General features: G+C 46.4%; 3 protein-coding genes, 2 long non-coding RNA genes and 1 pseudogene across 7 annotated transcripts; 2 read left to right on the forward strand and 4 right to left on the reverse strand.

Moving 5' to 3' along the window:
* The window catches only part of LOC120852252, an 8131-nt pseudogene extending 6586 nt beyond the window's left edge, over positions 1-1545 (reverse strand).
* Positions 1546-15884: 14339 nt separating this feature from the next.
* SULT1C2 (sulfotransferase family 1C member 2) lies at positions 15885-27806 on the reverse strand. Its single transcript, XM_040224202.1, has 8 exons — positions 27645-27806; positions 20902-21075; positions 20514-20639; positions 19761-19858; positions 19139-19265; positions 18604-18698; positions 18277-18457; positions 15885-16259 (listed from the first exon to the last, which is right to left on the reverse strand). Exons 2-8 carry the CDS (start codon positions 21047-21049, stop codon positions 16147-16149), a joined length of 888 nt encoding a protein of 295 aa, XP_040080136.1. The 5' UTR covers positions 21050-21075; positions 27645-27806; the 3' UTR covers positions 15885-16146.
* Positions 27807-31037: 3231 nt separating this feature from the next.
* Positions 31038-48262, forward strand: LOC120851439. Of its 3 annotated transcripts, none has more exons than XR_005718327.1 (7): positions 31038-31124; positions 39040-39215; positions 39459-39554; positions 40920-40948; positions 42205-42434; positions 45553-45605; positions 47488-48262. It is a non-coding gene; the product is annotated as an uncharacterized LOC120851439 (long non-coding RNA). The 3 variants fall into 3 exon arrangements; XR_005718328.1 differs by lacking the exon at positions 45553-45605 and adding an exon at positions 32268-32359 and having other exon boundaries at positions 31045-31124; XR_005718326.1 differs by lacking the exon at positions 45553-45605.
* LOC120851438 (sulfotransferase 1C1) lies at positions 31118-49274 on the reverse strand. Its single transcript, XM_040224203.1, has 8 exons — positions 49160-49274; positions 45426-45619; positions 42509-42637; positions 40901-40998; positions 35103-35229; positions 33690-33784; positions 32150-32330; positions 31118-31913 (listed from the first exon to the last, which is right to left on the reverse strand). Exons 2-8 carry the CDS (start codon positions 45595-45597, stop codon positions 31801-31803), a joined length of 915 nt encoding a protein of 304 aa, XP_040080137.1. The 5' UTR covers positions 45598-45619; positions 49160-49274; the 3' UTR covers positions 31118-31800.
* Positions 49275-53536: 4262 nt separating this feature from the next.
* LOC120851440 lies at positions 53537-56381 on the forward strand. Its single transcript, XR_005718329.1, has 2 exons — positions 53537-53815; positions 54834-56381. It is a non-coding gene; the product is annotated as an uncharacterized LOC120851440 (long non-coding RNA).
* A 9141-nt stretch (positions 56382-65522) lies between these two features.
* LOC120851441 (60S ribosomal protein L21-like) lies at positions 65523-66092 on the reverse strand. The gene has a single exon (XM_040224205.1). The coding sequence runs from the start codon at positions 66054-66056 to the stop codon at positions 65610-65612; it is 447 nt and encodes a 148-aa protein (XP_040080139.1). The 5' UTR covers positions 66057-66092; the 3' UTR covers positions 65523-65609.
* Positions 66093-70226: the final 4134 nt, after the last annotated feature.

Here is a 70226-nt window from a genome sequence, read left to right on the forward strand (position 1 = left end):
CCCCAGAACAGGGGTGAGTTGTGGGGGTGGGATATCCTGGGGCCCGTGGCAGCTGTGGGTGGGGACAACAGGGACCATGGATTGGGCAACACATGGAGGGCATGTGGCCATGTGCTAGGGGGAATGGAAGTGAGGAGACACCCAGGGGTCAGCCTGATGAGTCATCTGCAGCCAGTAAACGGAAGGGACAGGCACATGGTATGGGGGTCCACAAAGTGGTTTCTAGTTCTGTGTTTTAAGGAGAAACAATGGCATGAATGGATGAGCTAAGGCATCTGAAAGTTGTTCTGGTTCTGTCAAGGGACCGATGAGACCGTAAGTACTCAATCAGTCAGTTCAGATCAATTGCTCAGTCGTGTCCGACTCTGTGTGACCCCATGAATCGCAGCACGCCAGGCCTCCCTGTCCATCACCAACTCCTGGAGTTCACTCAAATTCACGTCCATCGAGTCAGTGATGCCATCCAGCCATCTCATCCTCTGTTGTCCCCTTCTCCTCCTGCCCCCAATCCCTCCCAGCATCACAGTCTTTTCCAATGAGTCAACTCTTCTCATGAGGTGGCCAAAGTACTGGACTTTCAGCTTTAGCATCATTCCTTCCAAAGAACACCCAGGGCTGATCTCATTCAGAATGGACTGGTTGGATCTCCTTGCAGTCCAAGGGACTCTCAAGAGTCTTCTCCAACACCACCGTTCAAAAGCATCAATTCTTCGGCACTCAGCTTTCTTCACAGTCCAACTCTCACATCCATACATGACCACTGGAAAAACCATAGCCTTGACTAGACGGACCTTTGTTGGCAAAGTAATGTCTCTGCTTTTGGAGGTTTATCAAAAATGAAAGCAGACATTCATCTTCCCCTTGCTTCCGTAATCTCATCCCTTCTGTCAAAATCTGCCTCTCACAGGCTCTGTTTAGAGCTTGAGTTTTAGGAAGAAAGCCTGAACCAGTCTCTTTGATGGGAGTGTGACTGACTAAGAACATGGTGCCCCTCCCACCCCTGGGGATTCTCTAAAGATTGAACAGGTTAATGCATGTGGAACACTTGGCCTAGAGGTGGAACCTGCTCTGAATAGAGCTGGCCTTCTGTGATGCTGTGTTGGCCTCATCCTGTGGAGATGTCCCTGGAAGCAGAGCCACTCACCACGGGTGGCCAGCGCCATGCTGCACCTCTTAGGGGCATCGCTTGTATTCCTCCCCGCCCCAGACAATCAGAGCTCCTCCTGTGGGTGAATTTTATTTCCCACAGACAGACAATTCTTATCCTCTGCAGACACGAGTGGAGTCTGACTTACCTTTGCCAGCCAGGAAGCTTTCAAAGCACGCTTCCCAGGTCCCCGGGTCGGGGAGTCTTTTTTTCATCCTTTGAAAATGATAATATGCCATGGTGTCCTTGGCATTCCTCAACACATAGATTATCTGGAGTGATGGGAAGAAATGAAGAAACAGTGTAAATAACAGAAGAATGGGGGCACTCAGCATGCATCTGTGTTCACAGCTACCAGATCCTCAAAGCCACGGACACACCTGCTCTCTTCCGCCCATCATCCAGCCGCCCATATAATCTTGTTGTTGTTGGTCAGTCGCTCAGTCGTATCTGACTCTGTGACCCCATGGACTGTAGCCCGACAGGCTCCTCTGTCCATGGAATTAACCAGGCAAGAATACTGGAGTGGGTGGCCATGCCCTCCTGCAGGGGATCTTCCCAGCCCAGGGATCGAACCCTTACCTGCTGCATCTCCTGCGTTGCAGGTGGATTCTTCACCCACTGAGCCGCCTGGGAAGCCCTCCCATCAGTTGGCCAAAGTATAATCTCGTAAATGTGCAAATCTGATTGGACTGTTGTCTGTACAAATCGTTTCCATGTCTGTGTGTTGTTGTCGCGACTAGGGTAAACCGTCTCACAGGTGTGCGGGGCTCTGTTTGCAGGCCTCCCTTCTCCCCATGGCCACACCTGCCCTTTTCCTGTGGGAGCCCTGTTTCCAGGTGCCTCCCACCCCTCTGGCCTTCCTTGGTCAGCATGTCCTGCCCCATTCAGCTCTCCCTCCTTTGAACGAGGTGGTCTTAACTGATGAACCTCAAGAGGACAGGCCTCTTGAAATAGTACGAGGATTTGGTATGGATGTGCCCTTTGTCAGAAGCAGAGACACAACTTCCTTCATGTTGTCACCAGGGCTGGGGAGTCACTACATGTTTAAAACCCTTGATTAACTGTTGGTTTACTTAGAGTCTGCCTGGGGCCTACATTTATTCTCACTTTGTGGACTTCTTTGTTTTTGTTTTTTCCCATCTTCCTCCACTGCCATAAAATTTACTGGTCTGTGATTCGAAGAGTTGTCCCTGATCCAGGCCCCTCTTCCGAGTCAGAGAGTTGTGTGTCTCTACCAGAATGTCCTACAGGCATTTCAAGTTCAAAGGCTCAAAATACAAAGTCTTCACCCAGACTCAGTCTTCCTCTTTCTGTTTATGCAGGGGTCCCCAACCTCCAATCTAATGCCTAATGAGCTGAAGTGGAGCTGATGCAAAAATAATAGAAATATGACTTCCCTGGTGTTCCAGTGGTTAAGAATCTGCCTGCCAATGCAGGGGACATGGGTTCAATCCCTGGTCCAGGAAGATCCCACATGCCACAGGGCATCTAAGCCCGTGTGCTATAACAACTGAAGCCATGCTCTCTAGAGCCCATGCTGGGCAGTGAGAGGTCACTGAAGTGAGAAGCCCCTGAAGTGAGGAGCAGTGAAGAGTAGCCCCTGCTCCTTGCAATTAGAGAAAGTCGGCAAACAACAGTGAAAACCCAGGGCAGCCAAAAATAAACTTTAAAAAATTTCAAAAGTTCTTATTTAAAAATATAGAAATAAAATACACAATAAATGGAATGTGCTTGAATTGTCCTGAAACCACAACCCCCACCACTTCCATGGAAAAATTGTCTTTCACAAAATTGGTCCCTGGTGCCGAAAAGGCTGGGGACTGCTGTTTACTGCATGAACACCAACCCCATTAAAACCACAGCCATGCTGGACGCTTCTTCCTGCACCTCTTTCAGAGCTCGCCCTGAGCAGCTCCCAAGATTCTGTCCCTTCTGTCCGCCTGGAAATTGCCTCCTCTCTGCCCTGAACTGGTCCCATCACCTCCTCCTCACAGATGCCCAGCTTTCAGTCTTGCCCAGCTGGGTCACCCCACCCTGCTGTGACCCCAGGAGAGCTTTTCAAAGTGAAATGGCATTATTTTGTCTAAATTCTTCAGTGGACTGAGGAGCCCGTAGAATAAAGTCCATGCGTGAGCCTGGGAGCGAGCCTGGTTCCTGCCTGCCTCTCGGGCCACATTTCTGGTCTTGCAGGAATTTAGTGCCAGAGCCCTGGTTTCTGCTTCTCTGGTGAAAAGGACACTTTCTCTCCATCACTTAATGAATTCCTGTTTGCTCCCCACAACCAGCCCCTCTGTCACCCTTGTCACCCTCCTTTTCAAGGAGCTCTGAGCACCCACCCTTTTGCTTCATCTGCTTCCTCCAGGTCAGTGGTGTAATTATTCTGTATTTTTTTTTTACCATCACCCCCGGCCTAGGCCTGGCTCTGTCTGCACTAACAGTGTATTGACAGTGTCTTCAGTCTTTTTTCCTTTTCCTGGACTCCTAATCCTTGTGGGAAAGTCTTGGGTGGAGGGGTGGAGGCACTGAGGGCCTGGAGAGCTAGGGGGTGTAAGATGGGGATTGTGACCAGACCATCAGAGGGCCCAGAGCTCCCCCTACCATCCCCCCAGGAAAGGGAAGACTGGGGCTCAGCTTGGTGCTGCTGGCCCATCTGGGAGTCTCCCTGCAGGCCGGCATGCCTGGAGACCACGTGGGCATCAGTGGTCTCTTGGGCTCTGAGAGTTGAAACAGTCCTTTGTGACCAACTCAGGATGTTTGTGAAAATCATCTGCATCCCACAGGCGTCAACATGGAAAATAGTCTTGATGTTTGCAAAGTTATGACACAACTGTCTGCTTTTTAATCAGGTCTCAGAAGGACTAGAACTTGCAGGCACCCTTTGGTGCTTTAAAGAGGTAGTTTAGCTACAAGAGAAATGAGGTGAGAGGGTGGTATCTACCCTTCCTTCCTCATGGCCTTCTGCTCCCTCAGTGCCCACCACCTACTGCCATGGGCAGGCCAGCCATGCAGATGCTTAGGCAGAATTTTGTGGCTGTGGGAGGCTTGGGGTGGGTGATGTGGGTGGTGGGACCATCAGGGTTGTGGGGTCAGGAGGACCTGGATTCACACCTATCTCAGTCCCCTTCCCCCATGGGTGTCATCAGGCAGCTCATGTAACATCACCCATAGCATTGCTGAAGGGCTGGGGGTGCCATGCTGTCCCGCCTCCTGGCAGGGGTGAGTGTGCACCCACTAGCCCAGGGAAGATGGTCTCTGCCCCCACCTGCTTTGGTGTTCCCGCAGACCTGCACGGGGGTGACACAGTAGGATACGCCCCATGTTCTCATGTGCTCTCTGCCCTGACTTCACCTCCCACAAGGACAGAGGCAGCAGCTGCACCAGAAGGTGCGTCTTCAGAATCCTCGAGGAAGGCATTGCCTTTGCCTAGTGGACTCCTGAAAGAGTTTTATTTTTAGGAATTGATTCTGTCAATTTTCTTCACTCATGGCTTCTGGGTTTTAGGTCATGGTCAGCCCTTTTTCACGCCTGGATGTTGGAAACCACTCCTGTTCTCTGCTGGTACTCAGCCCCCATGGTTCACTGTGGGTAGGAGTCTGACATGGGGGCTTCCCTGGGCTCTCACTTACTGTTGAGGACCACACCCCGTCCTTGCCCCGGCTCCTTTTCTCATCCCATCAGCCTTCAGTAATTACAGTAGAACCACCTGACACCAAACCATTGCGTGCAGAGGAGGCCTCCTGATCGCAAGGTAGGACGGGATGACCTACGACAGGCCTACGTTATGTTTTCAAATCACCCCACTAATACAATGACAGTGAAGTTATTGAAGAGGCCACAGACATGTCCGCAGGAGGCCCTAAGATCAGACCTGAATTACTTAGTGTAACCTAAAACACTCTCAAAATCTATCCCCGCTTATTGTTTTTTCTTTAATCATACATTTTTAATTACTTTAAAAAATATCTATTTGGCTGTGTTGGGTCTTAGTTGTGGCACTCAGGATCTTTAGTTGTGGCATGTGGCATGTGGCGGTCCCCCAGGGACTGAACCCGAGCCCCCTGCACTGGGAGGGCCACTGGACCACCAGGGAAGTCTCTGTCCTCAGTAATTTTTAACCCTCATTTCTGCCCCTTTCTCCCTCAAGCACCCTGGTGTGACTCTGAGTATTTTAGAAAAAAAGCCCAAGTTAGGCTGGGTCAAAAAAGAAAAAAAGAAAGACAAGATAGGACGATTAATTTGTTAATCCATTTTCCGGAGGTGAGTCCCTGGTGCTTGTAACTTGGCAACACTTCATTTAACAGGGAAGTTGTGCCCCTCTGTTGGGTGTCCCAACTAGCTCAGTGATAAGGAATCTGCCTGCAATTCAGGAGACACAAGCAGACCAAGGTTTGATCCCTGGGTCAGGAAGATCCCCTGGAGGAACGCATGGCAACCCACTCCAGTATTCTTGCCTGGAGAACCCCATGGACAGAGGAGCCTGGTGGGCTGCAGTCCATGGGGTCCCAAAGAGTCAGACATGACTGAAACGACTGAGTACACACTTCATATACCATACTCACTATGTTGAATTGAGCCCGGAGGGGCCCTCCAACTTCAGAGCATCTGAACCACAGTTTTCTGAGGATTTGCTAGGACTGAATGGATGCTCGAGCCCTGCCTCCTTTCCTGCCTCCTAGCACTGGCTGTTAAACCTCCCATATCTTCATATCTGACTGAGTCTGCCTCCTGAGGGAGCAGGTCTGTGATGTGGACAGAAAGGAGATGGTTTCGGAGTGAGGCTGAGGACTTAGGGTGACGAGTGGCCTTAGTTGGGGTTTGGGTCTTTACAGCAGTGAACTTAAAATGAGGTCATTATGGTGGTCCCTGATCCAGTGTGCCTGGTGTCCTCATAAAAAGGGAACATTTGGAGACAGGCATGCATGCAGGGAGAACAATGCAGGTGACCGTGAAGATGGCCTTCCATCCACAAGCTGAGGAGGGGACGTGGGCAGAGCCTTCCCACAGTCCCTGGGGGAACCAGCTCTGGTGACACTCAATCTCTGAGCTTTGACCCCTCAGACCATGGGGTACACTTTTCTAAGTCCCTTGGGTTATGGTCTTGGTCACAGTGGCTGAGGCAGATGAAACAGTCACAGTAGCTCCAAGCTTCTCCAGGAGATCTCCCTCCTTCTAAGTTAGGCCCCACCACTGGCTTCCCATCAACCCCCCGGCTTCCTCCAGGGCCCTAATCACATGCTGTAATCAAGGACCTGAGTGAAGGTCTGTCCAGGGGCCCACATCCTGCTTCAGACTGGACCCCAAGTACCAGCAGGATAGAGACCATAGGGCACTGTGGCTGCATGCCCGAGGGTTGTCCCTAGTGTTTAGAAGAGCCTTGATAAAGCAAAAAAGATTAGCATGAATGCTCTGAGCTGAAGACTCTGCTTTTACTAGTTGTGTATTTTTTTTCTTAAAAAAATTTTTTTAAAATTATGAAATATGGTAATACACATTTATAGGAGACTTAGAAAATACAGAACAAAGTTACATAGAATTACACTATATATTACAATTGTTTAAGTAGATAGGGCTTCCCTGGTAGCTCAGCTGGTAAAGAATCTACCTGCAATGCAGGAGACCTGGCTTTGATCTCTGGGTTGGGAAGATCCCCTGGAGAAGGGAAAGACAACCTACTCCAGTATTCTGGCCTGAAGAATTCCATGGACTATGTAGTCCATGGGGTTGCAAAGAGTCAGACATGACTAAGCAACTTTCACTCAAGTAGATAAGTCTTTAGCTGGGGTTTCAGTATCACAAATATCACTCTCAGAAATGAATACAATGAATGAACAGAGAAGTAGAAGAATATAGTAGAAAAGCATTATGAACCAATGAGACATAATTAAGATTTATACAGTTTTCACACAAGAGTAGGATACAAATTCAAGTTCCCATAGACTATAAACTAGGAGACACTGAAACACAGTCAGAGACCTAAGACCAGGTGCAGAAATTTCATGGTCTAAAAGTATTGAAATCATACAGTCTGTTCTCTTATTACTGTGGAATTAAGTTAGAGATCAATATCAAAAGATATTTGAAATTAATCCACATATTTTTAAGTGAAGTGTGACATTTACCAAGAGAGATCTTTGACTAATTACATATTTTTAATAAATCAATGGCTCTAGCTCTTTAAAATCTTTAGCATTTCATAGACAAATGTCAGGTCCTCTGCCTCCTGTCTGGTTTATGGACAAGGGCCTCCCGTGACCCCACCACCACCACTGGCCTCTGCATTGTCCACTCAGAGTAGCACCTGCCCATGCCTGCTCCCCCTTGTCCACAGAGTATCTGCTTTGGGGTAGGATGCAATGACCAGGTCGTTGGGCCTGGCTGGGAGGCCCATACTTCATCCCAGATCCTGCATGTGTCCTTCTGTAGGATAATCCCCTAGATCTGGATAGCCTCCCCTGGGGGAAGCTGGGACCATGCTGTGTCCCCCATCTTTCCCACCGTGTCCACCTCCATTCCCTCTGTCTGGATCTGTGCATCAGCAGCAGACTGTGAATAGTGAGTAAAGACAGCACCCACATGGGTATTATATCCTTGGTGCTCTGGGCACAGGCCCCACTCACCCAAGGGCTTGTGTGTCAGGCAAATAAGAGAGAACATTTGCTTGGCTCAGTGAAATAGGATCAGAATCCTGAACCCTGTGCCAGACCAGGCTTTCCTTGCAGTGAGCCTCTGTGGGCCCACCTGGACACTATCAGGAGGGAGGAAGGACCCTGGGGGCAGCGTGTCAGGGGGCCGCCTGTGTCCATCCCCCCAAGTTGTTTCCTGGACCTGTGGATGCCCATGGAGGTGGAGAGTCCAGTGATGTCACTGAAGGAACGTCTGGAACAGTTGTCTAGGCACCTGGAGGCATGACCCTGTGTCCTGGGGATGCGGAGAAACCGCCTCCCAGACTGAGTGGAGACAGACATCAGGTCACCAGCTGGACAGGGGGATTCTGTCCTGGCTTCTGAGGCCAGATGAATTCTCGAGGCTCTGGTCTTGTCTGTGAATATGACAGACTGTCATATCTGAGGACTGGCACCAGATGGACTTCTCAAGTTAGTTTTTAATGTAGTATATGTGTGTACGTGTGTGTGCTCAGTTGTGTCTGACTCTTTGCAACCCCATGGACTGTCATGCACTGGGCGCTTCTGTCAGCGGAGTATAGTTGCTTTAAAATGGTGTGCTAGTTTCTGTCGTACAGCAAAGTGAATCAGCTCTGCACGTATACATGTATCCCCTCTTGTCTGGGTTTCTTTCCCATTTAGGTCACTACAGAACATGGACTTCCTTGTGCTCTACAGTAGGTTCTCATTAGTTGTCTATTTTAGACACAGTATCAATAGCGTATATATGTCAATCCCAATCTCCCAATTCATCCCATTCCCACCTTTCCCCCTTTGTGTCCATGTGTTTATTCTCTCCATCTGTGTCTCTATTTCCATTTTGCACGTGAGTTCATTTTTACCATTTTTCTAGATTCCACATGTATTCATTAATATATGATGTTTGTTTTTCTCTGACTTTACTCTGAATGACAGTCACTAGGTCCAATCATGTCTCTACAAATGGCACTATTTCATCCCTTTTTATGACTGAGTAATATTCCTCTGTATATTCCTCTCCACATCTTCTTTGTCTATTCTTCTGTTGATGGACATTTAGGTTGCTTCCATGTCCTGGCTATTGTAAATAGTGCTGCAATGAACATAGCTTTTGAATTACGATTTTCATGCATCCTTTTGAATTATGGTTTTCTCTGGGTATATGCCCAAGAGTGGGATTGCTGGGTCATATGATATTTATATTTTTAGTTTTTTTTTTTAAAGATATATCCATAGTGTTTTCCATAGTGGCTGTATCAATTTACATTCCCACCAACAGTGTAGGAGGATTCCATTTTCTCTATACCCTCTCCAACATTTATTGTTTGTAAGTTTTTTCTGATGATGGCCATTCTGACTGGTGTGAGGTGATACCTCACTGTAGTTTTTATTTGCATTTTTCTAATAATTAGTGATACTGAGCGTCTTTTCAAGTGCCTCTTAGCCATCTGTATGTCTTTGTAGAAATGTCTGTTTGGGTCTTCTGACCATTTTTTGAGTTGTTTTTTTGATATTGAGCTGCATGAGCTGTTGGTGTATTTCATCAGTTGCTTTGTTTGCAAGTAGTTTCTCCCATTCTGAGGGCTGTCTTTTCATTTTGTTTATGGTTTCTTTTGTTGTGCAAAAGCATTTAAGTTTAATTAGGTCCCATTTGCTTATTTTTGTTTTTATTTTCATTATTCTAGGCAGGGGGTTGGGGAAAGATCTTGTTGTGATTTATATCAACGTGCGTCCTGCCTATATTTTCCTCTAAGAGTTTTGCGGTGTCCTTACAGGTAGACTTGTAAAAATCAAGGCATAACTAACGGACAGTAAGAAGCACAGAGCTTCAGTGTACAAATTGATGGATTCTCCCTCCTGCACACGTCCTGTGACCTCCCCCAGGTCAACATGCAGAGCACCTCCACCACCTGCCCTCCTTTCCGTCCAAACCCTCACCGCCTGTTCTGACTTCTGTTCCCACGGGTGAGTGTCTCCCTGCAGGAACCTCCCCTTGGCTGCATCACACATTATCCTCGGTCCCTGGTTGCCCCCGGGCTCACCTTCCCCACTGCCACCTCTTTCTCTTTCCTATAGACTCTTCCTCATCCTCCGTTCCACACTGGATGCCCCTGCATTGGGAAGATATCCTCTCCCCCTGCCTAAGTGTTCTCCTACCTTGTGGGTATGTCCTTGCATCTTTATTTTAGCTCCCAAGAAGGATGAGAGCTACAAACAGTATAAACCGCAGAGGCAGATGACCTCTGCTTCTGAATTTTTGAAATTGGAGAAAACAAATCAGTGAAGTAATCTCGGGGCAGGAATTTTTATAATCCAAGGAGGATAATGTAAGTATTAGGCAATGTTTGTTTGCACCAAAGACACACAGAACCTTGCAGCGTGTTGAACAAATAATCAGGGGGGTTTGAGCCAAGTAGAGCAACAACAGGTGGAGAAGAAACTGTTTTGTGTGGTGGTAGGTAGTTGGAGGTAGTAATATTACATTGGTCTCATAAAGCAAGAAGCAAATCATGTCTGAGACCCAAAGAGGCTGTAGAGCCAGTTGCATAATTCTTGCCTCTGGGACGGGAAGAACATTGTTTTTCTTGGACTTTTCTGGCCATTGTGGTTCAGCTGGCTTGTCTAAACCCAAGGGTCCAGGAGCCCCAGTGTAGCTCCCATGGCCTGCAGAACATGGGAACGTGTTTTGTGGACATGTGTGCAGGGTCATGTCCTCGCAGCAGAGGGAGAGGATTCAAGTGGGCTTGCCTGTCTCTTTCATCACCCTTTTATGTGTTCGTGTTAGAACCCGTACACATGGGTGGGCCTGGACTGACTCGCCTAAAAGCTGATACTCAAAGGCTCCCTGGGCGGGGCTGGGGCCTTGTGTCTGGATGGGTCTGGCCGACTTTCCTCCCCTGAAGAGGAGACTCTGTTGAGGTGTGGGACCCTCCCTGTTCACAGAAGCTTCTAAGGGCCGACTCCATGTTCCAGGCTGGGGGGACCAGTGTCATCCTGCGGAGTGGTCTGCAGGGGAGGGGAGGGGAGGGTGAGCCGGGGGGCAAGAGAGAAAACCCTGCTGTACCCTCCAGAGTCCACAGGTGAGAGCAGGTCCCCGGAGTGCCCTCTGGCAGATCCGAGGAGACCTGGGGCCAGGAAGCCCTATTCCTGGTTTGCATAAGCTCAGGACTTTTCTTCTTTGTTCGGTAAATAGAAGTGTTGATTCCTCCAGGTGCATCCTGGGTCCTCTAACTGTAGGAATTTGCTCAGGTCTCCTTTTCCTCCTAGCCATCAGATGCAAGAACACTATCTGCTTCATTCCTTCCTTAAACTCGATTTTGCCCAAATTAACTCCTTGACCTCCTGGGTTCCCCAATCCAGAAGGTCTCCAAACCTCTCCCTTTGGGTTCATGCAGGTTTCCCTGGTGGCTCACCTGGTGAGCTTACAATGCAGGAGATGCAGGTTTGACCCCTGGGTCAGAAAGACCCCTTAGAGAAGGAAATGGCAACCCATTCCAGTATTCTTGCCTGGGAAATTCCATGGACAAAGGAGCCTGGAGGGCTACAGTCCACGGGGTCTCAAAGAGTTGGTCATGACTGAGTGACTGACTAACTAACTGGCTACACAGAGGCTCCATCACGGCTGGTCGATTATATCACTGACCACCGGTGCCTGAACTCAGTTTGCAGCCATATCTCCCCTCCCCAGAGGTCCAGGGCCAGGCTCAAAGTTCTCCCTCCTGATCACCCTCATGTGGGCTTTCCATAGGTCAACACATTAATATAACAAAAGGCTCCTTTGCTGCTAGGAAACCCCCAGGGTTTTAGGCGATCTATGCTAGGAATGAGATAAAGATCAAATATATGTATTTCTTATTATAAACCGCAACATCACAGTAGCTATGATCATGGACCCCATTTTCCAGATGAGGAAGCTGAGGCAAGAGGGTGAGGCAGTGAGCGCAGGCAAGTGACTGGCAGAGTCAGCTCAGCCTTGATCTGTGGCTCCCGGGCTTGTCCAGTGCATCAGGTCACCACTCCACCGCACTCCCCAACCCGGTCATGAAGACAAGCACAGGATGCCTTTCAGTTATAGGTTATATTACTGACAGAACCGGGGTCTGTTCATCTGTCTGCCAATCTGCTGACACCAGGTTGTGGTGAAGGAAAGGGCAGGATTAATGTAGCAGAACATCAAGCAAGGAGAACAGGCAGCTCATCCTCAATGCCCTGGGCCTGGCCTGCTCCCACTCCTCCACCCACAGAGCACATGCTGAAATGTCGGTCTACCTGTCGCCTTCTTTCTCAGAGGCTCGGGGGGTTCTCAAGGCTCTTGGATTATGAAGAGCATCTTGGGCACTGTGGTCAAGACCTGTCTTCCTCTCACCTCATCTGTGGGCCCTGAGCTCAGGTTCTTCCCTCTCCTGGAACAGGCGTGGCACCCCCTCCACCGCGAGTCTGCCCCCATGTCACCTCCCTTGGCTTGTCCTCTTTTCCTGGTCAAGGCCATCGCTGCAGCTTCTGGGGAGGCTAAACCCTCAGACCCAACCACAGTTGATGAGCTCTGTGCTCCGAGAACCATGGCCACCCGCCTCTCACGTGTGAGGGTCCTCACTCTCCCGACCTTGGTCTCACTTCCCACCCAGCAGCCTCTGGGAGGGGTCTTCCTCACCGCTGTGTCATCGGCATTCATGAAGCTGCTGTCCAGTCATGAACCAATAAAGCATGGATGGAACTCTTTCTCAGATGAAATGTCTTCTTAAAATCACCCTTTCTGGCTGTTGACAAGTCCAGGTGTCCAGCCAGAGGGCATGCTACGGCCTCCTCATCTTGGCTTGTTGCTTAAATACTCAACCCTGGGACGGGCGTTATTTCTACCTCTCTGCTCCTGTGAGCTCTCCCTAGTGAGCCGTTGAGAGCTGGTCCAATTACAGACATTGTGTTTTTACCTGCAAGTCTGCATTCTGTTAGAGCCTTGGTAAGAATGTGCTCCAGTCAGCATGGGATTTCCCTGGGGTTGTTGGAAGGGTGGATATAGAGGTTATTTGCAGGTATTTTAAAAACCTGCAGCCCATCTAAGGACTTCCCAGGTGGCTCAGTGGTAAAGAACTTGCCTACCAACGGAGGAGACATAAGAGACATGGGTTTGATTCCTGGGTGGGGAAGATCTCCCGGAGGAAGGCATGGCAACCCACTCTAGTATTCTTGCCTGGAGAATCCCATGGACAGAGGAGCCTGGTGGAGTCCAGTCCATGGGCACAAACAGTCTGATGTGACTGAAGTGACGTAGCACACATGCATACTCAGGTCGTCTAATCTCCCAGAACAGATTTTTAAACCCTCTGATTCACTAAGACTGAAGTCCATGTGCTTGGTTCCTAGTTGTTGAGGAATAGGAAAGAGTTTAACTTAACAAGCAAACCACAATGCAGTTTATGGGTTGGACTGTATCTGACTCTGGAACAAATCATTTGTTTTTAAAAACCACTTCCTTCCCGTATACAAATAATTATTTTCCGTATTAATCATGTGTAGAAACAAATAATAAAACATCAGTAAGAAAACATAGTCAAACTTTTATTCCACTCTGTGTATAGACTCATTCCAGTTAAAAAGAAATCACAAGTCTATTTTACTAAAATGAAAATGTCCAGAAAAAGTACAATTCAGACAGTGACTAAATCATACCACTGATGTAATGTTTCATTTTCTTGATTCATTCTTGAGTTTTAAAGCAAATAACTGACTACTAGAAAAGTAAATTTCAATTTTAAAGTTATTCAAAATCAGTAAACTATTTTCTGTGTGAACAAAACTTTGAACTCACTAAATGAAAATTTTATACATCACAATTCACATCCATTTAAATTTTACCATTTTAAAATCAGAATACAAGCAAAAAATCCAAGGAATTATGCAATTGACAGAGGTGAACAAATAGGTTCTGCATCTCTGTCTTTAAACCAACTGTGTATCATTATTCATTCTGAATCCACCACTGTTTAGATACAGAAACACTTCAGTATTGAAGGTTCCCTGATCGTACCTGAAGTGAGCCTGAAGAGATCTGAACTGTTACAAACTCATCCGGCTGGGGGCTGGAGGGGTCCTCTTAGTTATCAACAGTCTCCACAAAGGGGAGTAAGATGTGGAACCAAACAGCAAAAAATTTATAATCTAAAATCTCAATCTGTGGGGGATAGAGACAACTTTTTAATGTAATAAAAAGCCACTACTTTGAAGTTTATGTACCCATGATTAAAACTCAGTTGCTGCTGTTGTTGGGTTGTGTCTGACTTTGTGACCCCATGGACTGCAGCATGCCAGGCTAGCGTGTCCTTCTTTATCTCCTGGAGTTTGCTCAAACTCAAGTCCATTGAATTGGTGATGCCATCTAACCATCTTATCTTCTCGTAGTTCTTTTTCTAGTTGCTTTAGGTGAAAGTTTTGATTGTTTATTTTGCATTTTTCTCTTTTCTTGAGGTAAACTTGTATTGCTATAAACGTCCCTCTTAGAACTACATTTGCTGCATCCCATAGGTTTTGGGTTGTTGTATTTTTGTTGTCATCTGTTTCCAGGTATTTTTTACTTTCTTTTCTGACTCTTCAGTGCTGCTGCTGCTGCTGCTAAGTCACTTTAGTCATGTCAGACTCTGTGTGACCCCATAGACGGCAGCCCACCAGGCTCCCCCGTCCCTGGGATTCTCCAGGCAAGAACACTGGAGTGGGTTGCCATTTCCTTCTCCAATGCATGAAAGTGAAAAGTGAAAGTGAAGTTGCTCAGTCGTGTCCGACTTCTAGCGACCCCATGGACTGCAGCCCACCAGGTGCTTCTGTCCACAGGATTTTCCAGGCAAGAGTATTGGAGTGGGGTGCCATTGCCTTTTCTGGACTCTTCAGTGACTTGTTGGTTATTTAGAAGTGTGTAGTTTAGCCTCCATGTGTTTGTGTTTCTTAGGTATTTTGTTTTTATAGCATTGTGGTCAGAAAAGATAAGGGTGGGATGATTTGAGAGAGTAGCATTGAATCATATACAGTATCATATGTAAAATAGATAGCCAGTGGCAATTTGCTAGATAATGCAGGTAACTCAAAGCTGATGCTCTGTGACAACCTACAGGGGTCGGATAAGGTGGGTTGTGGGAGGAAGGTTCAAGAGGGAGGGGACATATGTATACCTGTGGCTGATTCATGCTGATGTATGGCAGAAACCATCACAATATCATAATTATCTTCCAATTAAAAACTCAGTAGTAACCAAACAATTGTTTAGAACTTCGGCCAATAGACCCTGCCCCGTCCTCCCCTCACCATGCCCGCAGCTGCATAAGAGTATTTTATCCCTGACATTGTTGAGAATTGCCAGTGAAGGGTGGTAATGAAAAGTTAGAATTTCATTTGCCTTAATGCATCCTCACCGTTGGGTCCCCAGGTCAATGTCCCCACTGCCTTCAGCTTTGGATGACAGAAGTTGGGACCAAAAGCTGGAAACTGGTGACCTGCCATGTACCTATTTTCCCGTGGTCATTCACCCTCATGCCATCCACTGGCCCTCAAGCACTTTCTGCACACACGTTCCAGGTTAGGTGCTGCCTTAAGTGCTGGAGTGAATGTTGACTAAGATGTGGTACCAGACACAAAAGACTTTACGATCTAGTGTGGGTACAGACAAGTGAATTGCTGAGTGTGGACAGAGCAGCAGAGCTGACGCGGGAGCATGAAGGGCCCAGCTGCTGACGGGGTCCCTGGAGGGCCTGGCACTTGGAGTGAGACTCTGGTGCCTCCAAATCTGACCACAGTGTCTGGGCTGACACTTGATGCCACTCCTCTGTCTCGTAGGTCCCTCTTCCATTAAAATTCACTGCCTGAGCTTTCTGTTTCCTAGGCAACTCAGCACCAGGACTCCTCGGGTCAGGCATTAGTATCTGGTCCCTCCCTTTGCCCCTTCCCCTTTGTCCCAGGGAAGGACGTCAGAACATGAACCCTCGGGACTGCACACTGGCCCATCTTCCACGTGTCCCTTCCCACAGTGACCAGGTGGGACCCGGGACCGAGCACAGCTGGAGTTCCTGATGTCAGAGGTTTCATACTCTCAGTGGAGATGTAGCCAAGTATTTGCATACAGACACTGAAGATATAATTATGTTACAGACTAGAGAACTAGGATGCACTTTCCAGAATAATGGAAATTTTAAAAGTCCTTGCAGTATTCAAGTATTGTATTTGACTTAGTTTATAAATCCATCTAGTTTCTTACTTTGGAAAGAATGGTTGAGATGAGTGCAGAGTTGGTGGACAGCCTGCTTTCCGAGGCTGTTGGGTCAGGATGAAAGATGAGGCTGTATCCTGATAGCTGCCTCTTTATTGCTATTTGACTCAGAGCTCCGTGCAAAAGTTGATTGAGGTTCCTTTCATCTTTTGCCTGTAGATTTCATCAAATCTCTCATTCTGAGCCATCGTGAAGTGGTTTTTCCAATCCCCCACGATTCCTGGAAGGGGAAAGCCCAGACGAGCATCACTGCTTGGGAGTCCTGGTGACCCAAGTGAAGAAGGGGTGTGTGCCTGCATACTGCCTCACCCATGTCCCTGGCGGTACCCCTCCTCCTGCTGCTCTTGGCTGAGATGAGCCCCAGAGCACCTGATCAGAGGTCAAGGTCCCTAAATCAGAGGACGATCGACCCAAAGGAGCTGCAACTGGGCCCCACCCGAGGTCTGTTCACATGCAGGGCGACCACGGAGAAGTGAGAAAGTGTGCGCTTCTAACACTTGGCCACTTGGGAGAATCTCCAAATGTCCACTGAGTAAAAGACTCCAGATACAAGACAGTCCGCTGCCTGATTTGTTCATGGGAGCCTAGGATCAGGCACAATGGGTGTGGGGATAGGGACAAGCACAGGGAGCATCTCCGGGGGCAGAGAGGGCCTGGAGAGGGGCAGGAGAAGCGACTTTGTGGGGAGGAAGATGTTTAAGGCTTGATTAGGGTGCTGGTTGCGTGTGTGCACTCATCTATCAAGTCTTATTAATTGTATGCTGCAGTTCACTGGAGGTAAGTTCCAGCCCAAAGGAAACAGATTTTGGGGAAAAATATGAATGAGGTACTATTTTTCACCCAACAGTAACTATGAAAATAACTTCAAAAGAGGGAAATACTCTTTGCCCCACCAGTGCCTCTTCTGGAAAATTATGCAAGAGAAGGAGAGTATCAGGATGTGAGAACATAGGCACAGAGCAGTTTGCTGGAGTGTGATTCACAAAGACAAGGACTGAAAACAGCCAGAGCTGAGAGTCTGACTCCTGGGGAAGAGTTGATGAGTTATGATGCATCTGGACATGAGCTCCCAAAGAGAGCTTCATGGTCCCACTGTGCCCTGCCCTTGTGGTGCATTTGAGACTCTAGTGAGGAATGTGTGTGGGGGACTTGCCTGAATTTTGTGGGGTTGGCTCTCACCGTGGTGCCTGTATTTCTGCAGAGCTGAGGGAAGGGGCTGTGGAGAGCTGGGCAGCTCACCAGATCCTTACCTGAGACTACCCAGGGAGAGAAGTGGATTTGCTTGGCTTGTTTCAGTAACAGGGAAGCTGTTGTAGACTGGAAAATGCAGCAAAAGAAATCCAGTTGTGTGTGAAGAAAGAAGAAAAGAAGTTGCAGAGCAATGGTCCCCACAGCTGAGACTGTGTCGATAAAACTGCTACAGAGGGGCTTTGGGGAGCAGGGTTTTGGTAAAGAGAACTTTTAAAATGCGAATTTATGTTTTTATAATAACATATATTACTTTAAAAATTAAACAGTGATAAAGGGTTTTATTTTTTCCCTTTGAAAACATTGTGTCATGTTTGACTCTTGTGACCCCATGGACTGTAGCCCGCCAGGCTCCTCTGTCCATAGGGATACTCCAGGCAAGAATGCTGGAGTGGGTTGCCATTCCCTTCTCCAGGGGATCTTCCTGACCCAGAGATTGAACCCAGGTCTCCTGCATTGACAGGTGGGTTCTTTACCACGGAGCCTCCTGGGAAGCCCCCATAAAAAACATGAGCTGGGCCAATTAGGATCCCTCTCTTAGGAATTGGAATGAAGAAGTATGATGGAAGGAGGTAGGTCTGAGCAGTAGTTGCCATTGAAAGTCATGCTGTTCAGCCATGATGAAACTGGCTGATGAACAGAGACTGTGAAGCAGCAAGAAGGAGCAACGGGCAGTAAGGCAGGAAGCTGGTTGGTGGAGAAAAGCCCTCATCTTGTGTGTGTAGAACCTCAGAGCAAAGACCCAGACCTTGCTACTGCTGGGGTACCAGGCCTCAGGCCAGGCATCCCCAGGATGTCTGGACCGGCCCCTGAAGGACCAGTGATCTCTCCTCTCTGAGGGCCTCCAGCAGCAGGCATGATGCACGATGCACTGTCCTGGGACTGGTAAAGCCCAGAGCCCTCCTATCAGCAGGGCAGGCGCCATGCTACTGGGCAGATAGAATACTTGGTTTATACCCATCTCTGTGCAGTCTGTGCAGCCCACCCACCTTTCCTCATGAAGGGGGAGATGGACTGGTCCAGGATGGTCTTGGGAGCCGTGGAACGGTTGGTCATGGGGTTTGCCTTCATCTTCTCAAATGTCGTCTCCTGGACAATAGTGTCCAGCACAGCTTCATCCAAGTTCTTCTCCATGAACTTCATCACCTTCTGAATTTCCTGCTTTGGGTCCTGTGGGGAGGGTAACATGGCAATGGAAGGGTGCATCATGTCAGAAGGTCACACTTGTTCCCCTGCAAGACCTGCAGCCTGGAAGCAGCCCAGGGTCTCTCAGAGCTGGGTCTGATGTGGTCTCTACCCACATGGCCTATACTCACCCTCTTGATGTCCTCATAGAAGAGAAAGAGCATCCGGACGTTGTTTCTCAGCTCCCACCAGCCTCTCACATGCTCAAACCAGGACCCCCACGCGACTGTAAGACACAGAGAACACAGCAGAGAGCCCGTGCAGGGCCCTGCAAAGCCTTCCAGTCCTCAGGGATGTGATTGACCTCAAGTGCATTGGAGAGAGAGGGAAACAGATTACCAGCCAGATACATCCATGAGTTGTGACCTGTTTGACGTGGGCAGTGAGGCGGAATGGGGCAGCCTCAGGGGAATTTGTCTCGACCTGCCTACCAATGCGGCTTCACATATATTATCTGTCATCACAATGCCCTTATGATGGGACAGGGATGCTTTTGGAAAGGGGAGACCCTGCCGGTCGGGTGGCCAGGAATAAAAGCTTCTGGATCTGGTGGGGTTGTCTGCTGTGGCCATGGGAGGACTCAGTGTCCTGGGGGGCCACGTGGTGTGTGGGGACCTGGCTGAGCCACATGGCCGTGGTGGTGGAGAGATGGGAGGGGGCCCCTACCTTTTCCACTGATGAAGGTTTCAAAGTACTGGTCCCAGGTGCCTGGGTCGGGAAGTGTCCGGTTCATCCTCTGGAAGTGGTAGTAGGAAACCAGACAGTCCTTGGCATTTCGAGCAACATAGAGGAACTTGAAGGAAAGAGTGTAGAGAGGGGGTGAAGTGGCATAGAGGGTGGTTTTCACAGGGTCACCAACGCTGAGCTGTCCCAGGGGGCCTGTGCCTGCTGCTCACCTGGCCTGTGCCACTCACACTCCCCAGGGTCCCCGCCTTCCTTCCTGGCTCCTCTCCACAAGGCATCTGATTCCCCATGGCCCCCTTGATCTCCTAGAACAATCTTTATCCAGAAACCAGGACCTCCCGACAGACAGAAGCTGTGATGGCCCCCGAATGCCTTCATCCTGTTCTCCCTGGAGGTCAGCTTCATGGTAACAGTGTGGATATGTTCTAGGCCTCATGGCCTCTATTGTTCCTTCGCTCAGTACCTCTGCTGTCTCCACCAAGCATCCCATGGGTTTCATCTCAACCATGACCCTGGATCCTCAGCCAGGGAGGTGGAGAAGCAAGCATGACGGAGGATGTTTGGGGCTGGAGCATTCGCCCCCTCTGTCCTGAGATGTTGGTACCTTGCAGTTGCTTTCCCAGAAGGATGGAGGCAGCAGCTGGGCGGGGAGGTGGGTCCTCAGCATCCGGGGCCGGGGCATTGCTCTGGCCTTCTCCACACCTTTAAAGAAGTCGAGAGGAGGACCTTGTCCCACAAGCATCACAGGGGGACTTCTGTCCAGGGCTCTATCCAGAGTGTTGGTCACCCGCCTACCTTTCTGCTCTTGGGGGCTTTCATGGGGGGACCATGACCTTTACCTGTGGGTGGCGCACACACTCTGCAGCTGCAGGAGCTCAGTTTGGAGATGAGGAGCTGAGTTCCAGGGGAGAGGGGTCCCAGAGCACGGGCCCCCATCCCCACTGACCTGCCTGGTGTGCTGGCTGTTTCCTTCCTCTCTGAGAACCGTGACCCTGATGGCCTGTGGGTCCTGACTTCTACTCGCTTCATGGAGATACCAACCCGGCACATGCCTCTGTGTGATCAGTGTGTTATGGGTGGGAGGAGAGTGTGTCTCTGAGATCAAGAAGGCACGACCTTCTCCCTAGAAGCAGCTGCTCCTGTGTGGGAATCAGACCCTGATGCAAATACCTCCGCATACTTAAACCAACCGGACGATACTGTGATGAGGACACATGTCCTGGCACCTGTGTCCAAACCCCCAGGAGGAGCTGGCAGCTGACCCTGGGCTCTGGGAGATGACCTGCTGGTCAATGCAGGGTTACAAGTCATAACCAGGGTCCTGGCTGGGGGTGGGGCAGCAGAGAGGAGCATTCACCAGAGGGCTGGGGAGGCCGGGCCCACTCGAGGAACGGGTGGCGGTGTTGAATGGCTGCCCGCTGACACTTGTCCACATCCCCGCTCTGCTCAATCAAGTCCACAATTTCCTGGATCCACGTGGTCCCTGGATGGAGAGATGAGAGGCAGGAACTGGTCAGACAACTGCCTCCTGCACCCTGGTAGACTGATGGGTGTTCAGGTCTCCCCGACCCAAGGGCCCACAGCCCAGCAGGTGGGCCCCCAAAGCTGTAAGCCCATAAACCCAGGGGCTCAAACTCCCCAAGGAGCCTGTCCTTGGGGCAGGAGAGCAGGGCCCTCTGACCCCCACAGGCATCCCTCCAGAGACTGTGATCCTGAGGGAGCCTGGCAACCCAGCCCACAGCTACCTGACTTAGGGTAGGTACAGATGAGGAGGTCGTCCGGCTGGGCCTCAAAGCCCTGGATCTGGTGCCAGTTGTCCACTGTGGTGGCCGGCAGGGGGATCCCCGCCACCTCCCCTAGTGAGGGCTGTGTCCCCGCCGTGGTCAGGGCCATGGGGTCTGGGGACGAGACGGCAGTCCCTATGGGCAGAGAATAGAGGAGGTTTTTGAAAAATTGTGGTTCAATATTCATAACATGACACTTACTGTTTTATCCACTTGTAGGTGCAAGCTCATTGTTGTGCAACCATCACCGCCATCTCCAGAATGTCTTATCTTCCCAAAGTGAAACCACCCATTGAACACTAATTCCTCATCCCCTCCCCTTGTCCCCACTATTCTATGCTCTGTCTCTGTGGATCTGACTCCTCCAGGGACCTCACACAAGGGGAATCAGACAGTGCTTGTCCATTGAGGACCTGCCATAACGTCCTCAAGATCCATCCATGTTGTAGCAGGTGTCAGAATTTCCTTCCTTTCTGAGAGTGAATTCACCCTCAGAAGGCACTGCATTTCATTTATTTATTTATTTTTGGCTGAGTACCAATTTATTATGTAAAGCATGAACATTGTTCATGTACAAGCTCAACAGATAGATGGAAGATATGGTGGTAGAAAGGATCTTGTTTACAACAGCAGAAAAGAAAAATCCAAATATAAATATACATATAAATATAGTATGTATATAAACACAGGTATAGAGTTTCACAAAGAATCTATAAGATATAAATTTTTTTTATGTGGACCTTTTTAAAGATGTCTATTGAATTTGTTACAATATTGCTGTTGTTTCATATTTTGTCTTTTTCTTTTGGCTGAGAGGCATGCGAAATCTTAGTTCTCTGACCAGAGATTGAACTTGAACCCACACCAAAGGTGAAGTCTTCATCACTGGACTATCAGGGAAGTCACTATAAATCTTCATTCATATAAATAAATGAAAATTTTCATTCCCACGAGGTGCAGAGGAAAAAAAAGAAAAGACATAAATAAGTGGAAAATCAATTGTATAGAAAATCTCAATATCAGAGATTTAACACATTCCCAGTAAAAATAACAACAGAACTGTTTGTAAAACAACAAGCTGATGAGGACTGAATTTTATTCATTCATTCTTCCAACTTTTAATTGTTGAGAATGAAGCTGCTATGAACATGGGTGTACAAATATCTCTTCAATACCCTGCTTTCAGTCCTTTTGGGTAAATACCCAAAGGTGGGATTGCTGGACCTTTTATGAGCTCACTCTTCTGAGGACTTGCCATCCCATCACCCACAGTGGCTGCACTTTTACATCCCCACTGGTGTTATATGAGGTTTCTGGTTTCTTTTCATCCTTACCAACACTTGTTATTCTCTGTTGTTGTTGTTGTTTTTTTTTAATTTAATAGTAGCCATCTTAAAGAGTGTGAGGTGACATCTCATTGTGCTTTTGAGTTTCATTTCCCCCCAAATGTGCTCATTGGTCATTTGTATGTTTCCTCTGGAGAATGTCTATTTAAATTCTTTGTCCGATTTAGAATCAGGTTGTTTGTTTTTGTTGTTCTGTTGAAAGAGTCTTAAATGCATGAAATGAGAAAGGCAGGAGGAGCTGCTGCTATTTCCCAGGAGAGCTGGCTACTGTGATTCCAGAGATGATGTCTGCTGCCACTAGGGACACTGGTAATAGCCAGACTCTTCCAGCCACTGGATACCTGGATTCACATGTGCTCGGCTGAATACCCTGTACTTGCTAACTCATTCTGACTCTTGAATAAAATGAAAGGGTCCTTCCAGGATAGTTAGGGAACTTGGAATGGAAATGTATACTGCTGCTGCTGTTGCTGCTGCTAAGTCACTTCAGTCGTGTCCAACTCTGTGTGACGCCATCAACGGCAGCCCACCAGGCTCCCCCGTCCTTGGGATTCTCCAGGCAAGAACACTGCAGTGGGTTGCCATTTCATTCTCCAACGCATGAAAGTGAAAAGTGAAAGTGAAGTCGCTCAGTCCTACCAGGCAGCCTACCAGGCAAGCTCCTCTCTCTGCCCATGGGATTTTCCAGGCAAGAGTACTGGAATGGGTTGCCATTGCCTTCTCAGGAAATGTACACACTGCCATATTTAGAATGGATGACCAACAAGGGCACACGGTATAGCACCCAGAACTCTGCTCAATGTTATGTGGCGGCCTGGATGGGAGGGGAGTCTGGGGAGAATGGATACATGTGTATGTGTGACTAAGTCCCTGTGCTGTTCAACTGAAACTATCACATTTTTAATCCACTATACCCCAGTACAAAATAAAAAGTTTAAAAGAAATGAAAGGCAGGAGAAGCTGCCTTCTCTTCCTGCCGTCTTCTTCCTGAAGATGAGCCTGTAAACGGTTATTGGAAATTGAGTGGGGGGCTGGTGCAGCCCCTCCGGGGAGCTGGTGGGAGGCTAGTGCTCACCACACCTAGGCGTGTCATTAAGGGGTTCCTGACCTCAGAGCAAGTCCAGCCCTTCAGAATGGAGACTGAGGGGCAGCTGTGTTTGCAAAGTGTCAGAGAAGGTAGAGTTTGGACAAAAGTCCTGAGATTATCATGGGTTTCAGGAGGGTGGAGGGAAGAAAACAAAGCTTCTAATGGGGCCTTTCACTGTAGGTCTTCTACAAACTTTTCTCTTTTAATTTGTAAATGAATCAAGGATTTATTAGGAAGGAGTGTTAACACCCTCACACAAGTGAGGCTGCTCAGAGCCCCTTGAACAACAATACTTGCCCAGGAATGCAGCCAAAGCCTGCCTGGTAATTTCACATTCCTTCATTAAGAATTACCTCTTATATGAAAAAAAAAAGTATGTATACATATGCTTAACAGAATCACTTTGCTGTGCAGTAGAAATTAACACATTGTAAATCAATTACACTTCAGTTATAAAAAAGAATTACTAGGATTTCCCTGGTGGTCCAGTGGTTAAGAATCCACCTGCCAATGCATGGGACACAAGTTCAATCCCTGGTCCAGGAAGATTGGACATACTATGAGGCAACTAAGCCCACGTGCTGCAGCTACTGAAGCCCATGTGCTCTAGAGCCTGTGCTTTGAGACAAAAGAAGCCGCTACCGTGGTAAACCTGCACACAGCAGCTAAAGAGGAGCCCCCGCTCGCCACAGCTAGAGAAAGCCTGTGCACAGTAACGAAGACTGGTGCGACCAAAACTAAATTTAAAAAAAGAATTACTCTTTTCATTATGAATGTATACATATATGTTACATAAAATTTAAAATAAGCCCAGATACAGAAGGAAAAAAAAAACCTATTGCATGAGTTGTTATTATTTTGAATAATAGCCCCAAAAGTATCCAAGTCTTAATTTCTGCTCCTTCCACTGTCTGGTGAAGGGACTTTGCAGATGGAATTAGGGTTAAGGATATGAAGGCCATAGGCTCGTCCTGGATTATCTGGGGCAGAGGGGCTAACATGACCCCAAGGATGGGTAGAAGAGAGCAGGAGGCATGGAAAAGCCAGTTGAGGAATGCAGTAGCTCAAGAGGCCAGAGGGACACCCAGGCCACCACTGACTAAAGCGGGAGGGGACAGGAGCCCAGGAATGGTCCCAGGGAGCTGAGAAGGACCCCTAGCTGACAGTGCGGGGACGCAGACCTTGGCCCACGGTCAGAGGGGCTGAATTCTGCCGACAGAAAGCATGAGTCCCGAGCCAGTGCCCTGAGATGCCTGCTTGGAGCTCTCACTCCCCAAATCATCAGATGAATAGTGTGTGCCCCCTCAAGTGGCCGAGTTTGTGGTGCTCGCTCTCTGTGGCAAAGGCATGCACTCACTGGCCACCTTTATAGACAGGTGCCGTCCCTACCAGGTTCATATGCTGACGCCCTAATCTCCAGGGCTTCAGTGTGTGACTGCATTTGCAAACAAGACTTTAAGGGGGTGACTGAGTTAAGGTGAGGCCAGGGTGGCCCTTATCCACCTGAGTGTGTTCTTGTTAGAGCTGGAGATTAAAGCCAGGGTAGCTGCTGCACAGAGTGATGGCTGGGTGAGGAACAGCCTGCGTACCCAGGAGAGAGACCTCGGGAGAGACCAGGCCGGCCACACCCAGGCCCTCCACCTCCAGAGCTGTGACAAAACACCTTTTTGTTGTGTAACCTGCTTAGTCTGTGGTGTGTGGTTACGACAGCCAAAGGGGACTATGACAAAGGTCTTTACTGAAGCTTAGAAACCAATTCTTTAGTTTGAAATCATAAGTGGAGGGAAAGAGTAAATGGTTCTTCCTGACTTTTCTATATGACTGTTCTGCTGAATAGCTAATAGCAGATAAAAGAAGTTTCTCTTCATAGAATCATTCTGGCCAACAGATGAATAATAAATCATAGAATTGTAATGTTGCCTTGCAGCCCAAAGTGGTGAAAGAAGCTAGGCATTTAACATTCGTGGCTTCTGACATCCCGGAAAGAAAGACAAGCAGACACAGCACCCCTGGTGACGGACATGCATCCTACGATGTGGTTCTGCCCCAAACATGAACCTGATTAAGTATCAAAATCCAGCACCAAAAATCTCTTCTCTTTTTTAGGTTTGTGAAAATTCTTTCTGGCTTGAGCTAATCAGTCCTGTCTACATAGCCACACCTACATTACTAACAGTAAAGATTAGAAAAGTAAACCAATGAGTTAAGTAAAGGATTTCTTTTAAGCCATATCCTTACCTTCAAGTCTCAGCTGAAAATCAGACCCCAGAGGCTGGACCAAAGGTCAGTGAGCTCAGAGGGCACTTTCCAAGGATGTGGCCAGCTGCCCGGATGGCAACTGCCAGGGCTCAAATTACCTGAGTCAGGGGTCCCAGGGCCTGTAGGAGGTGGGGACCTTGTGGGGGGCTTGTGTCCCCCATGTGGTAACCCGGAACTTTTTGCTGTTGGGGGCACAAGCAGCTGCCCCAGAATTTTTCAGTCAAAGTTACTTAAGAAATAGGTGATATAAGAAAGAGACTGACTCACTCTGTCCCCTCTAAAGATAAATCTCCCTGGTGAAGGGCCCTCCACTTCCTCTTATAAGAGGAAGAAACATCCTTACTTCCAGAGACCTGGATTCAGGGCCAAGAAGGCTGGGTAAATAAACCTACTTCCTTCTTCCTGATGGTGATACTTTCTCATCAATTTACCCCATGCCCCAAACTCTTTCTCTGTCAGTTATTCACAAATTTGTGTGTTACTCACAAATGTATTTCTTTGTCTAAAGGTGTAAAAGCTGTCTATTTGCCACTTCTTCAGGTCTCATTTTTCTATGGGATCCTGTGCGTAAAAATTAAATTAGTTTTTTCTCCTGTTAACCTGTTTTACAGGCTTCCCCACTGGCTTAGATGGTAAAGAATCTGCAGTGTGGGAGACCTGGATTCCACCCCTGGTTTGGGAAGATCTGCTGGAGGAGGGCATGGCAACCCACTCCAGTATTCTTGCCTGGAGAATGTCCATGGACAGAGGAGCCTGGCAGGCTACAGTCCATGGGGTTGCAAAGAGTTGGATGTGACTAAACGACTAAGCTCACAGCACACAACCTGTCTTGTGTCAAGTGAGACTGGCTCCTGTTCTTCAGTTAGAATTATTTTACCTTAATCCTGGGTGGGATGGGGGCCAGTTGCCATGATTTTTCTGCTCCCGTTTAGTTAATTGACAGGATTCTTATACCTTAACTGAGAACTCTGAAATTCCATGATTGGACTTTTAAGATTGAAGTATAATTGACATGCAATATTATATTAGTTTCATCGTTAATTGTATTTTGATTTTGGGTCAATGCTCCAGGATAGCAGTGGCTCCGTGATGGAGCAGAGGAAAGCACAACCTTTCCAGTAAGCAGAACTCTTCCACAGGATGTATGGCTCCTCATTCTACGCCATAACCTACATGTTCACAACATTGTACAACGTGGGTGGACCTTGAGGGCATTGCGTGAAGTCAGGTAAGACACACAAAGACAAATGCTGTATGGAATCACTTCATGTGGAATCTTTAGAAAATGTCGAACTCACAACAGAGTCAAAGTGTAAAATGGTGGTGCCAGGAGGAATAGGGAGATGCTGGTCAAAAGATACAAACTCCCAGTTAAAACAGGAATGTGTGTACCAAGTCGCGCCACTTGTGTTTGACTCTTTGCAACCCCAGGACTGTAGCCTGCCAGGCTCCTCTGGCCATGAGATTTCCTAGGCAAGAATACTAGAGTGGTTTGCCATGCCCTCCTCCAGGGGCTCTTCCCAACCCAGGGATCAAAGCCGTGGCTCTTATATCTCCTGTACTGACAGGCCGGTTCTTTATCACTAGTACTACCTGGGAAGCCCATAAACTGTGGGCTTTAATGCAGAGCATGGTGACTAGAGTTAATACTCGTCATATACTTGAAAGTATATAATAAACATTCTCACTGCAAAGAAGTAATTGTAATTATGTAACACTCTGGTGGGAGTCATTTTGTGATGTGTACTTGTGTCAAATGGACACATTCTATACCTTAAAGTTACACCATGTAACATACTAATTATATATGAACACATCTAGAAAATAAGTTAAAAAAAAACATCTTTCATTAGTCAAGATCATCTAAATGTGTTCTTGCTTTGTAAGGGCTAACAATCCCACCCCCATCCAAATTAATACCATTTTGTTTCCAACGTTTTAATCCATTTCATCTGAAGGACTAACTGAAGGAAGATTCTTCAGTCCGTCCTCTCTGCGTTTTTATTACTCACAGTTGGTGTCTCCAGGTGAGCAGACCGGGGACTGGGTCCTGGTTTGGCAGAGGGAGACTTGAGTGCCCTGCAGGCTGTCTGAGCTCAGCTGAGGACGGGCAGCAGGAGGTCCAGTGACCTTGGGCTGCCCCTCGAGGCGCGTGGCCCCACACTCAGCGCTGCTACTGCCTGGGCCTGACACAGCTTCCTTGTCCAGGGACTGGCCTCCTCTCATCAGGGCTCTGACTCAGCATTTACTCTCAATAGCACTCACACACCTGGTACAGAGCCGGGCTTCTGTCCTCCGGGGACCAGTGGCCACTAGGTGCCTTGTCTCCAGTGTGGGGGAATGGGACTGAGAGCACAGTTTTGTGCACATCAGGCCACAGCAAGAGGACGAGCCATCTCTCCATTTCTTGGGAGACTTAAGGGGCCACTGGGGATGACTGTTAGCTTGAATACCTGCTCCTGGAATCTCTATAAAGTTTTAGAAAGATGCCAAGTGCTGGGGAGGTGGCAGGGGAAGCTGGAGATTCTGTACAAAGATGAGGGGCCCTTAGAAACCAAGGAGAGAGAACAAAAAGAGGTATTGAGATTCTGTAGTAGACTGGGGGCTGCCATCACCATCAGTCCACCATCCATCCATCCATCAGCCATTTATGTACCCATCTATCATCCATCCACCCGTCCATCCATCCATCCATCCATCAATCACCTGTTCATCTATCATTCATCCACCCACCCATCTGTCCATCATCTGTCCATCCATCCATCATCCATCCCTTCATTCTTGCACCCATCTATCATCCACCCATCCACCCAACTGTCCATCCATCCATCCCTCCATCCATCCACATGGAAGGTGAGGAAGAGGGAGTCTGGATCTGTGGAGTGTCTCAGTGTCACCACGTCCCATGCTCAAGGTCAATGGAAAACAACAGCAACCCCTCCCAGGAGGATAGCTCATGACCCAGACATTTCAGCATGGAACCCTGAGGCCCCAGGTCAGAGTCATGGCAGCGAACTCCTTGCTGGAGGCAAAGGGGCATCAGAGTGGGTGGTGGGAGAGGCAGTTACAGAGACAAGGGCTGTGGTCAGCAGATGAGTTCCTCCTTATTGTGTTTATGTGTGTGTTTACATACAAATATCTTTATTTCCTTCCCTACTGTGTCCTTTATCATGTAACATACGATGCATTAACTTTGCATCATATTATTTAAGTATTAATTTTATATTGTAACAGTTTGAGCAAGCTCCAGAGTTGGTGATGGACAGGAAAGCCTGGTGTGCTGCAATCCATGGGGTCACAAAGATTCGGACACAACCGAGAGACTGAACTGAACTGAACATCAGAGTATATAAGTTATGAGAGATCAAGGAGAAAAATGCCCAGGAAAGCCATGCTTCCATGAACAGAGGTAGACCTGAGGGACAATAGACGGTATGTGAGGATGGGCTGGGGACCAGGCGCTAGGGACTCGGGCTATAAACATCTCCGAGTCTGAGGGGCCAGAGGTCGGACAGTGGGACTGTCTCCCTAGAAGCTGGAAACACAACAGCCCGGGAGAAGGTTGGGGGTATGGGAGCGATCCACAGAGGTATTTGCTTTTGCTTTTCACTTACAGGTATTTAGAGTTTCAGAAGAGAGTGGAGTGTGTATTCATGTTGCATTCCAAATCTATAGGCTCCAGGTGCAGGAAGCTTAGACAGGTTGGCTGCCTATAGTGTTTGATCTCCTCCTTACAAAAGAGCCCAGTGTCTCAAAAAGAAATGTATTAATCAACATATTAATGTATTAGTCACGTGTCTGTGCATGGTCACTTGCACAGTCGTGTCTGACTCTTTGGACTGTAGCTCCTCTGTCCAGGGGATTCTTTAGGCAAGAATACTGGAGTGGGTTGCTGTGCTCTCCTACAGGGGATCTTCCTGACCCAGGAATCAAACCTGTGCCTCTTATGTCTCCTGCATTGGCCGGTGGGTTCTTTACCACTAGCACTACTTGAGAAGCCTCATTAATCAACTCCAATATAAAATAAAAAGGTAAGCAAAATAAATGTTTGGTGGAATTCACCTGTGAAGAATAGAAAAGCAAATGCCTGGGTACTAGTTGATGGTGGTACCTGCTCTCATAAGCTTGCAGGAGAAGCAGAGTCAGGCTCTGCCTGAGCACTCGAGATACAGATGAACCTAGCCCTGCTGATGGCTGACACACTGGTCACGATTTCCAGAAACAATGCTGATGTCCAAGGCCTCTCACTGGAAGTGAACAGCCTTCCTGTGTGAAGATTGTTCAGATTGCTTCACGAATTCAAAGTGGTTTTTTCAATTTTAGATCCATGTAGAGAAAATTGTTTTCCCAGGTGGCTCATTGGTAAAGAACCTGCCCTCCAATACAGGAGACACAGAACATGTGGGTTCAAACCCTGCGTTGGGAAGATCCCCTGGAGGAAGGCATGACAACCCAGTCCAATATTCTTACCTGGAGAATCCCATGGACAGAGGAGTCTGGTGGGGTGTAGTCCATGGGGTTGCAAAGAGTCAGACATGACTGAGAAACTAACACTTTCACAGACATAACTGTATACCAACCTGAATGCCCCAGGGCTGTTTATAAAGGAACATCTTCAGAAAACTAAACATGCTTCTGGGGGTTGAGGGGCTCGGCAGACCTCAGTGTGACTTCTCATGGCATGGGGGCATTCACCTCCGTCTTCTCTAGCTGCTGTATCTCTGTCCCTCGGCTCAGACCTAACCTGAGTCTGTGCCCCTCCCCCCCATCGCAGAAGGATTTGTACCCTGAGTAGGGGACGTGCTATCCTGGGACCCGCACCAGCTGGGCCCCCTCCCTCTGCCCCACGGGGAGTGGGTTCCCCGTGGCTCCACCCAAGAGGCCACGTGTTGGGGAGCAGGCACACACACACACACACACACACACACACACACAGGATTATCTGTCCTGTGGCTAATGATTTGCATGCTTGCTTAGAAGGTGAAAGATCACAGGCTGCAGACAGGGCTGACTCAGGTCCTTGGAGGAGGAGGTGGCATCTGACATGAAAGTGGCACGCCTACAGAGGGAAACTTCCCAACTTTCTTTCTTTTCTTTACTTGCTTTTTGACACATCTATTTTTTAAAAAAATTTTATTGAGGTCTAGTTGATTTGCAATGTTGGGTTCGTTTCAGGTGCACAACAAAGTGAATATATCCACTCTTTTTAGATTATATTCCCATATAGGCTATTACAGAGTATTGAGTAGAGCTCCCTGACCTGTAGATTCTCATTAGTCATCTATTTCCTGACTCTCTTTTAAAACAAAGCACTGACCTTAGTACAACCTGTGTGAATGAGGGTGGACGCTTCCTTGAGCAGGCTTTAACAAGGAGAATCAGGACACATGAAACTAAACGACTCAGCCTTCCTGACAATTCTAAGAGCATCTGTCTACAGGGAATAATGGTGCTGATTCCTCCAGAGACAGGACAGTCACCTCGTCCTAGAGGTAGGTGCCCATGGTGCTGGCTGTTCTCTTCTATTTCATTTCTCTTGGGCTAATTCGGGGCTTCTTTCTTCTCTCCAAGAAGTCTACCTGGAATTTGTTAATTAAGCCACCCTGGCTTTCTGGCCTATATTTGGTCTGAGATCTTAATGGTTTGGTCCCTGGACTTGAGACCATCCGTGTCTCAGTCTGAGCCTCAGACCCCACTCCCCCCACCCCTCCAGGCCCTGAGCCTCGAGGCCTGGAGTCTCTGTGAGTGAGGCCCTCTCAGTCTCTCGCTCTGGACCTCAGGGTATAAGACGGTCCCTCTCACATTCTCCAGGGCCCACTCCTCCTCTCTTTGTATCTCTCTTGTGTTGGAGGTCTGGGATTTCTTCTCTTTCCTCCAGCCTTGACCCCGGGAGGCTCTCCAGGTGCTGTGCTCTAATGTTGGGATTAAGTCGTGCATTTACTTTGCTCCAGCTCCTCACATGGCTGGGCCTCTGTGAACCACTGAGCAATTTACCTTGAAACTTCTTTCTACTCAGGGTTTGATTATATTTTGTGTATCTTGGGACATGGGGTCTACAGCATGCAAAGCTCAGGATGAAAGGGAGGGAGTCATTGTTTTTGTCATCCTGATGGTGAAGCTCACGTGTCTAAAGTCAGTGAGCAGGCCTCACTGGGTGGGCCCTGAGACTCAGAGGGCCGTGCGGAAGGTGAGGGTGCTCCCAGCCATCTTCCTCTTGTAGTCCTTGTCAAAGTCCTCATTCTGAGCTACCGTGAAGTAGTTCTTCCAGTCCCCAGGCATTCCTGCAAGGAGGTGAAACCTCAGTGAGTCTGGGGAGGGGATTGGGTGAGGATGCACCCAGGGGCTGGCACAGGGCGGATTATGGGGTCTGCTCCTCAGACACTGTTGGGAGTGTCGCCAACAGCACAGGTGCGGGAGCCAGAAGCATGACTGGGAAACAGAAAGGGGCTGGAGTCCTGTGCAACCTCTGAGCCTGTGGGCCTCCCTTGCTCCCTCTCTCCATCCCTCCCTTGTGCACCTCGCCTCATGAAGGGGGAGATGGAGTGGTCCATGATGCTGGTAGGCAGTGTGGTGTAGTTGGCCATTGGGTTCTCCTTCATGACCTCAAAGGACGTGTGATGGATGATTTTGTCCAGAACTTCCTCCGACACCTCTTTCTCCAGGAACTTCAGGATCTTCCGAATTTCCCGCCTTGGATCCTGTATGTGGAACAGTCACAAAAAGTCAAGTAGTTGGGGGTTTCCCATGAAAGGGTGATGTTGTGTTAGACAAACTGTGTTTGGGGAGGGATGACTTAAGGGAGCAGCTCAATTACAGTCAATGTATCTTCCTTGGGGGAATGACTGTGGATGGTGCTGGACGGTCTTGGGAAGGAAGGACATATACATGAGGGCTCTCCTGCCCCAGGGAGGCTGACCAAGAAGGAGAGGAGAGAAACATGAGCACAGCTCTGCGACGCCCATCCGGAAACGTGCTGCCCGCATGCCCACATGCAGGGTGAGGACGGGCTTCAGGGCAGGGAGCATGTCCCCTGGAGGAAGAGACACAGAGGCACAGAAAGAGGGGAGTGACTCTAGGACCAGAGATGGCACAGTGCCTGCTAGTTAAACACAAGGTCTGTCAGAGGCTGAATTGGGGACCTCACACCGACCCAGAAACGAAAGACTTTGTGGCGTGTTCTTTCTGATCACAGACATGCAGAGGAAGGACCTTTGGAGTCTGACCAGATTCCAGAGAACCTCTCAGCAAGGGCCCAGGGGTGGTTTTGTAATTCTAGAGCACTGATCCCTGGGTGCGAGAGTGACCATGTGATGCCCTGGACACTCAATGAGTGGGACCGCATGGGACCAGGCCTGCCAGCATCTGTGTGGACTAAACTTCAGTGTGTGGAGTGGGTTTGGGGTGTGGATGCCAGGAGCTTTACAAGTCATCTTCTAAATTTTCCCGATAATATCCTGAGACAGACAAAAAAGAGCTGATTTGCATTTTGTAGGTGAAGAAACATGGTTCGTAAGTGGCAGGATTAATCAGATTGTAAAAGTGTGTGAGATTTCCTGAGTGGAGGATCATCTGAAAATTGTGATCAGAAGCAAAGTTGGAAGATTTTTTAGGAAAAAATGTATGACATTTTAATTCTACTTATTTGACTTAGTATGAATAGAATACTAGATTTCTAATTAAAAAACTGAGATGCAATGAGCAACAAAGGTATAGCACAGGGAACTATAGTCAATATCTTGTCATAACCTATAATGGAAAATAATCTGAAAATAATTTTTGTGTATATGTATAACTGAATCACTGTTGTACACTTGAAACATTGTCAACTATACTTCAATAAAATAAATATATTAAGGAAAAAATAAAGATTGGAGAAAGAAAAAATAAAACAAGAGAGGAAAGAAAAGAAAAACTAGTTGCATCATTTGAGGATAAAACTGAGTTAGATGGGGCATCAGAGAGAGAGGCCTGGTGTGGTCAGTTCACGTGCAGTTGTGACTATAGTTTGATCCCCTCAAGGATGCAGTGGGAAGCAGTGGTGGTTGCATGCTCCTCACCTCCTTCATGTCCTCGTAGAAGAGGTAGAGGATGCGATGCTGGTCTTTGGCATGCCACCAGCCCTTCACGTGGTCGTACCAGGAGCCCCACAGCACTGACGGGAGGGAGAAAGGAGGGGGTGTCAGTATTAACCTGAAGCTTCTGAAATGAACACTGGCATCTCAAATAAAAGAGGATATTTGAAAAACACAACTAGAATTCTTATTTGCAGAGACAGGGATTTTTTTTTTTTTTTTTTAATATTTAGGGAGTTGATAAAAAGTATCCTGGATTTCGTGGCTTCTGTTCCCACCCTTGAATTTATTCCCTTATGAGAAACTGTCCCAAGGGCAGGGGGCAGGTCTGTGTTCCCCTTACATCACCGCATGAGGCCAGACCAGCGTTTTGAGATAAATACTGTTCCCTAACATGCTGATTAAGGGAACAAAGGCCCATATGGTCAAAGCTATGGTTTTTCCATTAGTCATGTACAGATGTGAGAGTTGGACCATAAAGAAGGCTGAGGGCCGAAGAATTGATGTTTTCCAACTGTGGTGTTGGAGAAGACTCTTGAGAGTCCATTGGACTTCAAAGGGATCAAACCTGTCAATTCTAAAGGAAATCAATTCTGAATATTCATTGGAAGGACTGATGCTGAAGCTGAAGCTCCAATACTTTGGCCACATGATGCGAAGAGCTGACGCACTGGAAAAGACCCTGACTCTGGGATAGATTTAGGGCAGGAGGAGAAGATGGTGACAGAGGATAAGACGGTTGGATGGCATCACCAACTGAATGGACATGAATTTGAACAAACTCTGTGGGATGGTGAAGGACAGGGAAGCCTGGTGTGCTGCAGTCCACAGGATCGCAAAGAGTCAGACACGACTGAGCGACTGAACAACAACACAGGCTGACTGTGAAGAGAAGCTGTGAATCCATTCTGAAGAATCCCAGTGACCAGATGTTTGGGCCCCTTTACCCTCTTGATGGAGAATGGGGGGAGCGGGTGCACAGTGTCCTCCCCTGGCCCCCAAGCCACCCCCACCCTCCTCCCACTGCGAGGTTGACCCTGTGGTCAGTGACACGGGATCCTCTGTCTTCTGGGTCCCGCCCGGGGCCAGGGGTGTGCAGGATGATTCTTTCCCTGCAACTCCCTGTGGCTGACTGTCTCCCTAGGAACTGCCTCAGCACCCGGCCATGCCCCTCGATCCTGTACCATCACCTGTGAGTTTGTGACTCTCCACCCATAGTGTTCTAAGTAGCATCTTATTGTGACCTCTGGACAGTGACCCCTGAACAGTAACCCTGCCTGGGTGACACCTGTGTTCTCCCAGAACCTCGAGCAGCTCAGCCGCTCAGCAGAAGCCATGCCTCTCTGATATGTGGGCGAGTGAAAATGGAGGCGTGGACCCCAGTTTCCTTTCACTCACCTCTCCCAGCTTTGAAGGTCTCGACATACTCCTCCCAGGAGCCAGGGTCTGGCACCATCCTATTCATTCTTGAGAAATGGTAATAGGATACCAGGCAGTCCTTGGCATTCCTGGCCACGTAGATGATCTGCAATCAGCCGGGAAAGTAATGGACACAGAGGAAACAAGACGGGAAAGGTTACTGTTCAGGAAGAGCCTGTGTTGTTTGAAGGACTTAGACCTTAGACCTTAGCCCGTGTTGTTAGATGGACCCTGGGTTGGGAAGATCCCTTGGAAAAGGCAATGGCTACCCATTCCAGTATTCTTGGGGCTTCCCTGGTGGCTCAGATGGTAAAGAATCTGCCTGAAATGTGGGAGACCCTGGGTCAGAAACAGCCTCTGGAGAAAGGAATGAATACCCACTCCTGTATTCTTGCCTGGAGACTCCCATGGACAGAGGAGACTGGGGGCTACAGTCTACAGAGTCGCAAAGAGCTGGACACTGAGCAACTAACACTTTCACTTTCGCCAACCTTAGGTCTTCAGACTGGTACCTCCTGTCAGATCAGTAGCATTAGATTAGAAATAAGGTGCACAAAAATGTAATGCGCTTGAATCGTCCCCAAACCATTGTCCCTGCTCCCTGCCCTGGTCCGTGGAAAAATTGTCTTCCATGAAATCGGTCCCTGGTTCCAGAAATGCTGGGGACTGCTGTCTTGGACCATCCTGTCTGAGTGACTAGACCTGTGTTTTCGCGACTGTCTCCAGTTTGCCTGGCACAGTTCTGATTACAGCTGTAGTCTTAGCAGAGTCAGGGACAACACACCCTTTCTCTCAGGTGTCCTGCTTAGCATGACAAGTGCTGCAGTCACCCTACCTCTGCTGTTTCTGGGGCGGGGGAGGCCCCGAGGTGTTACTCAGGCAAGGAGAGGAAGGTCCCATAGGCTGTCACTGAGCAGGGTGTCTAACCTACTTGTAGGGCAGGGCTGCCTCTGCCTTCTGAACACCCGAGGAATTACCTCTTCACAGTGACCGTGATCCCTGATAAGATCGCGGGACCCCAGTGCAGTGCCATCTACCGCTGAGCTGCTGGTGACTGGCCCCCTCCCGGGAGAGGCAGAGCTGCTTCTGGGCTTGTCACACTCCCCTTCCTCCCACACCCCACCCAGGCTGCCCTGTGCTGTAAAGGCCTTTTTTTTCGTTAAGGTGTTTTGGAAAATTGTGTGACCAAGTCTGCTCTATGAATTGCAGGACAGAGGAAGGTATGTTTACAATTTTGATAGAGCCACAGACTGCTTGTTTTTTTTTCTTTTTTCCTTCTGTGTTGAGTGAGTTCTCCATCAGATACAGGATTTTCAAGTATTTCCTCTCATTCAGTTCAGTTCAGTTCAGTTCATTTCAGTCATTCAGTCGTGTCTGACTCTTTGCGACCCCATGAATTGCAGCACGCCAGGCCTCCCTGCCCATCACCAACTCCCAGAGTTCACTCAAATTCATGTCCATTGAGTCAGTGATGCCATCCAGCCATCTCATCCTCTGCCATCCCCTTCTCCTCCTGCCCCCAATCCCTCTCAGCATCAGGGTCTTTTCCAATGAGTCAACTCTTCACATGAGGTGGCCAAAGTATTGGAGTTTCAGCTTCAACATCAGTCCTTCCAATGAACACCCAGGACTGATCTTCTTTAGGACGGACTGGTTGAATCTCCTTGCAGTCCAAGGGACTCTCAAGAGTCTTCTCCAACACCACAGTTCAAAAGCATCAATTCTTTGGTGCTCAACTTTCTTCACAGTCCAACTCTCACATCCATACATGACCACAGGAAAAACCATAGCCTTGACTAGATGGACCTTTGTTGGCAAAATAATGTCTCTGCTTTTCAATATGCTATCTAGGTTGGTCATAACTTTCCTTCCAAGGAGTAAGCGTCTTTTAATTTCATGGCTGCAATCACCATCTGCAGTGATTTTGGAGCCCCCCAAAATAAAGTCTGACACTGTTACCACTGTTTCCCATCTATCTGCCATGAAGTGATGGGACCAGATGCCATGATTTTCGTTTTCTGAATGTCGAGCTTTAAGCCAACTTTTTCACTCTCCACTTTCACTTTCTTCAAGAGGCTTTTTAGTTCCTCTTCACTTTCTGCCATAAGGGTGGTGTCATCTGCATATCTGAGGTTATTGATATCTCTCCTGGCAATCTTGAGTCCAGTTTATGCTTCTTCTAGCCCAGCGTTTCTCAGGATGTACTCTGCATATAAGTTAAATAAGCAGGGTGACAATATGCAACCTTGACGTACTCCTTTTCCTATTTGGAACCAATCTGTTGTTCCATGTCCAGTTCTAACAGTTGCTTCCTGACCTGCATACAGATTTCTCAAGAGGCAGATCAGGTGGTCTGGTATTCCCATCTCTTTCAGAATTTTCCACAGTTTCTTGTGATCCACACAGTCAAAGGCTTTGGCATAGTCAATAAAGCAGAAATAGATGCTTTTCTGGAACTCTCTTGCTTTTTCCATGATCCAGCGGATGTTGGCAATTTGATCTCCGGTTCCTCTGCCTTTTCTAAAACCAGCTTGAACATCTGGAAGTTCACGGTTCATGTACTGTTGAAGCCTGGCTTGGAGAATTTTGAGCATTACTTTACTAGCGTATGAGATGAGTGCAATTGTGCGGTAGTTTGAGCATTCTTTGGCATTGCCTTTCTTTGAGATTGGAATGAAAACTGACCTTTTCCAGTCCTGTGGCCACTGCTGAGTTTCCAAATTTGCTGGCACATTGAGTGCAGCACTTTCACAGCATCATCTTTCAGGATTTGAAATAGCTCAACTAGAATTCCATCACCTCCACTAGCTTTGTTCATAGTGATGCTTTCTAAGGCCCACTTGACTTCACATTCCAGGATGTCTGGCTCTAGGTGAGTGATCACACCATTGTGATTATCTGGGTCGTGAAGATTTTTTTTGTACAGTTCTTCTGTGTATTCTTGCCACCTCTTCTTAATACCTTCTGCTTCTGTTAGGTCCATACTATTTCTGTCCTTTATAGAGCCCATTTTTGCATGAAATGTTCCCTTGGTATCTCTAATTTTCTTGAAGAGATCTCTAGTCTTTCCCATTCTGTTCTTTTCCTCTATTTCTTTGCATTGATCACTGAGGAAGGCTTTCTTATCTCTCCTTGCTATTCTTTGGAACTCTGCATTCAGATGCTTATATCTTTTCTTTTTTCCTTTGCTTTTCACTTCTCTTCTTTTCACAGCTATTTGTAAGGCCTCCTCAGACAGCCATTTTGCTTTTTTGCATTTCTTTTCCATGGGGATGGTCTTGATCCCTGTCTCCTGTACAATGTCTTTTTCTTATGTTGGTGGTTTCCTTCACTGTGCAGAAGCTTTTTAGTTTGATATAGTCTCACTTGTTTATTTTTGCTTTTTATGTCAAACCCAAGAAAATCATTGTTGAGACTGATATCAAAGAATGTACTACCTGTATTCTTTTCTAGGGGTCTTGTGGTTCCAGGTCTTCCATCAGATCTTTGATCCATCTTGAGTTAATTTTTGTCTGGTGTGAGAGAGTGGTCCCATTTTATTCCTTTGCATGTGGGATCAACTGTCAGATGTAGAGGTAGAGACATAAAGTAGGCAGGGGGCTCTGGGGGAGGAGCCCATGGATGGTTTCTCAAGTGTGTTCACTGTTGTGCGTACTCAGCAGACCAGTCCCCCCGGGTAGGGGATGGGGGGAGGTGTTTCCATCTGATCAAATTAGCACAGGTCCTGCAGCCTCGGCTCCTCCTGTGAGCCCAGCACTGCAGGAACCCTGCCCTTTGCCTCTTTCCTCCCACTGGACAGCCCTCCAGTGTCCATGAACATTCTCAGAAAACCCAAAGGGATGCCCAGCAGCAAGGTCTTAGGATCAAGTAAACACATTTCTCAATGCTTATGTTGGTTATCACTTTTTTTTTTAAGCAAACTGAAGCTGAGTAATCAGAATGGGGGAAGCTCCAGATGGATGGGGACCTGCTGAAATACCTCCAGTCTGGAGTCAGATATCTGAGTGGGAATGAAGGCCACACACTCGCATGTTCTGAGTCTGCAATCCATCTGTGTGAGTCTCTGGCTGCTGCTGTGACAAATTGCCACAGGTGGAGAGCCTTAAAACAGCAAGAGGTTGGCTCTCTTACAGTCTGGAGCTCGGGGTCACTGGATGGATTCCAGCTGGCCATGTGGCTGGCTCCAGGGCAGGGGACAAACTTCCCTGCAGTTCCTGGAACCTGAGGCCATCTGTGCACCTCAGCATGAACTCTGCCCTAGAATTGCCCCCACTTCTGCTTCAGGTGTCACGTCCTTCACGTTGTCCTTCCACCTTCTTGCCTCCTTACCATCAGGATCCTTGTGACGATGCTCATGGCTGACCAGGTAACCAGAAGATCTTTGGTCTCAAGATGCTCGACTTAATCACACCTGCCAAGCGCACTCTACAGGTGAGGTGCATTTGCAGGGCTTGGGAGGGGCTGGGATGCAGGTGTCTTTGGGGACCTCCATTTAGCTCACTGCCCCATCATAACAGGAAAAGCTCGGACTAAGCTTGCCCACACCTTCTCCTACTCAAACAATCCACAGCTCTCAGCAGATAAAAGAATGTGCTGTCATGGAGATTGTGACATTTTAGAAGGCCTGGTTTCAAAAAGAAGCCGTTAATCTGATGACAAAATACATGTTAGCGTGTCTTCTGACTTTGAGTCTAAAAACATAATTTGGAAATAAGATTAGTTCTAGAGCACCAAAATTACATTCACTGTCTGTAGGAATAAATCAAGATGTTTTCAAAGTCATGGTAATCTGGGTGTAATCTCAGGGCAGCAAATAAAGTGATACCATTTGATATATGGAAACCTATGGCATCTCTGATGGGAGATGGATGAGATGAGGTGATGGAGCACCACGGAAACCAGAGCAGAGAAACTCAAAAGCAGGCACTCACATTGCATCTCTGAGCTTTGCACTAAGTAGAGAGTGTCTTGGCTAAACAGCCTTGATGGTGTAGCTCCCCTTGAAAGGGCTCAGCCCAGAGCATGGAAGGGTCTGTGGTTGGGTCTGCAAAGTAGCCTGCCCACAGAGAGATGGACAGTCCAGCCGACAGAAGCATTTGACTCTGCAAATATTTGATACACTTTTCTTTGCAAATCTCTAAGCTGATATTTGTGGTATATTCTGTATTTCATTGACTTCCAGACTTGCTGATGAAGCTGACATCAAAAACAAAACAAAACACTAGTACATTCAGTGTACACTGCATTTATAGGATCTCAATTTGCTAAAACAAAAATTTAAAAATAGAGGACAGAGGCATGGCTGTTGCTGGGAGCTTATCCATGGCGGAGATGATTTCCAGACACCACACGTGGCCTTGGACCCCCTAGGACCCCCTCTGGAGACCCGCTCTGGGGTCTCCCGCCTCCCTCATGGGTTTTCCCTAAATAAACCCCCTTCACATCTTACTCAGCCCTGGCTTGGCTCCTGGAGGATTCACACTGATATGACTGCCTCCCCAGGAAGCAGGGGCCCTGCCTCGTTGCTCACTGTCTGTGAACGTGGCTCAGCTGACGGTTGATGAGGATGGCACTGCCTGGAGTCTAGTCTACTGGTACCCAGAAGGAATATTTTGGGAGAAAGATGGATCCAGGCTGGAGTGGTGGATACAGGGAGGGGTCTCAGCTCATTGCCCAACTGGAACCTGCACCGGGCACTTATCTTTTGAGGTCCATGGTTGTTTCCTCTTAGATGGAGATAGTCTGTGAGTATTTGGATCAAGCTTAGCTGTCCTTACCTTTGAGTTCTCTTTCCAGAAGGAAGGGGGGAGCATCTGAACAGGCAGGTGAGTCTTCAGAGTCCTCGGAGAAGGCATCTTGTTGGCGAGATCCAGACCTGCAACAAGGCCGCTGCTCAACTAACACTTCTCATCTGCATCTCCGTTGTTTTGCCAGCATCTGGAGTCACACTCACCACGTGCTTGGTACCCCCCACCCAACTCCACATTGCAAATTATATCCCAGGCTGGCGGCCCGCCCAGTGTCACCAAGTTACATGTTTTCATATAAAGCTACAGTCATCAAACAGTGTGGCATTGGCACGAAGAGGGACACGTAATGGAACAGAGCAGAAGAGAAAATCCAGAATGCACCCACATGCGTGTGTGTGTTAGTCATTCAGTTGTCTCATTCTTTTGCGACCCCTGCCAGGCTCCTCTGTCCATGGAATTCTCCAGGCAAGAATACTGGAGTGGGTTGCCATTCCCTTCTCCAGGGGATCTTCCCAACCCAGAGATCGACACCGGGTCTCCTGCATTGCAGGTAGATACTTTACCACGTGGCCCACCAGGGAAGCCCATAGGTAGAAGGCAAAACTCAAGTTTTGTGAAGGGGCCATGGCAATTCGATGTGAGAAAAGATAATTTTTTTGCCTGATGGTGCTGGAATAACTGGCTCAATCAGTCATGGGTTTTCAACAGGCAGTATTTTTAGAAATGAGGGATGATTAGAGTTTGAGAGGTTTAATAATGTGCTCAAGGTTGTCCAGATAAGAATCCAAACCAGAACTGTTTGAGTCCAAAGTCTCTGTCTTTTCATCATCAGGTTGGGTCCTACTGCAAAGCTATTCTTTGCTGCTATTTACTCTATAAAAACACTCCCTTGCAGACTTATGGACACAATGAGGGAAGGAGAGGATGGGACGAAGTGAGAGAGCATTGACATGTATACATGACCATGTGTGAAATAGATAGCTAGTGGGACGCTGCTGTATAGCACAGGGAACTCAGCCCCAGGCTCCATGATGACCTAGAGGGGTGGGGTATAGGGCTGGGAGAGAGGTTCAAGAAGGAGGAGACATACATATACATATAGCTGATTCAGGCTAATCTATAAACAGAAACCAACACAATATTGTAAAGCAATTATGCTCCAATTAGAAAAAAAAATCTAAAAAAACATACCCTTCATTCCTAATTGGTTGCCAGCTCTTCAAGGGTGCGCTGTCCTATATTTCTTAGTATCTTTGGTGTAAAGTGCACCATTTGTTGATATTAATAACAGGAGGACTATGTATAATTTAACTTGGATCCCTGGCACACAGGTCAGAGATGAAACACAGCAGAAGCCAGTCCTCCCAGAGTGGGCAGACCTGACCCAGAGGTGAGGTTCCTGGTCACTGGAGGCCAGCTGTCCTCAACCCTGCCTCCCCGTGTGGAACGTTCCTGCCTACTCTTGAATCCTCGAGAAATCGCAAGAGGCGTGCTGTCTGAAGCTGCCCAGTCCCATATTTCAGCAGAGGGACTGAGGGGTCTTTTCTCACAGCTGACGGAGGTATGTTGACCTGAACCATCCTCAGACTCCTTCCCAGCGGAGGCCACAGCCCCACAGGCCCAGGCGGCACATACCTGAGTTGAGGGGCGGGGGGAGCGTCCACTCGATGAAAGGGTGCCGATCAAAGATGTTGGCCCGCTGGCATTTCTGCAGATCCGCATCGTTCTGGATCATGTCCACGATCTCCTGGGTCCAGGTGGTGCCTGGAAGGGTTACTTAACCTCAGCTCTGCCTGCTCTCTGGGCAACTCCATTCTATGTCAATTATTCCCATATTCAGTAAAACCTGCCTCTGCTTACATTGAGCACCTGCATGACCTCCAGGGTGGATGGGCCTCTGCTCTGAGCCCCTGTCCTCACTGCCAAGGTCTCTCCAATACCTGCCTTCTCGTGAGACTGAGAGCTCCACTGAGTAGGGGCTGGCCTTTTGTCCCTCTGTCCCTCAGACCTCATACCTGACATAGGATTTTGGACCTAATAAGTGTAGCCTGAGAGAAAGAATATTGACTCAAAGGAATGTCAGGAGATACAAAGTTGAGGCAGATACTATCCACGCTCCAACAAGCTTCCAGTCTTGTTGGAAGAGATAACGATATACTGAAGACTGCTTCTTGTCTAGTTAATATCCATTCTCCCCATCTTTCTCAAGTTAATAGATCCTTAATTTTTAGCAGGGCATATAGCTAAAGGCTGGACTGCCCAGATGGTCCTAGTGGTAAAGAACCTGCTTTCCAATGCAGGAGACTCAAGAGACGTGGATTTGATCCCTGAGTTGAGAAGGTCCCCTAGAGGAGGGCATGGCAACCCACTCCAGTATTCTTGCCTGGAGAATCCCACGGACAGAGGAGCTGACAGGCTATAGTCCATGGGGTCACAAAGAGTTGGACATGACTGAAACCACTTAGCATGCATGCAAGCACATAGCCAAAGGCTATATAAAAAGGTTATTTTCTCAAACTTTCTTAGTGCTAAAGGTGGCCATGCCATTACATTTTGGGAAGCTGTCTTTAAAGGGCAGGAACATGACCTCATTCCCTTCTTCCTGCCTCCTTGTTGCTGTTTGGAACATGCATGTGATGGCTGGAGCTCTAGCAGTCATACTGGACTATGAAATCAAAAGCTAAGCCTATAGATGGTGGAGCAGAAAGTTCAAAGACCCAGGGTTTCTAAGGATCAGTGCAGCCACCATTTTAGCTCTGGACTTTTAACCTCCAGAGTGCTTTTACTTTTGAGTTTCCTGAAACATATGGCCAAACTGAATCCTAAGGATGGAGACGTGTGGGTGGGCAAAGAGCTAGCCCTTGTGCCCTACCCACCACATGTCCATTTTCCTTTTCACACCAAAGGCATTTATTGCCCCTGACTCAGCTAAGCCTGGTGATCACTGATACATAAGACAATACACGGATAACTGAGAGGTCTTCAGTAAGAGTCATGAAGACCGTACAAAGGGCCTTGGGAGCTCAGAGGAGGAGGGGAGCCCACTGTGGATGGGTAGGTGGGCTCAGCTGAGCTGGTCTTTTGGAGAGGAACAGTCAGAGAGGGTGGAGAGTGTCCACTTGTGTTAATAAGCCAGAGCATCTGAGGGAGGGACCCTCGGAGCTAGGGTTAAGGTGGGCATAGTCACATGCTAGAAAGCTTAAGCAGGACTCACGGGGATGGGGGATGGGGTGTGGGTGTAGGGAGGATTGAGAGGCCATGGGGGAGGTGGGAGAACACAGCTACAGAGAGTTCTGGGAGAGTCTGGGGTGTTGACTGCATAATTTCCAAGGTGAAGGGAGAGCAAATTTCTGCTCTGAGGTGCAGTGCCAATTTGAATTCAGATCTGAGCAAAAGACATGCAAGCCAGACAAAGATGATTTTTGAGAAACTGAGAGCTTCCAACAGGAGTAAGCAGGAGCAACTCCCCCCTCCGTGTCCCCCGCCCGCCCCTCCCCCCACCATCTAGTTTTCTGAGCAGGCCTGGCTGGCAATGCTGTGTGGTAGGAGCAGTGTGAGGCTAGGGAAGGTGTCCTGAGCTACGGAGAAGAGACATGCACGGTGACATGACATGGCCAGTTAGGAACCATGGGGCAGGGGCACCTCGTGCGATCTTCCTGGTTCTGAGCATCTCAGACTCCTCTTCCAGCATCTACTGGCCACCAAGAGACATTCCCAGACTGGTTACAGCTGAAAAATTCTCTGCCTTCCTTGGCCCTACTGCTTGAACGATACATACATAACTGAGGGGCTTCCATCTCACCCTCCATCCAGCCCTCCGGGTTCTGAGGTCTCTGCTCCTCCAGCTGCAGAGCCTGGCCTCACTGCTTCTTCCCTTCTGGTTCTCCCCACAAGCTTCTTTCCCTTTTGTAGGATTCTGTAAGTGTCACCCCGCACCACCTCCCCCGCCCCATTCCTTCCCTCTGTACTCATGCAGGTTTGGACTAACACCACTTGCACTTTTCCCATTGTGGCAAAACGCTCAGTTCCAGCTCCATCTCCATGTGCAGGAGAGCCTGGAGAGGAGCACAGGCTTCCCCTAGGAGCTTCCTGCTGTTCCTAAGACTCTGCGCTTTCATATGATTCTGTGGAAGGCTGGCCTTTCTTCCTCCATCAGGGACCGAAATAAAAAGGAGGCTCGTGGACTCTGGGGGTTTGGAGTGCATCAGTAAGAGTGGTTTTCATTTTTCTAGGAACTGTGTGCTAAATCACTTTAGTTGTGTCCAACTCAGCAACCCTTGGATTGTAGCCCCCCAGGCTCTTCTGTCCATGGGATTCTCCAGGCAAGAATACTGGAGTGGGTTGCCCTGCCCTCCTCCAGGGGATCTTCCTCACCCAGGGATTGGACCCACATCTCCTTTGTCTCCTGCATTGGCAGGTGAGTTCTTTACCACTAGTGCCACCTGGGAAGCCAGGGTCTGGCCCTGGTGAAAACCTGCAATTTTAAAATCTGAGGTATCCCCAGGCATCCCAGCTTTGCTGAAGCCCCCCACCTCAACTTTCTTCGACCTACCTGCTTTTGCGTAGGTTGCAATGAGAAGGTCATCAGGCTTGGCTTGAAAATTCCAGATTTTGTCCCAGTTATCACTTATCATCTTGGTCATGAGGATTCCGTTCACTTCCTTGGTTTCCGGTTGCAGGTATTTCTCCTCCAGGTGGAGATCTTTCATCTCCTCTAAAGACATCTTTGTCGGTGAGACTATTTCACTGGTACATAAAAGAAAGGGGGTGGTTATATCATTTCTAAAGCTTTGAATAGCCATTCCTTTTTTTTAAATTTAAGATTCTCTGAGAAACTTAGGAGAGATGTGTTGGAAATTCATTATTATGTTTAATGTTAACCTAAGAAGTGAGAGAAGTAAAAACGGTGGGACCTTGAGCATTTTAAATAACTTCATTATTTAAAACATATAAATTGGAAAGAACAGAATGTTTTATTTAAAGCTGATTCTTCACATCTTCCCCCAAATATAAAACAAACAATCTTCTTCATTAGGAAGAAATTAGGAAATAAAAAAAAATAATTTTCAAAAGATGGTTGTAGGCAACAGACTATCAAACAGTATTGTGTGATTCTGTTTCCATACCTGCTATCTTTCTGTTACTCTGTGCCCATGACCTTGGGATGTCTACCATGGAAAAATCTGAGTTGCTAAAGAATAATGTCAATTTTCTGAGTTCAAATGGATTTCTAATTTTTTCAGTCTATTTACAAATAGAAGTTATTTTTTGAATGACAGTATCCATTAGCATATTTTGTTGTTTTGTTTTTCTGCCAATATTTTTATTTTTATCTTGCTCATATTTTCCATTTACACCCAGCTGGATTTGGTGGACTAAAGGCATAGCCAGTATCGAATATTCTGTCTTAAAATATAATGATTGTTAGAGAACAAAAGACAAGCCACAGGCTTAGGAAGAATATTTGCAGCAGGCATATCTGATAAAGTTCTGTTATCCAAACTATGCAGGGAACTCCTAAAACACAACAGAAAGAAAACAAACAACATGATCAAAAAGTGAGCAAAAGATCTAAGCCACACCCCACCAAAGATAGGGATGACACATGAGCATGTGTTGAAAGCTTGTGTCCATACAGAACACAGACATCCATGCATGGCACTTTATTCACAAGTGCTCAAACCTGGAATCCAAGCCCTTATAGGGAATGGATAAAAAGCCATGGTGCGTTCACACAAGGGACTGTTACTCAGCACCAAAAAGAAATGAGCTGTCAAGCCATGAAAGGACATGGAGGAAGCTTCAATGAATATGCCAAGCAAAACAAGCCAGTCTGAGAAGTGTTGGTCACTCAGTCGTGTCCGACTCTTTGTGACCCCATAGTCTGTAGCCTGCCAGTCTCCTCTGTCTGTGGGATTTTCCAGGCAAGAATACTGAAATAGGTTGCCCTTCCCTTCTTCAGGGGATCTTCCTGACCCTGGGATTGAACCCACATCTCTTGGACTGGCAGGCAGGTTCTTTACCACTGAGCCACGTGGGGAGTCAGTATGTATGGGTATATTGTTCCCCTATTGATGGACCCACATGACTCTTAGATATGTTTCCAGGTATACATTTTGCTCTCCTTTTATTGTCAACCTAATTATCCCATTGTTTTCTAGCCTCTTTCTGTTATTGAGAATTTTGCTCTCAGTTCTTTTTTTAAGTAGAATGTCTTTCTTCTCTAGTTTTAAAAACAGTATTTTCTCTTTGTTGTTTATGGATTTATATGATGATATCTAGGCTGGTGTAAGTTTCTATTTACCTTTCTTGGAACTTGCACTTTTGGTTTCAGGATCACGAGTGTCATAGATTTGGAACACTCTCAGCCCTTCTTCCTCTTCTCTCTGTTCTTTCCTTGGAACTCCAGCCAGCTCTGTGTCTGACCTTCAGTTTCTGTCCTCAGATCTCCTAGCCTTTCCTAGCTCTCTCTCTGGCTACAGTCAATGTCATTCTTTTCAGCCTGCCTCTATGGTATGAATTGTATTGAATCTGTTACTTAACTCATTCTTAGTTTCAATTATTGTCATTATTTTTTACTCATAGATATTTTGTCTGTTTCTTATTTCCCACAGGTTATGACTTCATTCTTACACATCTTAGTGGACCTATTACATGTTGCTGGCATTTCTGACTTCAGAACTTTGCAGGTGGGACTCAGCCGGCTCTGCTCCATTTGCCCTATCCCCAGGTGCCCTGTAGTTTCTCGTCCTTCACTCATGACCGATAGCCCTTCACTCATGACCGACAGCCCTTTACTCATGGGAGCTTTTTGCTCATTCAGATAGTGATCTCCTTCCCGTCTCTGTGACTGCTTTTGAAGACTCTCGGCTGACCTCTATGTAGAATGCCTGCTAACAAATGGGGGAGGAGTGATAGAAAAAACCCTACCCGTGGATGCTGACCACCACTGGATAAACTAGGGGCAGAAACAGGCTATTCACAGACTCAGAGTCTCAGCCCAGAGGTTTCAGATGGACAATGTGCCTTCGTGATGGAGTGACGTGCAGGCGACACCTGGACCAAGAGCTGTCACCGAGCACATGAGGGGTCATCCCGTCCCCACACCACATGTGGCTGCACATTTAAAGGGCTGCTTGTTATCTGCATCTAGAACTTTCTGCTGTTTCTATTGGGAAGGTTTTCAAGTAATCTGGTTTTGCCAGTAGAACTGGAAGTTCCTTAAGCTATCATTTTTGGCTTTAAAGTAAAACTTCTTTATCCTGTAAATTGGCAGAAAGGACCTCCCTGGATATGTTTTAAACTTTGTAAACTTCTAGTCAAAAGAGAAAAACATTAACCTAAAAACCACATTCTTTCTTAAATTAAAAGATAATCTACACATATTCAGTTTAGTAAAAAGCAATTTCAGTGGCATACAGAAATAGTGGAACTTGAGCAAACCTTGCTCTGGAAATCTAGAAATCCAGAAACAAACTAGTTTGAGCTTCTATGGGAGGAGCCCCGTCCTGTTCACCTGGGGCCTCCCGTGCTGGTCTGAGGACTCACATGATGGGAGTCTGACTTGGTTATGGCTGTTAAACCACTGCCTCAGCCTCCTTCTCTCCTGAGGCCTTGGTCAATCCATCCCCTTGGGCTGAGGCTTGGGGATCCTGGGACACCCTCCTGCTGGCCATCCTCCTCATTGCCCCACAAAGGGCTCTCCCGACCTTCTGTGTCTGCAACTGCCCAGCCCTTTCTTGACCTGAGGTGTGGGGCCCCTTCCTGCAGCCACAAGCAAAGCTGAGAAGGCCTCTGGTCACCCGGCTCTGTGGACTGCCCACCTGGGCCCTGGATCTGCCATCCGTTTGTCTGTCTGTTCTTTTCAAAACACGTCCAGTGAACAGCAGGGGCCTGAGTTTGGGTTAAGACCCTGGGCAAAAAGCCTGGCCCAACTTCCTGGGGGATCTGGGCCCACACTGGAAACACCTCCGTGTTCCCTGGAGACTTGCTTTTATGGGTGGAGGTGGCAGCCTGGCCCCTTGCAGGGAGGGATAGACCTGGAATTTGCTCAGGGGATCCCAGGTGAACCCCTAGGAAGGCCGCCTGGGATCCAGGGACTGAGACTTCAGGAAAGTCTGGGATGAGGGGTGGAAAGTACTTTTCTGCCTCCTATCTTTGAGAAAAATGTTATTTCTGTATGAGCAGGCTCAAGCGGCCAGCCCATCCCTCTCCTGGCCACTTGCTTATCCTCCTCCACGGGGGCTGAGCTGACGGGGAAGGACCCCAGGCAGGTGGCTCACCAACCTTGATCTCTGCTCCTGTGTGCTGGCCCCGAGGACTCCTCCTTGCAGGCTCTTCTTCCACCTGCGTCCTGAAGCCCGGACCTGTGCCTGTGGAGGAGGCTGGGGAGCAGCTCCTCTCTGGTCCTGCCCCTTGGTTCCCTTGAAATAGGACCTGCTTAAGGTGGGCGGGGATGCGGGTTCGCTCCGGGTTCAGGCAGAGGGAGGGAGGTGAGGGAAGTGGCCAGTGGGCACCCTGATCATCCCCTCTGGTCTGTCTTCCCAGACCACAGCCCGGCCCTTTGTCCCGCTGTTTCAGCCCATGGCTGCCTATTTCCTGGTCCTGGCAAGCCATTTGGAATTACAAGGACAAAGAGCAGGGGCTCTGTGGCAGCTGCAGTAGCTTCTCCTATTCCCGGAGTGACCTCAGTAACTGCCCGGATGTCTTCCCAATGCCCCCAGATGAGTCCTAGGAATTCTTTCAACCCTTTTCCAGAGCATCACGCCTCACTGAAAAGTGTTTGCTAAAAGAGCCTGGTGGCCATCCCTGGTCTAGAGTGTACATAGAATTCCGATGGGATAAAAGTCAAAAGGTTAAGAAAGCAATGGGATTTATTTTGTTTGCTTAGGATTCCATCTACTTACTATTGTTAACCAAGCCTTTTTGTTTCCTTTTGTTAGTTTAATTGAACTACCTGAGTGCTTACACAAAACTGCTGTATAAAATGTTCTTGCAGGAACTTCCCTGGTGGTCCAGTGGCTAAGACTCTGCACACCCAATGCAGGGGGTCCCCGGTACAATCCCTGGTCAGGGGACAAGATCCCGCATTCCACAATTAAGACCTGGCCAAATAAATAAATAAATATCTAAAAAATGTCCTTGCAGTCAGACTGCCTGTGCTCTTGCACATTTGCTAAAATCTGTTTGTTTTATTTATTTTTAAGTGCTTTACTTGTATCATTATGATTTAAAAATCCTCCTCTCAATTCTGCCAGATAGCTGCCATCATTACCTGTTTTACAGGGAAGAAATAAGAATCCTGGAGAGTAACCCACCAGAGCCCAGAATAACTCAGGGGTTTGAATCCAGCTGGTCAAGGTTCAAAACCTCATAGCCACTACTTTGTTCTTCCCACAATGAGGTGAGGGCAGGTAAGTCCCAAGATGCTCACTTTGAATATACAGAATCAGATCTATTAGATTTATTGGATCCTCCATATTTTATAGCAATGATTTTAGATTATGAAATTAGATTAGATTATGAATTGGAGGGACAAGAGATCAAATTGCCGTTGGATCATTGAAAAAGCAAGAGAGTTCCAGAAAAACGTCTATTTCTGCCTTATTGATTATACCAAAGCCTTTGTGTGGATCACAATAAGCTGTGGAAAATTCTGTAAGAGATGGGAATACCAGATCACCTGATCTGCCTCTTGAGAAACCTGTATGCAGGTCAGGAAGCAACAGTTAGAACTGGACATGGGACAAAAGACTGGTTCCAAATAGGAAAAGGAGCACGTCAAGGCTGTATGTTGTCTCCCTGCTTATTTAACTTATATGCAGAGTACATCATGAGAAACCCCGGGCTGGATGAAGCACAAGCTGGAATCAAGATTGCTGGGAGAAATATCAATAACCTCAGATATGTAGATGACACCATCCTTATGGGAGAAAGTGAAGAAGAACTAAAGAGCCTCTAGATGAAAGTGAAAAAGGAGAGTGAAAAAGTTGGCTTAAAGCTCAACATTCAGAAAATGAAGATCATGGCATCCGGTCCATCACTTCATGGTGAATAGATGGAGAAACAGTGGAAACAGTGTCAGACTTTATTTTTTTGGGCTCCAAAATCACTGCAGATGGTGATTGCAGCCATGAAATAAAGACGCTTACTCCTTGGAAGAAAAGTTATGACCAACTTAGACAGCATATTAAAAAGCAGAGACATTATTTTGCCAACAAAGGTCGATCTAGTCAAGGCTATGGTTTTTCCAGTAGTCATGTTTGGATGCGAGAGTTGGACTATAAAGAAAGCTGAGTGCCAAAGAATTGATGCTTTTGAACTGTGGTGTTGGAGGAGACTCTTGAGAGTCCCTTGGACTGCAAGGAGATCCAACCAGTCCATCCTAAAGGAAATCAGTCCTGAATGTTCATTGGAAGGACTGATGTTGAAGCTGAAACTCCAATACTTTGGCCACCTGATGTGAAGAGCTGAGTCATTTGAAAAGACCCTGATGCTGGGAAAGATTGAAGGCAGGAGGAGAAGGGTTTGACAGAGGATTAGATGGTTGGATGGTATTACCGACTCAATGGACATGAGTTTGAGTAAACTCTGGGAGTTGGTGATGGACAGGGAAGCCTGGGGTACTGCAGTCCATGGGGTCTCAAAGAGTCGGACATGACTGAGCAACTGATGAATTGGATTATGAAATTAGATTAGCAAATTTATAACTGTCCAAATAAGCTATAACATTATTATATGTTAAACTGGTCATCTAAAAAGTATATCAAGTTACATATGTGTATGTTACTACATTTAAAAAGAATGTTAAACCAAGTATTTCCTTGGGTTTCCCTGGTGGCTCAGATGGTAAAGAATCTGCCTGCAATGCAGAGACCTGGGTTCCATCCCTGTGTCAGGAAGATCCCCTGGAGAAGGGAATGGCTATCCACTCCAGTATTCTTGCCTGGAGAATTCCATGGACAGAGGAGCCTGGCTGTCTACAGTCCATGGGGTTGCACAGAGTTGAACACCACTGAGCGATCAACACTTTCACTTTCAAGTGTCTTCCAAAGATGCTTGCTCTAATCTGCAACATTAAACTTAAAGTTTATGAGGTCTGTTTGCTTCTGTTCCTTCTGGAGGAAAAGAATGAGATGCGAGAAACAATATTTCTCTTTACAAGGAATGATAAGTTCTGAAATTTTGATTTGGACTTTCAGTGACACTTAATGTTCATGACCTCTTGAGGAGCACACCCAGAACTTAAATCATGATTATCTGCATGATTCGTGTTTAATTGTTAATCACAGCTAAAATGTTAAATAGTTATATTGCTTCTGTTACCAATGTTCAAATGCCTTAGGATTTCTAGCTGGACTAGTCAATGGGAAGGATGGTGAATTCCCCAGGAGGAAGTGGCCAGAGAAGGCTGGACTGCTGTTCATGTCTGGATTGCATTTGAAAAGGGTGGTGGGTTTGTGGATCCACTGGAGTGAAATACAGGGTACAAGCACTTAGATAGTTGAGCACTAGGTCACAATGGAGCTTTTTGTCTGAATGCACTAGATAGCTAGATGGTACTTATTTGTTCATGTGTGAATTCCATCCATGCATCTGTGCATCCACCTATGCCTCCATCCATCCCTCCATCCTTCTATCCATCTATCCATCCATCATCCATCCATTCATCCCTCTATCCATCCATCCATCATCCATCCATTCATCCCTCTATCCATCCATCCATCCATCATCCATCCATTCATCCCTCCATCCATCCATCCTTGTACAAATCCATCTATGCATGCATGCTTCCATCCTTCTATCCATTCATCTATCCATTGGCCAAAGCAGAGTCACTGAGCACCTCCCATGTGCTAGGCTCTGCTGAAGAGTTGGTGCTGTAGGATGAAGCTTTCTGGTACGGTGACACAGATAATAACAAAATAGGATGCAAGGTTACAGAAGGTGCTCTGTCATGAGGAAGACCAGGAGAGTTAGTGGTGGGATGCAGCAGGATGCTGGCCAAGAAACAATTCACAAACACGCTCTCCAAGGGAGTGGGTTTAGACCTGAAGGAGCCAGGTTGGCTTGGAGACTTGACAGTGGAATTCTGGGCAGAAGGGGCTGCAGGTCCTAATACTCGGGGCTGGAGTAGCTCTTGGAACTATAGGAGCCTGAGCCTCCGAGCTTGATGATCAGGGGCAAGGTCAGAAAGGCAGGCGAGGGTCAGGTCAAGATGCTTTGGGTCTGGAAGTGAGTTTGGGTTTTGTTCTAACGTTAGGGGGCCCCTCTGGGGGGCTTACATCTCCTGTTCATATCAGGCTCTGATTGACACAGGCAGAGAGCACACTGGCTAGTCCTAGAGGGTGGTTTGTGGGGGGCAGGATGCCTACAGCAGGAGCAGCTCAGAAACTCTTCTGCACTCAAACCACTGCCCACTGGGATTTATTCAGCCTCGGAACAGTGCTAAAAAGGTGTGCACTTTATATGCATGTCCTGGGTGGTAGATTTTGGCAGTGGCTGTGGGAACGTGGGCCCTGGCTGATATTATTACAGACCTGTGTTGTCCTTGGAGAAAGAACCAGTCCCAGGGCCAGCTCCCTACCCCCTGAACACCTGTTGGGTGTATTGGTTTACCGTTTGGACCCCTGCAGCGGGCATTCATTTCTCTCCACAATAGAAATCTTTTCAGGGAAAGCCTGACTCACTGCTCAGTTTCCCTGGGGACATAACAGAATCTCATCATTGGTGGACATAAGCTCAATTGCTGCAGTCACAAAAGGATTAGGAGTGTGTTTACTGTTTCGAAGGGGCCAAGTGCACGCAGGGCCTGAGAGCAGGTATGTGGGCCATGGGAGAGGGCTTGTCTGGACCACCCCTCAGCTTCATCCTTCCTTGCCAGGTGAGGAGGAAGAATGCAGTGAAATTCATCTCTCACAAAGGCCAGGACTATAATTTTGGGTAAGTCTGTATCTGAAAACAAAACAGAACAAAAAATATTCCAGGGGAGAAAAATAAACTTGTTCTGAGACACAGAGTCCCACCCTCTGGAAATTCACTCCCCTAGGGTCAAATTCCTTGGTAGATTCTTTCAGAATTACTGAAGTTTCTGGGACACAGGAAAAAAAGTGGACACAGTTAAATGGTTTGATGAACTTGCTGGCATTAATTGAAAATTGAAAGTAAGAAAAAATTTAAAAGCACAGAGGCATATAGGATGGAAAATAAAGTCTTTCTCCCTTCCTTTCCCACTATCAGCTCTTCTCTCTTAAGGGGAAAAAGTTGTTAGATTTCTAGTATATCTTTCCTTTAAAAAGTTATGCATGTTTATGCATAGGTCTACTGTCTGTCTATTGACCTATCATCCATCTATCACCTATCCTCTTACTATTTTATTTTATTTACTCAAAGAGTTCATTCTAAACACACTACTCTGTAACTTGCTTTTTTATTTTTTGATTTTTCACCTCACTGTTTTCACAATCTATCCATCTATCTATCCACAATCTATTCCTTCTCACCCATTCTTTTGGACGATGACTCTTTATTTCATTGCATAGATGCACCATAATTAAGGAGCCTCCTCTGCTATAAAGTCTTTATTTTTTGGGTGGGGGGATTGTTTCGGAAAATTTTGTAAACCGGTCTGCCCTGTGAATTGCAGGCTACAGGAAGGTATGTTCACAATTTTGATAGACAGAGCCATAAAGTGCTTGTTTTTTTTTTTTCCTATTGAGTTATATGAGTTCTCCATATACTTTGGATATTAACCCCTTATCAGATATAGGATTTGAAAATATTTCCTCCCATTAGGTTGCCTTTTTCTTATGTTGGTGGTTTTTGCACCACAGCTTTGCTGTGCAAAAGCTATTTAGTTTGATGTAGCCCCACTTGCTTATTTTTGTTTTTGATGTAAAATCCAAAAAAAATCATTGCTGAAACTGATATCAAAGAGTGTACTGCCTGTGTTCTCTTCTAGGGGTCCTATGGTTCCAAGGCTTCCATTCCAGTCTTTAAAATCCGTTTGAAGTTGATTTTTGTCCAGTGCGAGAAAGTGGTCCTGTTTCATTCCTTTGCCTATGGGGTCAACTGTCAGATGTAGAAGTGGAGACCTAAGTAGGCAGTTAGATTGACAATTCAGAAATTCAGCGCTCAAGTCTGGGATGGGGGCCAGCAGAGGGCAGTGATGAGCTTTCTGGGCAGAAATGTCCTCAGTGAGACTAAAACCTGAAGAGGAGGACAGAGACTGCACAGTGAGGATGGAGTTCAAAGGGCAAGTTTTGAAGAAATCCTGAGCTGAATTGAGACACTGGTTTGAAGCTAAAACTCTCCACCAGATGAAACAAAGAGAATGGAGATGAGGTTCAGGAGGAGGGATGCAGGAGCAGTTCCCCATGGACTGAGGTCGCCCGCTGGGTCCCTGGACCACACTCTCCGCTCTTCTCCTGGAAAGCTCTGTTTGGGGGTCTTGGAGCCCCTCCCCTCATTACTCTTTGGCTGCATAACTGCTCTTTGCGCATGCCGTCTTGGGGTTCCCTTCACTCACCCCCACTGTTGTGAACAGGCATGTGGAAAACAACCCACTTGTCTCTAATTCAAGGGTGCATTCTCATTCTTTTGGGGAGTGTCTTGCCTAATACACAGGACTGTTATTACCTGCAGCATGAAACACCTAGGGATGATTTAATAAAAGACATGCAGGACTAATGTTAATTTCTATAAGACCTTTTGAGAGAATTAAAGAGACCTAAACAAATGGGAAAACACACCATGTTCACAATTTGAAAGATGAAATATTGAGATGTCAATTCCTCAGAACTGATCTATAGACTCAGTGCTGTCCTGATCAAAATCTTGGCAGAGGCTCACGCGCATGCGCATGCACGTGTGGGTGTGTAGACGCATTTGCAAGGATGGAGTGGAGTGACTGGAATTTTTATATACTTCTTGACAGAAAACACAGAATTCACTAAATTTCAGCATTTGCATAATTCAGATTCCAGCATTTCCATTCCTAAGAATATAAACAACAGAAAGGCACACACATTCATCAAAAGTATACATATATTTATAGGAATGATCACAGAAGTGCAGTAGCTATGCAGTAGCCAAAATCAAGAAACCACCTAAATATCCATCAACAGTAGAATGTGTGAAGTTGGTTATATTTACCCAATGGAATAATATCCATCATTGAGGATGAATGGGCCATGCAACCATATAGATGAATCTCATGTATGTTATGTTGGGTGATATTATGCTGAAGCCAGTCACAAACGGGTATATCTTTTGTAATTCTATACAAAAGATAATAATTGAATGCCAAATAGGGGTAAAAATCTAATGCACAGTGTCAGGAGAGTGGGGAATATTGAAGAGGATAGTTGTTTCTGATGTGGTAGAAATATTCTATCTCTTGATCTGGGTGCTGATGATGAGGATGTATTCCCTTAAGATTCATTATCTTACACTTAGGATTTGTGTGTCTTTGTTTCTTTTCTTCTTGTTAAATCCTTGTCTTTCAGTCGCTCAGTCGTGTCTGGCTCTTTGCGATCCCATGGACTGCAGCACACCAGGCTTCCCTGTCCTTCACTGTCTCCCAGCGTTTGCTCACACTCATGTCCATTGAGTCAATGATGCCACCCAACTTTTATCCTTTGTTGCCCCCCTCTCCTCCTGCCCCCAATCTTTCCCAGCACAGGGTCTTTTCCAATAAGTTGGCTCTTCAAGTCAGGTGTCCAAAGGATTGGAGCTTCAGCTTCAGCTTCAGCATCAGTCTTTCCAATGACTATTCAGGGTTGATTTCCTTTAGGATTGACTGCTTTGGTCTCCTTGCAGTCCAAGGAGTCTTCTCCAGCACCACAGTTCAAAGGCATCAATTCTTTGGCGTCAATTCTTCAGTGTGCAGCCATTTTTAAGTAGCAGTTAATTAAGATATACAGTTGACCTTTGAACCACACAGGTTTGGGGGATGGTCCTTTTATTCCTGGATTTTGTTTAATAGTAAATAAGGCAGCACCACATGACCGGTAGGTGTGAAACTGCCAGGAAGCAATGGCAGGAAGTGAACAGGGAAGAACCTTCATACCCATTACAGGTTAGTCACTAAAGAGACACTGCCTGTCAGCCTAAATTCTACACAGTGGCCATGTTGGGGACCCTTGCCTCCCAGGTAGTGAGCATTAAGCTAAAACACCTTAGTTTAGCTCCCAAGAATCCTCCTGATGAGGCCCACCTGTGAGTGCCTGCAGGTGGAAGAAATTAACCTGTTCTCCTGGAGGCTGATGGGAACCCAGAAGTGTCTGACTTTCCTCCCTCCCCTTTAGTATAAATGGGCTCTGAACCCTAACTCAGACATGATGGTTCTTTGACGCACAAGCCCACCATCTCCTGGGTCTACTGGTCTTCTGGATAATGTCACTATTCCTTGTCCCAACAACTCGTCTCAATTTATTGCCCTGTCGTGGGCTGACCAGAATGAGCCTGGACTCAGTAGCAAAAGGAGAGATAACCGTGAAGTTATACTCAATTTTTGACTAGATGCTGGGGAGGAGGTGGTTGATGCCCTCAACCATCACATTGTTTAAAGATCAACTGTACTTCATGTTTCATAAAATCCACCATTTCAAAGGTACAATTCAGTGTTTTTAAAGCATTCACAGAATTGTACAACCACTATTACCATCTGATACAGGATGGTTCATCATCCCAGAAAGAAACCCTGTAGACACCAGCAGTCACTACACTTGGCCCCTCATCCCAGAAACTCTGAACCTACCTTCTATCAATATCTCTATGGATTTGCCTGTTTTGAACATTGCACACAAGGGACCACGTGTTCTCTCACTGATCACAATGCTGACCAAGCTCATCTGTACTTCCCTCCTTTTCATGGCTGAATAATTGTCCCTGCACACACTTTGTTAATCCATTTGTCAGTGGGTTTGGGTGGTTTCCACTTTTTAGCTATTGTGAATAGTGCTGTGTGTAAGTATTTGTATCTCCAAAGAGCAGAATTGCCACATGTAGGTTAAAATTTTAAATGAATTTCAACAGACTGTGTAATTCAAAAACAATTAGCACCATCTGGCTATAAGGCAGGAAGTCTTAAAAAGAAGTCTAATGGAAACATTCTGGTTAGAGCTAAAAGACTTTCTTTTTAGGGAAATTTTGCTAAGAATTTCTGCTCTGAGACATGAGCTCTTCTAAATCTTGGAAATCTACCAAAATACCATGATTCTTCTTCAGAATGCTAACACGGCATAAACATTATAAATTAATACTTGTAAAGCATTTGGCATTATAAATGTTTCCCTTTAAAGACAAACTGTATCAGTGTTATAAGCATATGTATATAAAACATATAATGCATTAACTAAATAATATTTATTATAAACACATAAAAATAAGTAATTATAGCTTTTAATAATAGGTGGCACCTCTACTGGGGATCAGCAAGCAGTAAACCAGGTGTGATCTGCTTTTGTGTGGTCAATGAAGTGACAGTAGTTTTTATGTTTTTAAAGGGTTGTAAAAGCAAAACAAAGCAAAACAAAAAACAGGGGAAAACATATAACAGACTGCATGTTCTCTGAACACCTAAATATTCACCCTCTGCCCTTACAGAAAATGTTCACTGATCCTGCCTTACATTAAACAACTCATTATCACCCAGAAACTTGAAATTTTTACTCTAGAAGATTAAACAATACTCTGCCATCTGATTTTATTTCTCCACTTAATATCCAACAGAATCATGAGATAGCAGTTTGGACACTAGAGGGAGGCTTTAATTTTGTTTCTGTTTTTTGATTTTTTTCACACAAAAAGAATGCTCAGATGAAACCCACCCAGACTTGAGATAAATCTGCACGGACTGGATGTTACATTTTCTAGGACAAGATTTAGCAGATGGTGCTGACATTTAAATGTGTCCTTGACTTTGCCTTTAAGAGTTGCAGGAACCACATGTATTTTTCTAGACCTGGCAAGTGGCTTGGTTCAGATTCCGCTGGATCTCCTTGGACCCTCCCAGTCTCTGGTTCCAGCTCTGCCTTCTTGCAGGTCCCATCTGGCCGTCCCTCACCTGCAGCCCAGCTGTACACCTCTGTGTCCTGGCCCAGGTGTGTAGTCCCGAAGCATGGGAAGCTGATCTTGTAAGAGGTAGACCTCCAGCCAGAGGGAGTGGGAAAACTGTGGATGGATTGTCCGCCTTCTGCCCCGTCGGAGGGCCCCTCCCACATGTTATAACTGAGGCTTTTTCCAGAGTGTCTCCCCGGATCAAGCTGTCAGTCACATTCAGGGAGGAGACCTGGGTGGGCTGCGTGGGGTGGGCTCATTGTGTTGGCTCTGCCACCCTGACAGGATTATCCTTTCAATAAAACAGTGACTCATAAACTATCCACTTAAGGCTCAGGTTTTTGAGAAACACAGACTCAGAGGGTAATGAATGAAAACAGAAAAATAAAGGATCTGTTTCATTTTCTGAAATCAGTCTGGTTGCTTGGGTTTTGGCATTAGAACACAAAATGTACTCTTAATATTTATTTGTCTGCACCGGGTCTTAGGTGCTGCACACGGGATCTTTAGTTGTGGCACATGGGACCTAATTTCCTGACCAGGGATCGAACCCAAGCCCCCTGCATTGGCAGCTTGGAGTCTCAGCCACTGAACCACCAGGGAAGTCCCCACAGAATGTTCCAATCTCTCCGTATAGCTGGGAAAGTGTGTTTCACACATATTGATTTTCTTAATATAGTCACTGAGGTTAATGAAGCTATCAAGTTAACATCCATGTAACCCAAATGATTCAGTTCTCCAGCTGTCCTCTCCCATCCTGCTTCTTGCTGGGAATCATCTTGCTTCTATTCCTCCTGTTCCCAGAAGGAGGAACAGTGATTACAAATCAAGAGCCTGATCCCCGGCCAGAGCAACCTCCTGAATCTGAGCCAATCGGGGTCCTTCCCCAAGAGTGTGGACTTGGGACGAAGAGACGCTGACTTTGCACCTGTTCTGCACTCAGGGGGAGCACCTGTGCCTCCCTCCAAAGTCAACACTACTCGAGGAGCCTGGCGGGCTACAGTCCATGGGATTGCAAAAGAGTCAGAGATGACTTAGTGACTAAACAACAAAACAAGAGAACATATTTAGTTTAACTCTTTTACCCAGAGAAACTGCTGTGCATGGGGTCACAAAGGGTCAGACAATACTGAGCATGAACACTCTTCATTATGTTGGTTTATCATTTTTCTAACCTGACTATGTATACTTCTGCAAAACAAGGGAGGTATATTAAAAAAATACATATGAGAAAACGTGCAGACAGAAGAGAAAAACAGGAATCTTTAGACAGTAACTAAGTCAGACGGATACCTATCTACAACTATTTCTGTATCATCTTTATTATTTTACAATTTTTTCAGGAGACAGATATGTATTCATATTGTCATGTTTGTGTGCTAAGTCGTGTCTGACTCTTTTGTGACCACATGAACTATAGCCCTCCAGGTTCCTCTATCCATGGGATTCTCCAGGCAAGAATACTGGAGTGGGTTGCCATGCCCTCCTCCAGGGGACCTTTCTGACCTAGCGATCAAACCTATGTCTCTCCTGTCTGCTGCATTGGCAGACAGGTACTTTACCACTAGCGTCACCTGGGAAGCCCATTTAGGTCACACTATTAAGATTGCTGCTCTCTTGGTGTGATTTATTACAGATCCCAGGACAGCCCTGGGTCCAGGCTAAATGCAGTACTGGACTATTAGCTCTTGTAAGCTTGTGAACATATTAATATATACACTAGAGAAGGAAGAAGGTGTGTGTGAGAGTGAAATATTATTGTTTGGCATAACTATTTCATTGAAAATACGACAACATGAAAAACTAATGTAGAAGTGGCAGGAAATTTATGTTTCTTGGTGAAGCCAGCAGGCTCTGGGATGCTTAAATCCTGTTATAAGGAGCTGTCGGTCCTTTCTCTCTGTGGCATCAGTGGGTGTATATGGAAGCAGCTGTGTTTAATGTAAGAGTGATTCTATATGGGCTTTTTAAAAGGCAGTATGTTTTTGATGTAAGAGAAACCCCATCCATGGTTTCGCCTGCACGTGAGCCTCAGGAGGTGTGAAAGCTGATGGATTAGTCTGGGGAGAACATTCTCTTTTTCTGACAGACCAGTCAGCTTCCCGCTCTGTCTCTGCTTCATTGAATGAAAGCACCTGTCATGCTTGGCTTCATCCATTGTTAAGTATCGTATGGCCACAGCCTGTAGGGCTGGGTGACAAAGAGTATCCATCAGCGTAAACCAGCTCTCAGTCCCTGGGTCCTGTCTGTATTGGTGAGGCTCGCAGACTGTGAACCTGTTTTCCTTATGAGATAGCTGGTCCTGCCGAAACAGCAGGACGTGGTGCACAATGCGGATTCTGACACTAAGAGCAGTTTTAAAGCCCAAGATACATGCATGTGTGCTAAGTTGCTTCAGTCATATCCAGCTCTTTGTGACCCTGTGGACTGTGGCCCGCCAGGCTCCTCTGTACATGGAATTTCCCAGGCAAGAATACTGGAATGGGTTGCCATGTCCTCCTCCAGGGGATTTCCTGACCCAGGGATCAAACCCTCATCTCCATGTCTCCTGCATTGGCAGGCAGGTCCTTTACCACTAGCGCCACCTAGGAAGCGCCACATGTAGGTGAACTGAATTTCAGAGCATTCTTTGTCCTGCCAACAGTGTTGCTCACTAGAGTGTGGGTTAGTATTCTTCTCGAAAGCATTGATTTTTCAGTGGCCATAGAACAATCCTCGTGTGTCTGAAGGAAGGGAGAAATGAAGCAGAGCTGGTTATTAATTTTGTTGCTGTTGTTTTCACAGTAATTACCATCGAGCATCTGAAGGTTGACCTGGAGAATCATCATTAAAATCGGTGCCAAAAAAGAGCCTCTAGCTGGACCTTTGCTAACCTGTATTAGAAGGATCTTAAATGGCTTTTGTTCTGAGTGAGTGAAAAGGAAACATGACCTTTACCATTTCTTCTGGGAAAATGTCTGATTTAGTAACAGGCATGAGAGAGGGGATGCTGGCCCATGAAAGTACATTGCCCAGTTTTCCTAGAAGCTTCCTTCGAGGCATCTGAGAGGAGGGCTTTTATCACAACTGACTTCTTTTTCTGAAAGGAGCAGCTTTAAGACAGTGCATCTCTCTCTCTCCCCCTGCCCCCGTCACCTCGTCCCTCCCCTTCCCTCTCCGTTTGTCTCCTTTTCTCTCTCATTCTTCCCTCCCTCTTTATTTCCTCCTTTCTTTTTCTTATCCTATAGAAAATTTGGAAAATATAGAAAACCATAAATAGAGAAATTATCGAAGTCATCTCAAATCTCATTCCATGGAAAGTGTGCTTCGTTTGGAGGGAAAATGAGTGAGCGTGTGTGTGTCTGTGTGTGCTGTTGTGTATGTACACACAGATGTGTGCAATATGTGCAGCTTTGTGTTTTAGAGCCTTCCAAACAACTGAGCACGTTATTCTTAACTAACAATTCTCTTTTAAGACACAGCCATGGGAAGTACTAGCGTCACTGACAAAAGGGGCTGATGCAATTTGTGAAAATATTTTTGCAAGGAGCGACACAGTCCCTCTTCCATGTTGAGTACTGGGTTTGGGTGGGTGGGTGGGTAAGTTCTGAAAATCTCCCCACTGTGGAAGTGTTGTTCTGTGTCAACTCTGCCCTCCTTTCTCCTCTGCCTCTGACAAGATGCTGGTGCCAAAGGTGGCTGTGGATAAGGCTCCAGCGAGGACAGTGAGAAACTCAGGGTTGGAGTTAAGGATGTTTAAAATGTGTGCAAGAGCAAAAGCTGGGTTGGAGACATCACTTGAAAGCACTGAAAATGTCTTTTGGCACAAGAGCAACTCAGCACTGTGATGTCCCAAAGGAGGCTCTGTGAGGACCAGAAATGTTCCATCATAAATAGTGCTTCCCTACAGGAGATGCTCTGGTGGAACAGGCTCCCTCTTGCCCTCAGCTGGGCACTCAGCCAGCCCATGTGGGCGAGCTGTGGACAGTGCACTCCTGTGTGTCCATCCTGTCTACATAGAGAGGGGATGGAGCCAGGTGTGCACACGCAGCATCACAGGTTAACATGCGGCAGTTTTTACAGTGGCCTCACTCCGGGCTCACTACTGTTTTACACAGAAACACAAGCTGGAGAGAAATTCCACCAGGACCCAAATAGTGAGGTTACTTCTGAGCTATTAGTGTTTTCTCTAGGTAGATGGTCATGTTTTGAATAAATAGGCATTGAATTACCTTGACAAAGTAGAATAAGGGAAGCTTTGAATGAAGAGAATTTTGTTGTCATAAATTCCAAAGGTTTGTTATCAAACCGATCACATATCTTTCACACGGGAAGAATTAATATTGTTAAAATGTCCATACCACTCAAAGCAATCTACAGACTCAATGATTTCCTGTCAAAATATCCATGATAGTTTACACAGAACTAGAACAAATAATCCTAAAATTCACATGGAACCATGGAAGACCCGAAATTGCTAAAGCAATCTTGAGAGAAAAGAACAAAGCTGAGGTATCTTATTCCCTGACTTCAGGCTATACTACAAAGCTACAGTCATGAAACAGCATGGTACAGACACAAAAATAGGCACAGAGGACAATGGAACAGAATAGAGAGCCTAAAAATAAATCCACATACTTAAGGTCAATTAATCTATGACAGAGAGGAGGTCATGTCTGACCAAATACAAAGCAAGGGGAGTGTGGAGAGTTCCTGAGTCTGGGGGGTGGGTGGGGTGCCATTGGCTCTGTGTCATGAGCAGATGGCACAGTGGTAAAGAATCTGCCTGCCAACGTGGGAGACACAGATGTAGGCTTAATCCCTGGGTCAAAAAGATCCCCTGGAGGAGGAATATGGCAACTCCATATTCCAGTATCCACTCCAGTATCCTTGCCTGAACATTCCCGGACAGGGGAGTCTGGTGGGCTAGAGTCCTAAGGGTCACAAAGAGTCAGACGTGACTGAGCGACTAAGCATGCCGAGCAGAGTGAAGCATCGGACATCCCGGGCCTGTGGGTTCAGACCTGGTGCCCAGGAACCTGTAAAACTCATGCCAAATGGATGCACAGGAATTCACATGGTCTGCCCACACTACCAAGGAGGGGAGAGCTATTTTCGCTGAGGCTGTAACCCATTGCTGCCCAAGGTCCTGCCCATGGAAGGAAACTGAAAGTGACCGTCCTGCAGTGGGAGGGCCCTGGGAAACCCCTGCAAGGAAGCAACTGCCCCGTTGGCTTTGCTGACACACAGCATGGGCCCTGGCCTTCCATCTAAGCAGAGTGGGCAGAGGGCACATAGATTTCTTGGCTTTGATTGTCCAGGGAGAATTTTTAAATATCTCAGTATTTATATCTAGTGTTTACATTAACAGGATCCTTGCTGACCACCTCTTGCATTTTCCCTTCAGAGCTCACTCTTCTTTAGAGATCAAAAAAATTGTGTTATTCCTAACAAAATGATGATTCTGTTTGGGGGTAGAAAGTCAGAATTTTCTACACATTTTATCTTTTTGACTTTCAACAAAGCTACTGCCGTTTTGACACATAAAATGACCTTCTCTGTGCCTCTTAAATTCTCTGCTTTCTCTTCTCATTGTCCCTAATTCCAGAGCAGAAGGAAAAAGATTAAGAGAACATATTCTTGCTGCCCTTTCCAATAAGAAGAATCATTTGCCTAAATCCCCGAAAGCCAGAAACCTGGTATGATTTTTCTGGCTGATTGGGTTGCCCATTTAATCTACCAGGTTGTTGAATTATTGATGCTATATTTCTCTTCTCTTAATTTTGTAATACTTCCTGTAAACTCAACTTCATTCTAGGCTTTCATCCTGATTTCATGTTTTATTTTAGCCACGACACCATTAATAATTAAGTGTCTAAAGTTGTGTGTTATCCATCTCCTTTGGTGATTTTCAAGGCAACGTTGGTTGAAATGAAATTCTCTCCATATTCCTGGATGTTTATTATGGAAGATGCAGCTGTACCATTTGTCTAAAGCATAACCATGACCATATATCAACATAGTTACCTGATGTGCACAGATGTTAAGATACAGGCTTACTGGAGGCTATTTTTTGTAATTGGGTTTAGGAAGTTTATTTTGATAAAGATGGCCGAAGGGATTAGTGAGGAGGCTGAGTGGTGACTTAGGCTACAGTTGTACAGTGCCAAGAAATATACCCTCTGTAATCAAAAAGAAATTGGTTTAAGAGAATTATGTATGTGATTGTCTCAAGAGGTGTGTATGGCTGACAGAAATAATCAAACATTTGTATCTCTTCCAACAGCTAGAGTGGATGATGAGGAATGTGGGTGGGGAATTGGGAGGTTTTTTTTGCTACAGTAGATTAGAAGAAAAATACTTTTTTCTTTTAGTTTGGAAAGGGAATTAAGGTTTATAAATTTGAGGTAGCTCAACCTGAAAGTTCTACAGGCATAGAGCTTAAATTATTAAGATCTCTTATGCTGAATTTATAAATTCCAAGGGGCTGCTAATAATTCCTTTCTTTTCTTTAACATTTACTCGAGTGGCCTCGGTGCAGTTTTGAAAAAAATAAGAGAATTACAAGGGTCTGTGATTATATTATAAGTGTAGTTGCAACACTGGAGGATTCTTTTTTTTTTTTTTTTTTTTTACAGTCCAGGTCTTTATTTTTACACCCATAGGCCATGAATTCATAGGGGATGGGCTCCAACAGTTAGGGTTCCTTTCCATTGGTCCTCACAAAGTGTGCTTCTCTAGGTGGAGCAAGCTGGCGCTTCAGCTGAACCCAAGTCCCTTTCTCTTTGGCTTCCTTCTTTTTCTGATCATTTTCCTTCACACGTTTCAGGAAGCTATCTCGGCTCTTAGAGTGCTTAATATGCTCGATATGCACAATAATTCTCTTGGCAAGAATCTTGCCCTTAACTTGTTTGTTTACAATGATGCCAACAGCATGCTGGGTAACATTGTAGACTCTCCCAGTTTTGCCATGGTAACATTTGTGGGGCATTCCTTTTTGAACAGTACCCATTCCCTTGATATGTACAATATCACCCTTCCTGTAGATTCGCATGTATGTGGCCAAAGGAACAACTCCATGTTTTCTGAAAGGCCTGGAGAACATGTAGCGGGTGCCCAGCCTCTTTCCCTTTGTGTTAGTCATCTTGGCGAATCACTGGAAGATGGCGGTTCCGGCAGAAAAGCTGGAAGATTCTATCATCAGAAAGCTGAGCTTTGGCCCAAGGAACTCCACCATGAGCTCTTGTTGTTCAGTAACTAAGTTGGGTCTGACTCTTTGTGACCCTATGAACTGCAGCATGCCAGGCTTCCCTGTCCTTCACTATCTTCTTGAGTTTGCTCAAACTCATGTCCATTGAGTAGATGATGTCCATCTCATCCTCTGTTGCTCCCCTCTACTCTCTGTTCTCAAGTTTCCCCAGCATCAGGGCCTTTTCCATGAGTATTATGCTTCTGCATTTTAAAGACCTGTTGGTGTCAGAAGCATTGCACTTTGAGAGGTTAGAACTGGAACAAGCCTTTGCAAGGTTCCTGCTACCTCTTGTGTTTGAAGGACTGAAGTGACTCAGGGACAAAGAACAGTGGTGGGATGGACATTTTCAGAACTCCAAGGCCCTGTGCTTCTCACTCACCTGCACCACCTCTGAGAGCACTAACAGAATTGGTCATGTGGATGCAGGGGTGGCCCTTGGGCCCACATCTCAGCATCTAAAATTCTTAATTGCTCCCCCTGTGTGGTAGGGACTGGGGCTGAAAAGAGAAAGAGAAAATAAGACATGGAGGCGCAAGGAGGAGGAAGAAGAGATGGAAAAGTTCTGTGAAAAAGTAGGGAAATCTTATCTCATGAAACATGAGATTCATTCATGAAACTCAAGGTTTATTTGTGTTTCTGTGTAGGATAGGGTTTTCTTCTTTTTGAGAAGCTAAATAGTACTACATTTTATGAATAGGTCACATTTTCTTTATCCACTCACTTGTCCATACACTGAGGTTGTCTCCACATCTTGGCTGTTGTCAATCTGGGAGCGCAGATATCTCTTCGAGATCCTGATTTCAAGTATTTTGGATAGATACCTAGAAATAGGGTTCCTGGGTCATACAGTAGTCCTAATTTTGGGTTTTTTTTTTTGAGAAACCCATACTGTTTTCTATACCAACTGCACCTTTTGTGCTCCTACCAACCCTTTATAACTGTCCCAGTTTCTGAATTCACCTTTTGAGTTTTCTAAAATGCTCAAACTCATAGAAGCAAAGAATAGAATGGTGATTCTTGGGGGCTGGGGTCAGGGGGAAATAGGGAACTCTTAATCAATGTGTAAAATTTAGTTATGCTCGATGAATAAGTTCTAGAGATCTCGTATAGAACGTTGTGCCCATAGACAGCAATAATTTTGTAAACAAAAACAAACAAAAAAAATTGAAAAATCTCCTTGTCTACTCTCAAGAGATATCTCCACCCCCATATTCACTGCAGCATAATTCACCCTGGATATAAACCTCAAGTGAGATTTCAGGGTCATGATATTTCTACCTTAAATTCCTTGAGGAACCTCTGTGCTGTTTCCATAGTGGCTGCACCAGCTTACATTTCCATCAACACTGAACAAGTGTTGCTATTTCACAAGACCCTCACCAGCACTTGGTATCTATTGCCTTTTTGATAAAAGCCATTCTAACAGGTATGAGATGATATCTCACTGTGGTTTTGATTTGTGTTTCCCTGATGTTTAGGGATGTGGAGCACCTTTTCATGTACTTAGTGGCCATTTGCACATTTCCTTTTGGGGGAGGGGATATGTCTCTTTACATTCTTTGCCTGTTTTCTATTTGGATGATGATGATTTTATTATTTCTATTGAATCCTATGAGTTCCTTGTATATTTTGGATATTAACTAATGTATAATTCTTATCAGTCGTATGGTTTGCAAATATTTTCTCCCATTCTGTAGGCTGCCTTTTCATTTTGTTGACTGCTTCTTTTACTGGGCAGAAGCTTTTTTTCTGATGTAGTCCCACCTGTTGATGTTTTCTTTTGTGCTTGTGCTTTTGATACTCTATCCAAAACCTCACTGCCAAGGTTGATGTCAAGAACCTTATTCCCTCTGTCTTCTGCTGGCTGCTATCTCCACTTTTGCAAGCACTCCTGCGGGCAAGAACGCAGCCAGCTGAAAACAGCACTGGGGGCTGTAAGCCTCGACCTCCCTTCTTTCTGTCTGACCCCTGGTGGTCAAGCTCTGCAGATTCCCCTGGGGTTCCTGTAAGGTGAGACATGGGTGCGCTCCTGGGAAACTTCTTGCAACAATGAGGAAACTGGCTGCCCACCTTGGGCCCTTGTTTTTCCTCTGGACAAACCATAGACCCAGAGTGTGGGGGGCTGGGCTTTCTCAGTGTGGTCCTGTGCTAGCCTAGAGGATGGGCTATGGGGTCAAACAGTAGCAGCTCCTCTTCTCCTGTGTTCTTCTTAGTCTCTGCTGTCCAGGGCATGCTCACTCTTGGGTTCTGGGGTGTTTATCTATGGGTAGCTTCTAGCTGAGCTTGTGAAGGGACTTGAGTTGAGAATGACCTACATCTCTATACTGATGACATCACCTCTGGTGTTTTTATTAAAAAATTAGGACTATAGAGCTAAGCAGTGGAAGAAAATTATGTCCTGTCATCTAAGGTCATTCAAAAGCATGCCAGAAATGTTGTCCTATTTTTTAGAACACTCTCAGCTGGTAAATTAAGGTACTTTTCCTTACCTTACTGAGGGCAGTCTGAAGTCTTTTTCAATTCTGTACAGGAAGACACAATTGCAATTTGACAATAGTTGAACCTAAAGAATGTATGTGTATCATTACAGAAAAGGAAGTTTGGTGTTGAGAGTGTGGCTTTATCAAGTACTGCTGAAATTCACTAGCTTGAGTTATGATATATGATGAATAAAATGAACTGTGCTGGGGAATTGAAAATAAGAGTGGTAGATGGTATTGCATTTTGTTTTGCTTCAGGTTTTGTTATTTTATCTCAAGTTGCTTATATTTCTTTCTGAAACTAGTTATTCAACCACTACACAAGGGGAAGTTGTTCCTCTATCCATGAATCTGTCATTGTGCAAATTACCTGGATGCCATATATTGAATTTACAGTGCAACTTTTCAATATGAATTCTGCAGCACTCAAGTGAATAAAATGAATAATTCATACCTCAAAAACAAAAAACAGTATTCCTTGGTAATTATGGTTTCTGAATATTCAAGTCTTTGATAGAGATTTCACCCACAAACTACACATACACAAGTATATTTTTAAATTTTGATATGCTTTATAATGCGGGCTTCCCTGGTGGCTCAGTGGTAAAGAATCCACCTGCAATGCAGGAGATATGGGTTCAATCCCTGGGTTGGGAAAGATCCTCTGGAGAAGGGAATGGAAACTTATTCCAGCATTCTTGCCTGGGAAATCCCATGCACAGGGGAGCCTGGTGGGCTACAGGATAGGGTTGAAAAGAGTGTGACACAAACAACAACAAATGCTTTATAATACCACAGCTGTAGTTCCCTAACTGGCTTATGACAAATCCAGTTCACGTGTTGTCAAAACTGGTGGATTCTAGAATTTTAGTTAGAACTACCTTTGGAAGATCCAAGAATCACCAAATGTAGCACAGAGAATTTGCAAGTAAGAGCTAATTAGAAAAATTCTAAAAATGTTAAATCCATATTAATTTTGAGTAAAATATGATTTTGTCTTATCATCTGACACTTGTAAATTCCATGATTATTCTTATTTCTTTTTATCACCTGATTTTTATTGCTTTTGAAAATCCTATATTCATTGTGTAAATAATTGTTTAAAAGCTTTCTTTCCCTGTACATGCGCGCACCCTCCTCTCTCTCGACAAACATACACAGAGATAAATTGCTCCTCTTTCCATGGGATTCTCCAGGCAAGAATACTGGGGTGGGTTTCCTCTTCCAGGGGATCTTACTGATCCAGAGATCAAACCCACATCTCTTATGTTTCCTGCATTGGCAGGCAGATTCTTTAACATAGGTAATTTGATGATTGCATTTTCTCAGTTTTGTAGAAATGCTGAATTTGTCCTTCTTGTTGATGCCATGTATTTTGGGAGGAGGTAAGTGAAAGGGAAATGAAAAATAAGATCTGACATTATTCTCCAGATCTGAGATTCCCCATGTACCTGTCATCTTTTATCTGATTCCTTTCAATGTTTCTCCTATCTTCCCTGGTTTTAATATTATCTTAGGCTTCTCCCGAATTCCAGTAATTGGATTTGAAGCAAGTCTATTTATATTCTTGCTTTTTCTAATA

Source organism: Oryx dammah, unplaced genomic scaffold (genome assembly GCF_014754425.2).
Source record: "Oryx dammah isolate SB20612 unplaced genomic scaffold, SCBI_Odam_1.1 HiC_scaffold_25, whole genome shotgun sequence".
In the NCBI taxonomy this organism is placed as follows: domain Eukaryota; kingdom Metazoa; phylum Chordata; class Mammalia; order Artiodactyla; family Bovidae; genus Oryx; species Oryx dammah.

Coding starts and splice junctions, on each gene's coding strand:
- SULT1C2 (XM_040224202.1), bottom strand. CDS start 21,049: ATGGCCCTGACCACGGCGGGGACACAGCCCTCACTAGGGGAGGTGGCG. Junction 19,859..20,513: donor CCGGCCTCCCCAGCCCTCTG/GTGAATGCTCCT, acceptor ACTTCTTTAAAG/GTGTGGAGAAGGCCAGAGCA. Junction 16,260..18,276: donor CTCCCCCTTCATGAGGAAAG/GTGGGTGGGCTG, acceptor TTCCCCTTCCAG/GAATCGTGGGGGATTGGAAA.
- LOC120851438 (XM_040224203.1), bottom strand. CDS start 45,597: ATGTCTTTAGAGGAGATGAAAGATCTCCACCTGGAGGAGAAATACCTG. Junction 40,999..42,508: donor CCCCCCGCCCCTCAACTCAG/GTATGTGCCGCC, acceptor GCCTTGTTGCAG/GTCTGGATCTCGCCAACAAG. Junction 32,331..33,689: donor TCTACGAGGACATGAAGGAG/GTGAGGAGCATG, acceptor TTCCACATACAG/GATCCAAGGCGGGAAATTCG.
- LOC120851441 (XM_040224205.1), bottom strand. CDS start 66,056: ATGACTAACACAAAGGGAAAGAGGCTGGGCACCCGCTACATGTTCTCC.